The 51,852-nt window shown below is 45.5% G+C and overlaps 1 protein-coding gene across 1 annotated transcript; it reads right to left on the bottom strand.

Moving 5' to 3' along the window:
- Positions 1 to 3,933: 3,933 nt before the first annotated feature.
- Positions 3,934 to 45,413, bottom strand: LOC141197634 (uncharacterized). The gene is made up of 6 exons (XM_073662718.1): positions 45,309 to 45,413; positions 18,421 to 18,600; positions 18,213 to 18,336; positions 18,032 to 18,129; positions 17,744 to 17,834; positions 3,934 to 6,482 (listed from the first exon to the last, which is right to left on the bottom strand). Exons 1-6 carry the CDS (start codon positions 45,411 to 45,413, stop codon positions 5,293 to 5,295), a joined length of 1,788 nt encoding a protein of 595 aa, XP_073518819.1. The 3' UTR covers positions 3,934 to 5,292.
- Between the last annotated feature and the right edge of the window lie 6,439 nt (positions 45,414 to 51,852).

Here is a 51,852-nt window from a genome sequence, read left to right as displayed (position 1 = left end):
TTAAGTGTTTATTTTTTTGTATGTGTGCAGCGTGAAAGGGATGAGGGGTGCCATACATACCAGGATTGGGGGATGAGGGGTACCATGCATACCAGGATGAGGAATGGGGTGCCATGCATACCAGGATGAGGGGTACCACACATACCAGGATTGGGGGGGGTGAGGGGTGCCATACATACTAGTATAGGGATGAGGAGTGCCATGCATACAAGGGCATACAAGGATTGGTGGGTGAGGGGACCATACATACCAGGATTGGGGGGTGAAGGGTGCCATACATACCAGAATAGGGATGAGGGGTACCATACATACCGGATAGGGATGGGGTACCATGCATACCAGGATAGGGACGAGGGGTACCCTACATACCAGGATAGGAATGCGGGGTACCATGCATACCAGGATGAGGGATGGGGTGCCATGCATACCAGGATAGGAATGCGGGGTACCATGCATACCAGGATAGGGATGGGGTACCATGCATTCCAGAATAGGGATGAGGGGTACCATACATACCGGAGAGGGATGGGGTACCATGCATACCAGGATAGGGACGAGGGGTACCCTACATACCAGGATAGGAATGCGGGGTACCATGCATACCAGAATAGGGATGAGGGGTACCATACATACCGGATAGGGATGGGGTACCATGCATACCATGATAGGGATGAGGGGTACCATACATACCAGGATAGGAATGCAGGGGGTACCATGCATACCAGAATAAGGATGAGGGGTAAAATGCATACCAGTATAGGGACGAGGGGTGCCATGCATACCAGTATAGGGATGAGGGGTGCCATGCATACCAGTATAGGGGATGGGGTGCCATGCATACCAGGATAGGGATGAGGAAGCCACATATACCATGATTGGGGATGAGGCGTGCCATGCATACCAGGATGAGGGATTGGGTGCCATGCATACCAGGTTTCTGGGATGAGGAAGTCATACATACCAGAATTGGGATGAGGGGTGCCATGTATACCAGGATGAGGGATGAGGTGTTATGCATACCAGGATAGGGATGAGGGGTACCATGCATACCAGGATGAGGGGTACCATGCATACCAGAATAGGGATGAAGGGTACCATGCATACCAATATAGGGATGAGGGCTGCCATACGTACCAGGATAGGGGATGGGGTGCCATGCATACCAGGATAGGGATGAGGGAGCCATATATACCAGGATTGGGGATGAAGCGTGCATTGCATACCAGGATAAGGGATTGGGTGCCATGCATACCAGGTTTCTGGGATGAGGCCATACATACCAGAATTGGTATGAGGGGTGCCATGCATACCAGGATGAGAGGTACCATACATACCAGAATAGGGATGAGGGGTACCATGCATAGCAGGATAGGAATGAGGGGCACCATGCACACCAAGATGAGGGATGGGGTGCCATGCATACCAGGATTGGGGGATGAGTGGTGCCATGAATACCAGGATGAGGGATTGGATAACATACATACCAGGATTGGGATGAGGGGTGCAATGTATACCAGATTTGGAATCAGGGGTGCCATGCATACCAAGATTGGGGATGTGGGATGCCATACATACCAGGATAGGGATGAGGGGTGCCATGCATACCAGGATGAGGGATTGGGTACCATACATACCAGGATTGGGATGAGGGGTGCAATGTATACCAGATTTGGAATGAGAGGTGCCATGTATACCAAGATTGGGGATGTGGGGTGCCATGCATACCAGGATTGGGGATGAGGGGTGCCATGCATACCAAGATTGGGGGATGAGGGGTGCCATGCATACCAGGATTGGGGATGAGGGGTGCCATGCGTATCAGGATGGGGATGAGGGATGCCATGCATACCAGGATGGGATGGTGGGGACAGGATGGGGGCAGCAGAAATACCAGGAGGGGGGCAGCACATACCAGCATGGGAGACCATATACCAATAAAAATGCTTGCCACCTGGGCATAGAACGGGTTCAATAGCTAGTTACAATATACAGGAGCATGATCTGACCATACAGCAGTTCCTATCTGAGATGTACGTTGCCATGTAGGCAAGTGACGGCTAATTAAGAAAAGGACTATATGGCTATGCATATTGTGTAAAGGAGAATAATAGGTATAATCCTTTATGTCTGGATGTAGTCTGGATGTAGTATCCTCCATACATCGCCCGGTTGAGACCAAAGCACAATTAGCAAAGCTTTTGTGTGTGTTTTAGATTGGTGACTCCAGCCCCGGGACGCGTCTAAAGAAGGATCCAAGACAAAATTAAAGTCACCTCCAATGATGATAAGGTCCTCCGCAAAATATTTTAGTTTGTTTAAATAATGACGGCATGTATTCATTTGGTCACAATTAGGGAGATAGAAGTTTGCCAAAGTCAAAATTTTGGAGTAGATGGAGATCTTAACAAACACGTACCTCCTCTCCGTGTCAGACAGTGTTTCTACAATAGTATGCAGCAGTGATCTGTGGCGGCCGATACTCAGCACCTTAGACTTCAAAACTGCATTTTTCTGGGACGCCAAGATGAATAATATCCATTAGTAATCTGAGGTACAGTATATAATCGCCTCTAAAGTGCGACTCCTGAAGAAAGAGAAAATGTACGTGCTGTTTATACCTGTGATAAAACACTTGAGCTCCTTTCTCTGGAACATTAAGTCCTCTGACATTCAATGAACAAGTTTTGAGTTGTGCCATATTATATGAAAAAAAGGGGGAATGGAAGAGAGAAAGGTAAAGAGAAAAGATGAAGTATAGACGGTAGATAGTAACATCTACCTCTCAGTGTCTAAGAAGTATAGATTATGAATATATCAAAACAGTAGGAAATTGCGAAACAAGCAGATCCCAATGCAAGTCCCTAACTGGGGGTTGTCTTTACAGGCGCAAGTCAAACTTTCAGTCCTAGGATTCCTATCAGGTGGAACCATGGAATATAAAGCAAGTAATGTAATACAGCCTGATATTACAGTAGTATCATGTGAACTCAACTTATATGCCGGTCTAAGATCTTATATGAACTTAGACATTCTATATAGTGGAAGAGTGGCACCTAATGCTCTATATAGATATATCTAATTATATGCTTAAAGAAATAAGTAAGCATCGGCAAACTGTCTCTCATCAGGGAAGACAAGATTCATTTCAGGAGCTCATATGATTGGCAGGTTCCTTTCCCATCTGGCTGCATCACCATCAAGTTCCTGATCCATTGAACGCCTTCTGTGACGTGCTGGAACTCTCTGTGGCAATGGTGGAGCAGGTGGCCAGTCAGATAAATGGAATGTCCAGGGCATCACAAATAAGTCTCATGTTGCTTGGATCTTAGAAAATATACAGCCGGAATGGGAACCCCCAGGAGTACATCAGGCCATTTTCCCAGATGGCATCAAGTAGTGGCTTCAATACCCTTCTTTTAGCAAGTGTCTTTCAGGATATATAGAGTACAGACCAAAAGTTTGGACACACCTTCTCATTTAAAGATTTTTCTGTATTTTCAGGACTATGAAAATTGTACATTCACACTGAAGGCATCAAAACTATGAATTAACACATGTGGAATTATATACTTAACAAAAAAGTGTGAAACAACTGAAAATATGTCTTATATTCTAGGTTCTTCAAAGTAGCCACCTTTTGCTTTTATGACTGCTTAGCACCCCATCACTCTCCTTGGTCAAATAGCCCTTACACAGCCTGGAGGTGTGTTTGGGATCATTATCCTGTTGAAAAATAAATGATCGTCCAACTAAACGCAAACCGGATGTAATAGCATGCCGCTGCAAGATGCTGCGGTAGCCATGCTGGTTCAGTATGCCTTCAATTTTGAATAAATCTCCAACAGTGTCACCAGCAAAGCACCCCCACACCCACTTTTTTGCTAACTATATAATTCCACATGTGTTAATTCATAGTTTTGAAGCCTTCAGTGTGAATGTACAATTTTCATAGTCATGAAAATACAGAAAAATCTTTAAATGAGAAGGTGTGTCTTTTTGTCTGTACTGCATGTGAGCAATTATATGCGTTTTCCATTTAAATCACCAGGATCCAACTCCTTTGCTTTCCTCACAATGGCCTCTTTTACAATGAAAAAAATGTATGTGACAGATAATGTCCCTTGGATGCTCAGGATCTGGGCCATGATTGCCTATTGTACGGTGCGCCTTATAAATCTCCAACTTCTTATCAATAGGATCACCAAGGATATTATTGAATAATGATCGCAGTGTTGGCATAATCACTTATGCATTGATGCTTTCAGGTATACCACTTATCCAGATATTATTGTGATTTTCTTGATCATCAACCATATTAAACAGATGGTTTATTTACTGGCTGTGAAGATCCAGTGTTATCTGAGCATTATGATGGCCTCTAACTTGGACGACATTATCCTCTAATCTCTGTACCTTGTCAGTAAGCTGTGACAGGATAGAAGTGAGGGGACGTATTTCAGTATTGTATGTGGTCTCCAGCCTCTGAATATATTGCTCCATATCTTCTTTAGTAGGGATAGACGCAATCTGATATATAAATAAGTTATGTTGTTCCCCATATCAGAATAACCTGTGGCTGGGGGGTAAATGTCCCTGTGAAGCAAGCACTGCTCAGTATGGGGGCTTTGGTGAGAGTACAGGGAGATTTGTGGAGCTGTTTTTTTGTGAGGTCTACATTAAGAGAGAAGTTGGTGCAGGACTTACAGCCTGGAGCTGTCTGGCATCATGAGGGTTAAGGCTGCTTCTTTTTCCAAGCTGAGATGAGGCAGTAATAGCTCTGGAGCAGGAAGATAAGACCTTCCATAAGAAACACTGCATACCAGACATGCTGACAGAGGTGGAGGACCTCAGATTAACCTCTGATCTCTTCTTTCTTTCCCATATCGAAAGTTATGTTTGAGGCTGTAAATTGCTTATAATTCCCCCAAGAACACGGTCTGAAGAGAGTGCTTTCAGTGTGTGCATTCTCTTGGTGCTATGTCCAGGCCATGTCCTTCCTGTTGATGTACAATACGTCTGAAGGTGGCGATGATTGGGAGCAGGATTGTGTGATGTAACATCCTTACGGAAAAGCGAGTTGTGACACCAATGGAACGGCGCCAGAACAGGAAGTGCGTATGAGTGTTTTTATTTTAACAAGGCCAAACATGAGGAATGAGAAGGAGTTGTCCTAGTAGTGGTCACCCCCTTTATGAAGATACAATTTTCGGTTAAAAATGAAAAAGGCTTCTCCCCTGTGTGACTTCTCTGAAGTTTGTTAAGAGTTGATTTCCGTGTAAAACATTTCCCACATTAAGAACATGAAAATGGCTTCTCGTCTGTGTGAGTTCTCTGGTGACTAAAAAGTGATGATTTCTTCACAAAACATTTCCCACATTCTGAACAGGAAAAAGGTTTCTCCCCTGTGTGAGTTCTCTGGTGCTTAACCAAATCTGATTTATCTTTAAAACATTTCCCACATTTTGAACAGGAAAAAGGCTTCTCCACTGTGTGTTTTCTCTGGTGTACAGCCAAACCTGATTTCTGCCTAAAACATTTCCCACATTCTGAACAGGAAAAAGGCTTCTCCCCTGTGTGAATTCTCTTGTGCTTAACCAAATCTGATTTCTGGATAAAACATTTGCCACATTCTGAACAGGAAAAAGGCTTCTCCCCCGTGTGAGTTCTCTGGTGCATAACCAAATCTGATTTCTGGCTAAAACATTTCCCACATTCTGAACAGCAAAAAGGCTTCTCCCCTGTGTGAGTTCTGTTGTGCTTAACCAAAACTGATTTCCGGCTAAAACATTTCCCACATTCCGAACAAGAAAAAGGCTTCTCTCCTGTGTGATTTCTCTGGTGATTAACCAAATCTGATTTCTGGTTAAAACATTTCCCACATTCCGAACAAGAAAAAGGCTTCTCCCCTGTGTGATTTCTCTGGTGATTAACCAAATCTGATTTCTGGTTAAAACATTTCCGACATTCTGAACAGCAAAAAGGCTTCTCCCCTGTGTGAGTTCTCTGATATTTGATTAAACTTGATTTCTCTGTAAAACATTTTCCACTTTCTGAACAAGAAAATGGCTTTTCCTCTGTGTGACTTCTCTGGTGATTAACAAGTTTTGATTTCTGGTTAAAAAAATTCCCACACTTGAAACAAAAAAATCTATTCTCTGATGTGTTAATGCTTTGATGTTTAAGAAAAGACTTTTCGAGGGAAAAACTATTTCCATATTCTGAACATGAAAATGGCTTCTTTGCTTTAGGAGCAATTTGTTTTTTAATGCTTATTTTGTGACTTTGATTTTCCTTAGTAGTTGGTAATGAATCAGAAGACAGGACCTGTTTCAAAGGATCAGATGATAGATCTTTGCTGTGAAAGGATGATGGTATATCTGGGTTAATGACTTTCACTTCAATTGTATCCTGTGGGATCTCAAGATCATCTGATTTAAAAATTGAAGATGTCAGCTGTCCCTGTGATCTCCTGGTACAGTCATCTGCCAGGAATAAAACCAATTATTATTTATGAATAACATATCCTTAAAATTTATATTGTTGAATATTTCTGCTTAAACTCTACGTAAAAATGTACTTTATGTAAAAGTATCATTATTTACCAAGAAAACATCACAGAAAAAAATCAGCCTTACCAACACCAAATCAGATAACAAATGCATTAGTGTTGGTTGGGTGTACTGGGGTGTCTGTCCATGTGGAGTGCACTTATATAGTGCTGGGCAGCCTTCCTGACCTAATAGTATGGGCATCATCACTATCCTAAGCCAGACACTGTGCATCACACCTACCTGTGTGACTGGCGTCTTATGCAAACATCATCTGTGTGCATCTTTAATACTAGGCAACCACCCCCTCCATGAATTGGTAGGTTTGTGAGTGGCTGCTCCATCAGTATTTTGCACCTGCGCAGCCCGCACCTTTATCATGGGGTCTGCGGCATCCTGCTAGTGCATTTGTTATATGATTTGGTGTTAGTAAGGCTGTATCTTTTTCTGTGATTTTTTTTTAAATTGTGCCCTATGTTAGCCGTCATTATTCACCAAGACAATAACAGTTCACAGTCTAATAGAAAACCTCATAGGATGAACCAGTGGATCGTAGTGTTCAACTGTTTGTTCATTCTGCCTCCGAAATATGGAACAAAAAGCCACCAAACAATGTTATGTAGGTGAAAATAATATCAATAAAAACTTCTACTCATCTCACAAAAAACAAGTCCTCACTCAGGTCCACCATCGGTCAATGGAAAACCAGAGGCTTCCACATTATTAGTGGCTCAAAGGCTTTTGAAAAGCAACATAGCTGCCATAAACCAATCCAGCAATATCCACTCTCCCAAAGTCAGATCTCCCCCTCACTTCTGAGCCTTGCAGTGCGCCCAAACCACATTTAGCATCCATGTACTTGACATTACTATAGTGAGAAGAACCCACTTAATTTACGGTGTGTGTCTCCTGGAGCACAATCTGGGCACTATGTGTTGGGTAATGAAATTATATATTTGTAATTTCACTCTCCAACATCCACTGCGTGCTAATTTCCGGAAAGTGTCTGTGGAGTCAAAATAGTCACTATTCCTATAGATTATTTCACTGAGGGTTATAATTTCCAAAATGGAGTCACTTTATGGGGATTTCTACTGCTCTGGATTTCTGCAATTTGGCCACATTAGGGCTTCTGCAAATGGTGGGTCCCATCTCCTCTGGGATCTGCTCCTGCGACGTCTGCTTCTCTCACCAGGAGCCGCCTTATTCATCCTGCAGGCGGCGCTGGTGATGGAGGAGACATCAGAACCAGAAGCTCTGGGCGGTGCAGGCTCTGTCCAGCCACTAAGATTAGGATGCCTGGGACCTGTAGTACCATCCAGTCTGGCAGTATGGTTGTGTGTGCTGTCCAGCTGGAGTAATCTGCTCCCTGCTTCAGCCAACTGGAAAGCACCACACCCTACTAAAGCTGGAAGCATATTGCTGGAAGCTGCCAGTTACAGCCTTGTTCTCCTCTGGTTCAGTCCTCTGTGCTCAGCTCCCGGCTTATGTATTTGTGTCCTGTTGTGACCTCGGCCCATTTACTGACTACTTTTGTGTGATTTTGTATTTTCTCTGACCTCCATGTTCTGACGGGGCTATCTGACTTCTTCTTGCCATCTCACACCACAGAACATTAGGTAACACTGTAGCCCAAGCTTAGGGAGTCTCTGTCTAGGTCCAAATCCATGTAGAGGGGTTAAAGGATGATGAGCAAGGCAAACTCTGGGATCTGGAAAATGGAGTAGAAAGCGCCAAGCCTGTTTGTGGTAGCCATCTTTTGAGCTTCCAGGTGACAGTGAACAGTGTCCCCAATACATTGTGTCTGCACACTATCCCAGCAAAATCTGCATTCAAATAGCTAAATGGCGCTTCTTCCCTTCTTAACCTGCCATGTACCCAGACAGTAGTGTACAACTGCATACAGGGTATTGTCGGATTCAAGAGAAGTTGGAATATTATTTGCAAGGTCCTTTTGTTTCCTATTATCCTTTGTGAAGAATCTCAAAGTTATCACGATATAAAGTGACACGCGTCAGATTTGAAAAATGGGCCCAGATAGGAACACAAAACTGGCTGCAGGAAGGGGTTAAATCTGAGTATTTTGGGCACTAACTACTATAGTCAAAACTATGAGTATAGACAATAACACATCTACTGAAATGATCAAACTCAACAGTCTCCATCAGTAAGAAGTGAGTAACTAGTGGTGAAACCTCTCTGGGGTAATTGGAGTATGGTGCTCGGTGTCTCTTGGCTAGGCATGAGCGAACATTTCAGTGTTCGGTTCTGAAAAGTTCGCAGAACAAATTGATATTCGCAGAATTTATTCGTCGAATATTCGTCAAACATTTCCGAATCCCATAGGAGTCAATGGGGGGACCAAAAAAATGCATAGGGAACACCTAGAAACGGGACCAAAAGCTGCCAAAACACATCAAATTAGGTGTAGACACCAGGGAAGTGCCATCAATTACTTGAGTACAAGTACTGTAATTATTACTGTGGCAGCGAAATTTATTCAGTTGCGCTTTACATGTCAAAAGGGGTCACCGACTGGAACAACAGGAGAGAGGACTATGCCTGCGAGGGCGCACAGTCACGGACGTGGTTTGTGGATCCACTGTGCCATGGACCCCGGAGAGCCTGGAGGGGCGTGACTAAGCGAGCACCGGACTGTTCACTAGAGCCTCTGATGGTGAGGTTAGACTTGGCTCCCGATGAACGCCAGGTGCCACTCCAGGACAGACCAACGTACACACAGCTTCTGGACCCAGTAGAACAGACTAGATGGCGCTGCAGGCAGAGTCTGTATCAGGAGTGCAGCAGGCAGAGTCTGTATCAGGAGTGCAGCAGGCAGAGTCTGTATCAGGAGTGCAGCAAGGACTGGTACACAACCTTACACAACTTAGACTGCAGAACAGGAAGGTTCCACTACAGCCAACCCAATAGACGGAGACCCAATTAGGATTCCCCACATTTAAAAAAATTAGTGGCAGACGTCAGAAAAGTGGCATCAATTTCACTACTGTTGAAATAGTGTAAATAAGACCCACACCTCTTCCAGTACAGCCAACCCAAGAGATGGAGACCTAACCAGGAGTGTTCACATTGCCCTAAATGAGGGCCTAACACCACCGAAGTGGCATAAATGTCATCAGACTACAAGTAGTTTAATGCAGACCCATACCTGTCCCACTACAGCCAACCCAGGAAATGCAGATTCAATCGGAAGGGTTTACATTTAAAAAAATAGGGCCTAAGATCACCATTTCCGTGGCCAACAGATTGGAGAATGTGGAGTTCAACCTCTTAGCTTTGTCGTGTGTGGGATGAAACAGTCTTTTACGTGACCACAACAGCGGGATTGAGGGCTGGCTGCAGTGCTGAGAAAGGGCAGAGTACGGTGAAACGGACAAACCGATAGACCGTGAGTGAGGTGCATGCGGAGATGTTACGGTGGATTGAGAAAAGTGTGGTGTGCTCAGAGAAACAAACACAGCAGGCATGTCCGCTTCACTTACAGCTGACAGGCTGTCACTCAGCCTAACTGCAGCGGCTATACAGCTGGTTCTGTCGGACACCTGCGTGACACAACTTGACACGGTAACAGAGGAGGAGGAAGAAGCAGTAGAGGTGTTTGATGGGGCGGCTGATGGTTGCTTTTTGAAAATCAGTTTAGAGTTTATTATGTTTGCGTACCCATTTGGGGAGAACAATATCTGCACCAAATGCTCAATTTCACTACATTCACTCCATAACTATAGAAATGCATGGAGACCAAAACCGCTTCCACTACAGTCAACCCAATGGATGGAGACTCATTCAGGATTCCCCACATTTCCAAAAATTAGCGGCCCACATCTCATCCAGTACAAACGACCCAAGAGATGGAGACTTAACCAGGAGTGTTCACATTGCCCTAAATGAGGGCCTGACACCACAGAAGTGGCATCAATTTCACTAGAGTATAAGTATTGCAAAGGAGGCCAAAACAATAGATGGAGACCCAATCATGATTCTCCATATTTCAAAAGATTAGTGGCAGACACTAGCAATGTCTAATCAATTTCACTAGAGTAGAAATAGTGTAAATAAGACCCACATCTCTTCCAGTACAGCCAACCCAGGAGATGGAGACCTAACCAGGAGTGTTCACATTGCCCTAAATGAGGGCCTCACATCACCGAAGTGGCATCAATGTCATCACGAGCTGGTGCAAAAAATGTGTGAAAGGACTCCCAGAAATTGCTTCTGCCACTTACTCTGCTGCTGTTTCTAATATTTTGGCGTTGACAAGCTGACGTGCCGGAGGTTGAAAGACTACAGCTGCGATGCAAACTGTGTGCCTCACTGTTACCTTGGGGAAAACCTCTATTAAGGTTGCTTAAAAGCTTGTTTCGATACTCCAACATAAGCGGGTCCCTTTCCAGGGCGGGAAGCATCTGGCAAAATTGACTCTTATAACGTGGATCTAACAGAGTGACAACCAAGTAGTCAGCATTATTTCGAATCCTAGCTATACAGGGATCATGTTTCACATAGTGCATCAAGAAGGTATTTATATGTCGGGCTCTTCCAGGAGGTCCAAAGCCAGGCTGTATTGCGGGCTGCGTAGCACTGATGCTTGTTTCCTACGTACCCTCCAGAAAACCACGTTCAAACAAGAGGGGATGATTATCCTCTTCATCCTCTGACAGCTGCTCGCCCATCACCTCTTCCTCCTCCATTAGTTCTTCGGCTCTTGCACCTTCACTAACAGTTTGCCTGGTATCACCAAACCCTCTTGATAGCTGTAATCCAGCATCACTTGGCATCCGCCTATGTGAGGACAGTCTGGAAATTTGAGACATTGGTATCCCTTCCGCATCCTCCTCTTCTTCTGGGGTCAGCACCTCCTGCCGCAGGTTATTCAAAGTTTGCTCCAGCATGTACAGTACAGACCAAAAGTTTGGACACACCTTCTCATTTAAAGATGTTTCTGTATTTTCATGACTATGAAAATTGTACATTCACACTGAAGGCATCAAAACTATGAATTAACACATGTGGAATTATATACTTAACAAAAAAGTGTGAAACAACTGAAAAGATGTCTTATATTCTAGGTTCTTCAAAGTAGCCACCTTTTGCTTTGATGACTGCTTTGCACACTCTTGGCATTCTCTTGATGAGCTTCAAGAGGTAGTCACCGGACATGGTTTTCACTTCACAGGTGTGCCCTGTCAGGTTTAATAAGTGGGATTTCTTGCCTTATAAATGGGGATGGGACCATCAGTTGTGTTGTGCAGAAGTCTAGTGGATACACAGCTGATAGTCCTACTGAATAGACTGTTAGAACTTGTATTATGGCAAGAAAAAAGCAGATAAGTAAAGAAAAACGAGTGGCCATCATTACTTTAAGAAATGAAGGTCAGTCAGTCCGAAAAATTGAGAAAACTTTGAAAGTGTCCCCAAGTGCAGTTGCAAAAACCATCAAGCGCTACAAAGAAACTGGCTCACATGAGGACCGCCCCAGGAAAGGAAGGCCAAGAGTCACCTCTGCTTCTGAGGATAAGTTTATCTGAGTCACCAGCCTCAGAAATCGCAGGTTAACAGCAGCTCAGATTAGAGACCAGGTCAATGCCACACAGAGTTCTAGCAGCAGACATCTCTTCAACAACTGTTAAGAGGAGACTTTGTGCAGCAGGCCTTCATGGTAAAATAGCTGCTAGGAAACCACTGCTAAGGACAGGCAACAAGCAGAAGAGACTTGTTTGGGCTAAAGAACACAAGGAATGGACATTAGACCAGTGGAAATCTGTGCTTTGGTCTGATGAGTCCAAATTTGAGATCTTTGGTTCCAACCACCGTGTTTTTGTGCCATGCAGAAAAGGTGAACGGATGGACTCTATATGCCTGGTTCCCACCGTGAAACATGGAGGAGGAGGTGTGATGGTGTGGGGGTGCTTTGCTGGTGACACTGTTGGGGATTCATTCAAAACTGAAGGCATACTGAACCAGCATGGCTACCGCAGCATCTTGCAGAGGCATGCTATTCCATCCAGTTTGCGTTTAGTCGGACCATCATTTATTTTTAATGACAATGACCCCAAACACACCTCCAGGCTGTGTCAGGACTTTTTGACCAAGAAGGAGTGTGATGGGGTGCTTCGCCAGATGACCTGGCCTCCACAGTCACCAGATCTGAAGCCAATCAAGATGGTTTGGGGTGAGCTGGACCGCAGAGTGAAGGCAAAAGGGCCAACAAGTGCTAAGCATCTCTGGGAACTCCTTCAAGATTGTTGGAAGACCATTTCCGGTGACTACCTCTTGAAGCTCATCAAGAGAATGCCAAGAGTGTGCAAAGCAGTCATCAAAGCAAAAGGTGGCTACTTTGAAGAACATAGAATATAAGACATATTTTCAGTTGTTTCACACTTTTTTAAGTATATAATTCCACATGTGTTAATTCATAGTTTTGATGCCTTCAGTGTGAATGTACAATTTTCATAGTCATGAAAATACAGAAAAATCTTTAAATGAGAAGGTGTGTCCAAACTTTTGGTGTATATGACCGGAATAGTGATGTTGATGATGGCATCGTCAGTGCTAACCAGTTTAGTACCCATTTCAAAACCGTGCAGAAGGGTGCAGAGGTCCTTAATCTGTTCCCACTCCGCAAACGTGATATGCTCCAAGTCCGTACTGCGTTGCCCCAAGCTATACGTCATGACATACTGCGCCAGAGCTCGTTGCTGCTGGCACAGTTGCTGCAACATGTGCAGAGTGGAATTCCACCGCGTCGGCACATCGAAGATCAACCTGTTAACTGGCACAGACAAAGACCTCTGTATCGATGCAAGTCGATGAAATGAGGGGTGCGAACGGCGGAAGTGAGCACACAGCTTCCGTACTTTGTGAAGCAGCTCATCCAGGTCAGAATAGTGGCGGAGAAATCGCTGTACCACCAGGTTGAGGACGTGAGCCATGCAAGACACGTGTGCGAGCTTGCCTAGGCCTAGGGCCTCTAACAGGTTCGCACCGTTATTGCACACAGCCTTCCCTGGTTCTAGGTTCAGCGGAGACAGCCATTGCTCAAACTGAGCCTGGAGAGCAGCCCACAACTCTACACCTGTATGACTGCGATCTCCAAAGCATATTAATTTGAAGACTGCCTGATTACGGAGAGCCCTGACTGCGCAGTACGGAGGTGGTGTGTATTCGCTCCGCACCTTGGAACGCGTGTCTTGTTAAGGCAGAGGTTGAGTGCGCAGGTGGAGGCCCTAGAGGAGGTGGAGGACGCAGAAGCAGCGGAGTAAGTGGGAAATACAGAGGTTTCTTCTGCAAGCTTTGGGGATTGCAAGATTTGTGGAGCAGCTCCTTCCCCGCTTGCCCCCACAGCCACCCAGTGCCCAGTCAGCGAGATGTAACGCCCTTGGCCTTGCTTACTCATCCAGGTGTCTGTGGTGAAATGCACCCTGGCACACATAGATTTAGACAAGGAACGGGTGATGTTGTCTGCGACATGTTGGTATAGCGCAGGCACCGCTTTCTTAGAGAAGTAATGGTGACTGGGCAACTGGTACTGGGGGACTGCGACGGACATCATTTTTCGGAAACCGTCTGTATCTACCAGGCGCAAAGGCAGCATTTCCGTGGCCAACAGATTGGAGATGGTGGTGTTCAACCTCTTAGCTTTGTCATGCGTAGGATGAAACAATCTTTTACGTGACCGAGGGACCGAGGGCTGGCGGGACCGAGGGCTGGCTAAGGTGCTGACAGAGAGCGGAGTATGGTGAACCAGAAAAACTGGTGGAGTGTGAGTGAGGTACAGATGTTACGGTGGATTGAGAAACATGCGGTGTGTTCGTTGAAACGAACACAGCAGGTGTGTCTCCTTCCATTACAGCTGAAGGGCTGTCACTCAGCATGACTGGAGCAGGTAAAGAACCAGAGTTTCTGCGATGGGAGACCTGCGTGACAATACTTTTCACGGTAACAGAGGAGGAGGAAGAAGCAGCGGATGCGTTTGATGGGGCAGATGATGGTTGTTGAGGTGTGCTGGTTCGCATTTCAGCGCAGTAAGATTCCCAGTGTAAAGAATGTTGTTTGAGCATGTGAATGTTCATGCATGTAGTAGTCAAATTTTTGCAGTTTTTCCCTCTACTGAGTTGTTTTATAGCAGAGTTTGCAGAAAACGTGAGTTGGCTCATCCTTTTGCACTGACAAAAAAGGCCCATATAAAGCAACCCTTGCTGCCCCTGCGAGCTGCAGAGCCATGACCGCTGCTGGCCACAGCCACGGTTGTGGCTAAGGATGCAGTGCTCCTCGTGCTTGCATCACTCCATGTCTGTGCCGTAGGGCGAAATGTAACCTCCTCGTCTTCCTCCTCCACCTCCTCTGATGAGCTACTCGGCTGCGTGACTCCGGGTTCACACCAAGTAGGATCTTCAACCTCGTCATCATCCAATGTGTTATCCCATTCCTCGCCCTCAGAGTGACCCCTCTCCTCTTGTTGCCCTGACAGCACAGTACAGTCCACATGAGCCTCAGGTATCTGAGTCTCAAAGGGATCACCTCCCTCCCCTGCGGTTAACGTCTGGTGACGAGGGCCAGGAACCTGCTCGGACCTTACTTCATCCTGACCCGAATCCAAGCTAAAAAAAATTTGGGCATCGATGCAGATGCTTTCCTCCTCTTTACTCTGTGACTGTTTGGAGTACACTTCTGATGCCAATGGTGTAGAATGGGTGAAAAGTATCTACAGACTCATCCATCTGTCGTTCGCTACAGTCAGTTGGGCAGTTGTGACGTGGTGCTTTCACTAACATTACCACGTACCCCAAGTACACCTTGAACACCAAGCCTATTCCCCATTCCACCACGCCCTCTCTTTTTCCCATTCATGTTGGTCAGATACAGTGGTAGGAGCACGCAATTAACTAAAGAAAAATACGTTTTTTCCTGTGCAATAACACAGCACACACCTGAATTTCAACGACACTAAATGACAAGTTAAGATATGGCCTGCCGTATAAGGTTACTAACAGACAAAAGAAATTTGTTAGTGTGCATGAGGCCGATAAAACCTACAAGATATTCTCCAAACAATTTCAAACTGAGATGTCCCCTGCTGTATTACTTTAGGAACAGAAGAATTATTTTTTTGAATGAGGATGAGGCCAGTATGACATAGAATATATGCTCCTAAATATTTAAAACTCAGATCTAGACAGCTGTATCACTTTACTCAGAGCAAAAAATATTTTTGGGTTACTCTGCATAAGCTCTGCATCCAGCTGACTTTGACCGCCACTGGCGTAGTAGCTGGCTTATAGCACGGTATGACTTTTGGCACAGGAAAAAATATTATTTTTTGGACTGGGCGTAGCAAGAGGAAAAATTTATTTTTTTACTCTGAAACCAACTGTAGTTCAACTCCACTAAAATAGTATCTGACACTAAAAAAAACTTTAGTGCACACAGCTTTCAATATCACAATAGCAACAGAAAAAAACAGATTTTGTGCTCTGCAATAAGAAGCTCTCCAGACTGTGCAGAGCACAATTTCAACCCCACTAAATGAAAAGGTGCGCTGCGCTTGCTTGATCACATTAGCAAGTGCAAAAAAACATTCAAGGTATACTGAGACATGGAGCTCTATACCAGCGGTGCACAGCACTATTGTATGGCATGGGCCCTCCGTTTCTGTCAGAATCTCAGTACATGCACAAGAACACCAAAAATGTGCTGCCCCAGCGGTTGCAGAGGTACACAGGCCAGGGATTATCTACACTATCTGACTACCACACAAGCGCCCATCTATCTAGCTAATATCTCTCATTACACAGGAGAACACTGAGCTGCGTCTGTCTCCAGCAGTGACATGGACATAATGGCGCTAAGGGAACATGGCCGCTTTTTATATTGAGAGGACATGTGATTTCTGCAGCCAATTGTAGAAGCCCTTATGTCTGGACAGTGAAGATGATTCCTGCGATATGATTGGCTGGCCGCGCTTTCCTCAGTTAAAGTTACCGTCCACAGGAAAAAAAACAAAAAAACAGTGCGCCACTGATCTGACCTGTTCTAAGTTCTCCAAAGCCCCCACACTCACCTGGCACATGTCACCACCCATCATACACTTGCACTATGCTAACAAAATGCCGTGGTTGCCCCTCATTCATCTAACTTTTTCGATTTTAAGACAATTTGCTCGCCTTTGCGATCTTGAATCCGAATGTGCCATATTCGTGCCGTATTTGAAACTTTCAAACATTTGCCGAACAAATTCGCTCAACACTACTCTTGGCAATCTAAACTATCATAAGGGCCAATATTTTCTGTCAGATGAGTTTCAAGAAGAAATATTACACATAGAAAGAGAACTTTTTATAATACTGCAGAGCTGAGGTGTCTTAAATTTTGCCAGAAACACGTTTAGATGTATCCCCAACCTGTATGATCTTTTAATCTTTTTTCAATAAATTGAGGATTTTAATTATTCTTGGGACTCACCATAACTAATTTTCTTATGTGAAGCCTTAAGTCACGGCTATTGGTTGGAGACCCACAGCATTGCAAAACGGACTGAGTTACACTAATATGACACGGTGAGGCTGCCTTTTTTGTTTATTTGTCTTAAATTTAGCTTAGAGATATATCATGGCACAGGTGCAATGTTTTTTTTGTTTAGTTTATCACAATCCTGTTTGAAGTTAGTTGGTTTTAAAAGAAATTTACACTTGGCCCTCAACATTTAATGTTGTAGATCATAAATGTGAAGTTTGGCCAGAAAGACTGGACCTGGTCTTGTAGGGACCATATGAGCACATTCAGCAGCACAGAAGGGAGAGAAGGTAGATTCATCCAATAAGATATCAGGGATCTAGGAAGCCAACAGCATCATTACCCTCCACTTTCTCTTACGGCCCATCATAATAATTTTCTTCAAGTGATTTTCTGGCTTTGTGGTTTACAGATCTGGGCAGGTAACGGTCAAAGTCTCCTAATCACAGGGAGGAGGTGGAAAATCCAGGTTGTAACTTCTATGGAAAAGGGTTCAATGGCCAAAATCATTTGAACAGTTTTGGGTGGAAGAGAATGTTGTGGTCTAGAGGCAAAATGGTGATCACACGATTGTGATACGGCCAAACTACACCACTGATAAAGCAGCCACAGCCGGTGATTAAGAATAATCTGTGACTTCTGTGCATTTAGTGGTTACTACTCACCTGGGTAGTCACATGTAGGAATCTCCTCTTTACACCGCTCATCACCCTTTACATATGCCTCTATAGTATTAATATGGGTCAGATCTTCACCCTGAAACAAGTATTGTAAAAGTCACAAACAGATGAGAAGTCCCATCTATGATCAGCTCTAATCCTGCCATCTCCACCGTTCTCATTACACAAGTATAAAACATATAATACTGGTGGATAAAACAAGACTGAGCACAAGACCTTCACAGCCATCTACACATCATAGGGGAGATCTCATGACACCTTCTCTCCATCTACCTGATGGTCCTGAGGAACATTGGGGTCTTCTTGTTTACAGTCCTGTGGAAGAAGAGGATAGGGACATCTGTCTGGTGTCGTCCTCTTACTGGATAGATCTGGAGGAAACACATACAGGGACTGAATTCATTCTTTACATACAGATAATTATAGGCCGTGTGTATTTAGTCCTGTCTATTACCTGGTGATGTGAGGGGCTGGGGAACCTCCATCATGACGTCTTTGTACAAATCTTTGTGTCCTTCTAAATACTCCCACTCCTCCATGGAGAAGTAGACAGCGACATCCTGACACCTTATAGGAACCTGACACATACAATGATACAGTCATCCCCCCGAATCCCTTCATAGCGTTACTGTATAATGTCCCAGCATTCCCAGCAGTGTCACCTCTCCAGTCAGCAGCTCAATCATTTCGTAGGCGAGTTCTACGATCTTCTGGTCATTGATGTCCTCATGTATGAAGGGGTGAGATGTAGGCCCTGTGATTGGGCGCAGGGGTCTTTCCCATCCCTCAGACACAGGGTCCTGACAGCGCTCACTAGAGGTCTTCTTCACTACTGTGTAATCCTGGTTATGGAAAGACACATTAATAAATCTCCCTCCAGACATTTCCAGAGTCCTCACCTCTCTAGTTCTGTCCATCTGTTATTCCCATAGATAAGAATGATGTAATGTGACGTCATCAGAATCTCTCACCTCTCCAGTAAGACGGAAGAGGATCTCTAGGGTGAGGTGTAATATCCTCTCTGCTATCTTATCTCTGTCCATATCCATCTTTGATGGGTCCATAAGGAAAATTATCTTAAATAGAAAATCTTCACTGAGAGGATTTGATATTGTAGGGACCTGAATGAGAAGATGATGAGCCTATGTAACATCATAAAAATCCTGTGTAATAATACAATTACTGGAGATAATAAGGGGAAATCTATGAGGAGATATATTATTTTACAGTATTTAGTTTTCTTCTCTACATCTAGTAATAAAACCTATATATTTTAGGCCACAGCCAACAAGCAGTTTCTTCCTTGGAGTCTGCAGCTGAACACGTTTCTCATAGACTCATCTTCCATAAAGCTAATTCTCGTCTCATTTACTGACACTAGAATCAGCATTAGCAATACTGCAGGAGATATTCATTACACGTGACATGAGAAATAACTACTTCCTGATGAGGACGACATCTTCATCTTCTACTACGGCTCTAGAAACATATTTAGCCAGATTTCTTCACTGACTACATCTCCACCGGCCGTCTATATGAATGTTTCCCGTCTTTCCGGACTGTAATCTTCTATCACGTTAGATCTCATGTCTGATTCACAAACAGAAGTTTGAGGCTTTTTCTTCTTATAGTTTTTTTCTGATTTATGGCCATAGTAAACATGCATTTATGTGCTGCATAGATACCAACTTAAACCAAGCTCAAATTCTGTGTTTTGTTCACGGGCACCATGGTGGTCCTGTGGGCTGCTGCTATGGATGATACACCCCTAAATATCCAACTATCATATGGTAAAAATCTCATAGGTCCTGTATTTATTAGTATCTGCATGAAGAATGGGGCTAAGTGAGTATTTATTAAAGGGAATCCACTCCAACGACTACCCCACGGCCAGCAAGCATCAGAATCTTCACTGAATAAAAAGCCATTTCACAGCAAACAGACCTCTAATATGAGGCATTCAGGTATGTATAGAGTCACATTTCTATCACCTGTATGCCAATATTAGAGGTCAGATAAGTCCCAGGGGGGTGATAGATTTCCTTTAATCAACCGTGGGGTAATGATAAAATCAGATATGTATCAAAGTATTGTAAGGTGGCTAATGGTTGCGTAGTCGATGGGAGGTATGTGTCACAGAGATGGCAGGTCTCTGTGATGTAACCCGGAGTGTTTCTCTAGGGCACATAAGCACTAAGAGGATCGTTTGGTGCACCTGGGAGTCGGGTTACGGGTAGCTAGGAGAGAATGGGCGGGTCCAGCTACCCACATACCTCACATCTGGGTGTGGTTAACAGCCTATAAAATGGAGGCTGTTGTTTGGCACATGGTCTGTGTGTTTGGAGGGAGAAGGCCTCCTGTGTGTTTGTCTTCAGACCAAGCCAGGACACTAGACGCTACCCCAGATTGCATGCCACACAAGCCTGGCTGAGCAGAGACCTGCTAAGGACATTTACTTTGTTTGCCTGATCTAAAACATGCCTCCTGTTTTCCTCCAGTCACACCCAAGTGAGTAAAACCTCTACAATTGGTGTTAGACTTGTGGGCAGCGTTACAAGCAGAGACGTGTGACTGCTACAGCATGGACTGCATGCCCTGGGTGAAGTCTGTTGCAAGCCAGCAAGCATCACTAGACAAAATTGAGGACCTGCTGAAACACCTGGTTCAGTCGCAGCAGCATCAACAGGAGACTAACAGACTGTTGTTACAGCAGATCCAGCAGCACTAGCAGAAACAACGTCAGCAGATGCAGCTTCTGGCAACCGCCATCCAGGACAGGATGAGCGCTCCAACCCCAGGTGCGACTGATGACTCCCATGTCCGGAAGGCGGTATGATGGGCTTTGCAGAAAATGACCCCGGGAGATGGCGTTGAGGCCTTCGTGATGGTGTTTAAAAAGGTCGCCGAGAGGGAGAAATTTCAACAAGAGCAGTGGGCAGAGGTACTGGTGCCATACTTGACGGGAGAGCCCCAGAAGTACACCTAGTAGGCATACTATGATTTAGCTTTGCAGGACGCCCTATTTAGCTTCGCATAGTACGCCCTATCTAGCTTTGCAGGACACCAAAGAGTATGGCAAGCTAAAAACTGAGATTGTCGCGCGCTTGGGGGTAACAATGACTATCAGGGCACAGCAGGTTCGTACCACCGGAACAGACCACCTCGCTCCCAAATGTTTGACCTGTTGCACCTGGTCCAGAAGTGGCTGCAGCCGGAGTCGTCAATGCCTGCACAGATGGTAGAGTGGATGGTGATGGACCGGTTTGTGCACTCCATGCCGAGGCCCATACAGCCTTGGGTTGCCCAGGGTGATCCCCAGAATGCGGATGAACTGGTCGGACTGGTCGAGAGATACCAGGGGGTTGAAGGCTCCTTGGGAAGGCTTCCCTCTCCATACTGGGGGTCCCAACAGGGGGTGGAGGCCCAAAAGGCGGTGAGACTTCCAAGGCCCAAAGGGACGAGGGAGGTGGTGCCCAAGGTCCATATGGGTGATGTTGTTTGCTGGAGGTGCCACCGCCAAGGGCATATAGCCGCCTGTTGTCCCCTGAACCTTGAGCCGATGGACTGCAGTATAGGACATCGTTGTTCATATTATGCTTATCCAGCCTGCAGTGTGAACTGTCTACCCAGTGAGGGGCCACAAGCATGTCCCGTGAAGGTGAACGAACAGGAGGTAACGGCACTACTAGACTCGGGGAGTCTGGTGACCCTTATGAGGGCCACCGTTCCTCTACAAATGATCCGTGGGAAAAAAGTCGGAGTTCAGTGCAGTCATGGTGATGCTAAGGACAACCCATGGCCAGAGTGGACATTGAAACGGCCTACGGTAGTGAGTCCCACAAAGTCGGCACCATTCTGGACTTGTTGCACCCTATTATTATAGGCTGGGACTTTTGTTTGTTTTGGGATCTGTGGGGGGTAGGGTTCTGGGTTCGCAGGCTAAGATAAAAAAAACGTTAACCCTAATGAGGTATCACCACACCCAGAGTCAGACAGGTTTCCCTTTTGTGTCCTTGTGGGGGATGAGGAGGTAGTGCCCCCTGTGTCTGCCATTCCGGAGTTAGGGGTGACCGACCAGCGAGAATTTTGGGTCTGCCCAACATAGGGACCTAACTCGGAAGGAAGCCTTTACTAATGTCACTGTTATAAATGGGGTTGCACAGGAGCCGAGGCTAACAGGTTTCCCCATTTTATTATGAGTGGGGAGTTGTTGTAGTGGGTTAAGAAAGTGAGGGAGGAGTGTGTGGAGCAGTTAATAGTGCCAGGCCCCTTTACAAGGAAGGTGTTGAACATGGCCCATTCACATGTTTTGGGGGGACATCAGGGAGTGGAAAAAACACAGGAACGGATCATGCAAAGGTTCTATTGGCCTGGATGTCACCGGGAAATATTTAAGTATTGCAGGTCTTGCCCTACGTGCTAGTTAACCACCCACACCTCTCGCTTTCGAAGTCCCCTTGTGCCATTGCCCATTATTGAAGTGCCATTCGAAAGAATTGCTATGGACTTTGTCGGTCTCCTGGTTGAATCTGCTCATGGGCATCAATATATATTGGTTATCCTGGACTATGCCACACGCTACCCTGAATCGATTCCACTGAGAAACTCCTCCGCAAAAAGTAAAACCTGTGAGTTGGTCCACATTTTTTCCCCGAACAGGCTTACCAAAGGGAGATACTCACCGACCAGGGAACTCCCTCTATGAGTAAGGTGATGAGGGAGTTATGCAAAGCCCTTCAAATCTCCCAACTGAGGACTTCAGTATACCATCCTCAGACAGATGGCTTAGTCGAAAGGTTTAACAAGAATCTGAAGAGTATGCTGAGGAAGGCAATAGAAAGGGATGGTAGAGACTGGGACTGTAGGATATCTGTTGTTCTCTAACCGAGAGGTTTCACAGGCATCTACGGGGTTTTCGCCATTTGAACTCCTGTATGGCGGACATTCGTGGGGTCTCCTGGATGTCACAAAGGAAACCTTGGAAGCCGAGGTCACGCCCCACAAGAGCGTCATCGAGAATGTTGCTCTGATGCAGGAGAGGATTGCGAAGGTGATGCCCATTGTAAAAGAACATCTCCTCCAGGCACAAGAAGCTCATGCCAGAGTCTACAACCAGTTAGCCAGAGTGAGGCAATTCAATCCGGGAGACAGAGTCCTCGTGCTAATTCCTACAATGGAAAGTAAGTTCTTGGCCAAGTGGCAAGGGCTGTATGAGGTGGTGGAAAAAGTGGGTGAAGTGAACTACAAGGTTCATCAACCGGGACGATGTAAGGTGCACCAGATATACCACGTCAACCTCATCAAGCCGTGGCAAGACAGAGAGGCTGTGGAAGCTCCATGCTTGCTGGGCAAGCCAGAAGGTGATGTTGGAAGAGTCGCAATAGCGGAAACGCTAACGAAGGCCCAGAAACAGCAGTGTTGGGAGTTGATGCAGAAGAACCGGGATCTGTTCTCGGAATTACCGGGATGCACAAGTATCATAGAACACGAGGTTCTGACGGAGCCTCATGTGCGGGTAAACTTGAAGTTCTATCAAATACCTGAGGCCCAACGAGAGTTGATCTCCAAAGAGGTAGCTTGTATGCTGAAGCTCGGTGTCATTGAAGAATCCAAGAGCAGTTGGTCGAGCCCGATCGTCTTGGTCCCAAATCCCGATGGTGAGTGGAAATTCTGAAACGACTATCGGAAGTTGAATGAGGTCTTCAAATTTGACACATATCCCATGCCACGCGTCGATCAGCTGATCAAGAGGCTTGGGCCAGCAAGGCACATAACCACCTTGGATCTGATGAAGGGATATTGGCAGATCCCCCAATGGCACAGGTAGACAAAGAAGATTGCGTTTTCTACACTTGACGGATGCTTCCAGTATGTCCGGATGCTATTTGGACTGCAGGGGGCCCTTGCAACCTTCCAGAGTCATGGATCGCATCCTTGCATCCCATAACAAATATGGCGCAACATACCTGGACGATATTATTATCTTCAGTCCAGACTGGTAGAGTCATCTGGAAAAAATCCAGGCTGTGTTTGATGCTCTGAGGAAGGTGGGGTTTTCAATAAACCAGAAGAAATGTAACATGGGGAAAGAAGAAGCCAAGTACCTCAGATATGTAGTGGGTAGAGGCGAGATTAAACCCCAAATTACTAAAGTAGAAGCAATCCAAAATTAGCATAGACCGCTGTCGAAAAAGCAAGTCAGAGCCTTCCTGGGAATCGTGGGATACTACAGGAAATTCATCCCAAACTTCACCATGATGGCCGCACCCCTGACTGACCTCTTTAAAGGGACAAAATCAGCCATGGCCAAGTGGACTGCAAAGGCGGATACGGCCTTTCAAGAGATTCTGGTTCTGTGTAATCAACCGGTCCTGGTTGCCCCGGACTTCAATAAAGAGTTTATATTCCAGAAAGATGCCTCAGGTGTCGGTTTAGGAGCAGTCCTTTCCCAGGAGATACACGGGGAGAAGCACCCTGTCATCTACCTGAGTAGAAAGCTGTACTCCTGCGAGAAAAATTATTCGGTCATAGAGAAGGAATGCTGGGCTATAAAGTGGGCGGTGGACACTTTACGGTACTATCTGTTAGGTTGAAAATTTAGATTACTATCAGACTATGCCCCACTCGGATGGATGAGGGGTCACCCTCTTGTTTTTAGCCCTACAGGACTTCTACTTCCATGTAGAACATAGAGCATGGAAGCTACATGGTAATGTCCATGCTCTCTCGAGAATCCCCTGTCTGGTAGTAGAAGGTGCCAAGTCCCACGGCTTTAGGCAGAGGAGAGAGATATGTAAGGTGGCTATTGGTCGCGTAGTCGATGGGAGGTATGTGTCACAGAGATGGCTAGTCTATGTGATGTAACCTGGAGTGTTTCTCTAGGGCACATAAGCACTAAGAGGATTGTTTGGTGCACCTGGGAGCCGGGTTATGGGTAGCTAGGAGAGAATGGGCGGGTCCAGCTACCCACTTACCTCACCTCTGGGTGTGGTTAAAATGAAGGCTGTTGTTTGGCACATGGTCTATGTGTTTGGAGGGAGAAGGCCTCCTGAGTATGTTTGTCTTCAGACCAAGCCAGGACACTGGACGCTACCCCAGCTTGTGTGCCACACAAGCCTGGCTGAGCAGACACATGCTAAGGACATTTACTTTGTTTGCCTGATCTAAAGGCTATTTGCTTTTCTGTTTGGCTTCTGGGTTTATGAAGCAATAAACCCACACGAACTTTTAAAGGAACATGCCTCCTGTTTTCCTCCCGTTGTGCCCAAGTGAGTAAAACCCCTACAATATGTATAAAGAAAGGGTATGGTACTCAAAGAATGTTTCAATAATCCGCCACAAAGCGTTTTCCCAACAGGTTCATTAGGAGGCTTGATACAGGGATGATAATTCATGATGTTTAGCATAGTGTGCCTAATAGCCAGGTGTCCATGTTTAAATATCCCACTTCATCCAAAACCCCAGAATAGTAGGCCCATTCCAATTCCTAGAGGTGAATTGTCACAGGATATACTGTACCACGCCTACGCTACTTCTCATGAGCAAGAGGTTCGATAATGTCCATCCCCTAGTGTGCATGTTGGGAAGTGACGTGCTTTACGCTGAAACGCCAGATAAACTGATTGCCTCCGCGCCACTCGTACCTGTGACTGCGCGTGCCCGTAGTTATCATTCCACGACGGAGCACATCCAGGATCATTGTCCACAAATGCGCATGCCCAGATGTCTGCGTTCCACACCGGAGCGCATATGATATTGGAGTGCATTCCACCAACAGAAAAATCCTCTTTCTGAGATCAGTATCATGGAAGACTAAAAACAAGTGTTATAGCAGAAGATGGAGTCCCTCAAGTTTAAAGGCCCCATCTATGCTATATAAGTCTGACAGTTATTTTAGGTCAAAACAACAGCAAGCTGAAATGTTCCTTCTTGTATCAATAGCGTGTCCTTGCTAAGAAGATAAAGTGTCCTCCTTGGCCAGATGTTTCTTCTTGTAGCAATAATGTGTTCTTGCAAGAAGATAAAATGGCCTTGCTAACCAGATACGTCTAATTAAATATTTTAAAGCATACAGAAACTAGCTTTTTTAGCTTGTTCAGCTAAACTGTAAAATCGAACCATATATGGAAAATCCGTTTCCTGCCTTCAGGGTGTATATTAGCCCTGTGTTTTGTAATAAAGTTTAGAGTATGTTTAGACACAAACATCCTGTCCAGTGTCTTCATTCTCTCCAATATCGTAATCCAAAGGATAGAAGACCAAGAATGCAGTGATGACACAAGTATTGCACATCCTCCCATCATGCAATAGGCATGTAGATCTACTTTGTCACTGGGATGGTGGCCCAAAGTATATTCCTAAATGGTCATATTTGAGCCCTATTGCATAATTAGAGATACACAAGGAACACCACACTTGTTAGTTAATAAATAGTATAAGTGGGATATAACTGATAAGAAATAATTCTGATATAGAAGCTCAGATCTCTTGATGAAGTAACACAATATGTGAACCTCATTCGCAGGGAACTGAGTAGCAATGGGTAGAGTATAAAATCCAAAAATGTAATCCAGAATGCGGCAGTATTCATACAAAACAAGCATAGGAAATTTGCTCATTCAGTCCCGTAGGGGCTCGTGAATCCAGTCTGGAAATACACTTGCTTTCCTTTTTGAGGATACATCTATTGAGATCACCTCCTCTCACATTGGGTTTAACCACCTCAATGATGCAAAAGGAGATGTCGCTTGTTTCACCTCAATGTGCACTGTTCATGTGTCTCACTAATGGGGTGTCCCGACCATGGCGTATTTCGCCCAAATGCCACCCCACACTCCTCCTAGACTGCCTCTTGGTCATGCATACATAATCTAGGAGGCAGGTGCATGTGGCCACATATACAAGTCCTGAGGTTTTACAGTTGGATTAATCTCTCTGGAAAAAGGTTTCACCTGTAGAGGAACTCGAGAAAGATTTACATGGTCTCATCCAATTACATGTAGAACTTTCTCCACATCTAAATAAACCACAGATTCTTCTATCTAGCCAAGTCCCCTTGAGTGCAGGTTTTTATAGAAACTATGCACCATACGGTCCCTAATTGACCAACCCTTTCTGAAAGTTATTGTGGGAGTAAATCCCACAGCACCCTCAGGTCCGGCTCAGCCACAAGTACATCCTAGTGTTTTCTGAAGATATTAAAGCTAAGGTCACACTTATTGTCACAAGTTCCTATTACTTATGTCATCCCATATTTTTCTTGGTGTCTTGGTTAGGTATGGAGGGGTGTCGGTCTCTCCTTTTTTTCTGCAAACAGTCGTGCGGAATTCAAAATGTACTGTGGGTACCTTTTTTCTTGAATCTGGTGTTTATGTCTATCGCCTCTTTATTAAGATCTGTGACATTAGAGCAGTTTCTTCTCAACTGTAAAAATTGGCCCTTGGATATTGCTTTGTTTTTTTTTTTAGGAGGATGGGGTGGTTGCTATCCCACTTTAATAGTTTATGGTAGATGAGTGTCCCTAGGGTCCCATCCAGGGCTGTGGATTCGGAGTCGGTGCCCATTTTGATGGAGTCGGTATAAAATGGACCGACTCCGACTCCTAAAATAAATTGGGTACAGTAGTTCAATGTAGTTTGTGAGGAATATTTTTTCATAAGAATTTGGGAAAGTTATGAAATGTCCTATAAATGACTTTCCTATTCCTGATCTAAGGGTCTAGACTTTTAGCTAAGAAAAATGTGTCCTCCGTAAATTTATCACTTAAAATGAGCCATGTATGAGGGAGTCGGTGTCATGGAAATTGAGGTGTAGGAGTCGAAGGTTTGGCTTACCGACTCCACAACGCTGGCTCCCATCCCATACTTTCTTGATTAGTATATCCAGGAAAGGCAACTGGTAATAATTAAACTCTGATGTAAATCTAAGATCGACTCTATGGATATTGAGTTCCCTGACAAATTCAAGAAATTGTTCACTCGTCCTTGACCAGATGATAAAAATGTTGTCAATATATCTATCCCATGCCCCAATATATGGACGCCACCACTTATTATCATCCCTGAATATTGTGGTTTCCTTCCACCAGTCCAAGAATAGGTTAGCAGATGAGGGGGTACAGAGGCTCCCCATCGCAGTACCCCTGAGCTGGTGGAAGTACTTCCTGTCAAAAAGAAAGATGTTATAAGTAAGAGTGAATTTTAGAAGATCCTCCATGAAGTCATTATTTCTGCTACACGCTATAGATCTCGATTTCAATAAACGTCTTACTCTGATACCATCATCATACGGTATATTACTGTACAAAGCCTCAATATCTAGGAAGGCCTGCTCCCCTACATGCCTGTATACATGCTCGACGGTCTACATGTAGGGGAGCAGGCTAAGGGAAAACCACTGTCCGGAGGGATTATTCCAACTGTAAAACCTCAGGACTTATTCCAACTGCAGGACCTCAGGCGGTACTGTGGGGGGGGCATTACACATACTACATAAGGGGCATAATGGGGGCATTACACTGTGTGGGGGCATTACACATACTACATAAGGGGCATAATGGGGGCATTACACTGTGTGGGGGCATCACACATACTGCATAAGGAGCATAATAGGGGCATTACACTGTGGGGGCATCAAACATACTACATAAGGGGCATAATGGGGGCATTACACATACTGCATAATGGGCATAATGGGGGCATTACACTGTGGGGGCATCATACATACTACATAAGGGGCATAATGGAGGCATTACACTGTGTGGGGGCATCATACATCCTGCATAAGGGGCATAATGGGGGCATTACACTGTGTGGGGGCATCATACATCCTGCATAAGGAGCATAATAGGGGCATTACACTGTGTGGGGGCACCATACATACTGCACAAGGGGCATAATGGGGGCATTACACTGTGTGGGGGCATCATGCATCCTGCATAAGGGGCATAATGAGGGCATTACACTGTGTGGGGGCATCATACATCTTGCATAAGGGGCATAATGGGGGCATTACACTGTGTGGGGGCATCATGAATCCTGCATAAGGGGCATAATGAGGGCATTACACTGTGTGGGGGCATCATGCATCCTGCATAAGGGGCATAATGAGGGCATTACACTGTGTGGGGGCATCATACATACGGCATAAGGGGCATAATGGGGGCATTACACTGTGTGGGGGCATCATAAATCCAGCATAAGGGGCATAATGGGGGCATTACACTGTGGGGGGCATCATACATACTGCATAAGGGGCATAATGGGGGCATTACACTGTGGGGGGCATCATACATCCTGCATAAGGTGCATAATGGGGGCATCATACATACTGCATAAGGGGCATAATGGGGGCATTATACTGTGTGGGGGGCATCATACATACTGCATAAGGGGCATAATGGGGGCATTACACTGTGTGGGGGCATCATACATACTGCATAAGGGGCATTACACTGTGTGGGGGCATCATACATACTGCATAAGGGGCATAATGGGGGCATTACACTGTGTGGGGGCATCATACATCCTGCATAAGGGGCATAATGGGGGCATTACACTGTGTGGGGGCATCATACATCCTGCATAAGGGGCATAATGGGGGCATTACACTGTGTGGGGGTATCATACATCCTGCATAAAGGGCATAATGGGGGCATTACACTGTGTGGGGGGATCATACATCCTGCATAAGGGGCATAATGGGGGCATTACACTGTGTGGGGGCATCATACATCCTGCATAAGGGGCATAATGGGGGCATTACACTGTGTGGGGGCATCATACATCCTGCATAAGGGGTATAATGGGGGCATTACACTGTGGGGCCAGTAAAGGGGTCCTGTACTATGAGAACAATACGTTTCCTCCCTTCCTGTCTCCATAGTTGGGTCGTATGTATCTATTACAGGAAACAGAACAAAAACCTTATGATTCTTATAAAGGGGCAACACAAGACCCCAAAAGAGTCTCCGTGCTGAAGGGGTTAATACCCCCCGCGCCCAGTAATGGGGTCTCCACATACCTCCACCTGCAGAGCCGCCACCACATATATGGCTGCTCTGTGCGCACAGGAGCTGTGATGAGGTCACAGGAGGGGAGGAGTCAGGGGTCACATGATCAGGGGCCTCAGTGGATGCAGGACTCTGCTGTGCTGGTTGTCATGGTGCTGGATGAGCTGAAGTTTATGTGTGGGGTCAGGAGGGGTTTACAGTGTGGATGTAGCAGAGCCGCGTGTGTACGAGGTGTACGGAGCGGAGCCGCGTGTGTACGAGGTGTACGGAGCAGAGCCGCGTGTGTACGAGGTGTACGGAGCAGAGCCGTGTGTGTACGAGGTGTACGGAGCAGAGCCGCGTGTGTACGAGGTGTACGGAGCAGAGCCGTGTGTGTACGAGGTGTACGGAGCAGAGCCGCGTGTGTACGAGGTGTACGGAGCAGAGCCGTGTGTGTACGAGGCGTACGGAGCAGAGCCGCGTGTGTACGAGGTGTACGGAGCGGAGCCGCGCGTGTACGAGGCGTACGGAGCGGAGCCGCGTGTGTACGAGGTGTACGGAGCGGAGCCGCGTGTGTACGAGGTGTACGGAGCAGAGCCGCGCGTGTACGAGGTGTACGGAGCGGAGCCGCGCGTGTACGAGGTGTACGGAGCGGAGCCGCGCGTGTACGAGGGGTACGGAGCGGAGCCGCGCGTGTACGAGGCGTACGGAGCGGAGCCGCGCGTGTACGAGGCGTACGGAGCGGAGCCGCGCGTGTACGAGGCGTACGGAGCGGAGCCGCGCGTGTACGAGGCGTACGGAGCGGAGCCGCGCGTGTACGAGGCGTACGGAGCGGAGCCGCGCGTGTACGAGGCGTACGGAGCGGAGCCGCGCGTGTACGAGGCGTACGGAGCGGAGCCGCGCGTGTACGAGGCGGACGGAGCGGAGCCATGTGTACGAGGCGTACGGAGCGGAGCCGGGCGTGTACGAGGCGTACGGAGCGGAGCCGGGCGTGTACGAGGCGTACGGAGCGGAGCCGGGCGTGTACGAGGCGTACGGAGCGGAGCCGGGCGTGTACGAGGCGTACGGAGCGGAGCCGCGCGTGTACGAGGCGTACGGAGCGGAGCCGCGCGTGTACGAGGCGTACGGAGCGGAGCCGCGCGTGTACGAGGCGTACGGAGCGGAGCCGGGCGTGTGCGAGGCGTACGGAGCGGAGCCGGGCGTGTGCGAGGCGTACGGAGCGGAGCCGGGCGTGTGCGAGGCGTACGGAGCGGAGCCGGGCGTGTGCGAGGCGTACGGAGCGGAGCCGCGCGTGTGCGAGGCGTACGGAGCGGAGCCGCGCGTGTGCGAGGCGTACGGAGCGGAGCCGCGCGTGTGCGAGGCGTACGGAGCGGAGCCGCGCGTGTGCGAGGCGTACGGAGCGGAGCCGCGCGTGTACGAGGCGTACGGAGCGGAGCCGCGCGTGTACGAGGCGTACGGAGCGGAGCCGCGTGTGTACGAGGTGTGCGGAGCCGCGCGTGTACGAGGTGTACGGAGCGGAGCCGCGCGTGTACGAGGTGTACGGTGCGGAGCCGCGTGTGTACGGAGCGGAGCCGCGTGTGTACGAGGTGTACGGAGCGGAGCCGCGTATGTACGATGTGTACGGAGCGGAGCCGCGTGTGAAGGAGGTGTACGGAGCGGAGCCGCGAGTGTACGAGGTGTACGGAGCGGAGCCGCGTGTGTGTACGAGGTGTGCGGAGCCTCGCGTGTGTACGAGGTGTACGAAGCGGAGCCGCTCGTGTACGAGGTGTACGGTGCGGAACCGCGTGTGTACGGAGCGGAGCCGCGTGTGTACGAGGTGTACGGAGCGGAGCCGCGTATGTACGATGTGTACGGAGCGGAGCCGCGTGTGAAGGAGGTGTACGGAGCGGAGCCGCGAGTGTACGAGGTGTACGGAGCGGAGCCGCGTGTGTGTACGAGGTGTGCGGAGCGGAGCCGCGTGTCTATGAGGTGTACAGAGCGGAGCCGCGTGTGTACGAGGTGTACGGAGCGGAGCCGCGTGTGAACGAGGTGTACGGAGCGGAGCCGCCTGTGTACGGAGCGGAGCCGTCTGTGTACGAGGTGTATGGAGCGGAGCCGCGTGTGTACGAGGTGTGCGGAGCGGAGCCGCGTGTGTACGAGGTGTGCAGAGCTGAGCCGTGTGTACGAGGTGTACGGAGCGGAGCCGCGTGTGTACGAGGTGTACGGAGCGGAGCCGCGCGTGTACGGAGCGGAGCCGCACGTGTACGAGGTGTACGGAGCGGAGCCGCACGTGTACGAGGCGTACGGAGCGGAGCCGCGCGTGTGTACGAGGCGTACGGAGCGGAGCCGCGTGTACGAGGCGTACGGAGCGGAGCCGCGCGTGTATGAGGCGTACGGAGCGGAGCCGCGCCTGTGCGAGGCGTGCGGAGCGGATCCGCGTGTTTGCGAGGCGTACGGACTGGAACCGCCTATGTACGAGGTGTACAGAGTGGAACCGCGCACGTACAAGGTGTGCGGAGAGGAACAGCGTGTGAACGAGGTATATGGAGTGGAGCCGTGCGTGTACGAGGTGTATGTATCTGCTCTGTAAGGTGGCTTCCGGACAGGTCATGGATGGGAGGTATGTGTCCCCGAAGTACCAAGCTTCAGTGATGTAGGACCCGTAGAAGCAGGCTCCAGCACACATAGTGCTGAGAGGGAGTTAATGGGCCCGGATTAAAGGGCCAGGTTTTACGAGCAGCTGAAAGAGCTGGGGGTCATAAATTCATATATATGGGGTACAATGTCCCCAGCATCACATTTGCCAGTAAATACGACTATACTCACAGAGCATACCACAGTTATTTCATTAGTGCTGGAAAAAATTGCATTGAAATGAAAGGCAACATGTTTCAAAATGAAGGAGTTTAATAATGTTGCAAAGCTGAGCACATTCACTGGATAAAAGGACATCCAGGGCTACTGCCACTCTCTTAACAAAAGGGACTAGTTGTACATCAATCCCTATATGAGGGACGGAAGTGCCATGTGATGCTGACACACCAAGGTTAAGTGCACACGTAGTATGTTTAATGCGTTTTTGCGGCGGTTTTTCAGTGCGAAAACGCATCATAAACACTCTGCCAGCTATTGCAATGGTAATCCTGATATGCTGTGCACATGATGCGGAAATAACCATTGCGGAAACAAACGCAGCATGACCATTATGCCCAGAGTTTCCGGAGTGTTTCCCGCCCATTGACTTTAATTGAAACGCAGAAAATCCACAGGTATAATATTTATACTTGCGGATTTGCTGCGTTTCAATTAAAACTAATGGACGGGAAACGCTCCGGAAACCCGCTGCGAGTGGTACCCAGGTCGGCTGGGGAGGACTACTACTCCTCTCATCCGACCGCCGTTCCCGCTCATAACAGTGTCAGCGGTGCAGCTGAGGAGAGCAGTAGTTCTCCTCAGCCAAGCAGGGAACCACCAGCAGTTAAAAAAAGAAAAAAAAAACACTATACTCACCTGTCCGACGCCCCCGATGTCCCCCAGCGATGTTCTCCTCCCACTGGCTGGCGGTACACTGCAGGGAGCATGCTCGCTCCCAGCAGTGTACTGCGCTGTCTGGACCTGCGGTCTCGTGAGCGATCAGCTGATCGCTCACGTGACTTCACCGTAGGTACATTCTCAAGAATGTTCCCATGGTGGTGAGCTCACCAGGGCTGATCAGCTGATCTTCAGCTGATGAACCTCAGTGACCTCCTGCAGCAGCAATGTACACTGACAGAAGTGATTTTACACCCCTGTCAGTATACATTGCTGTCTTCTACAGTAGTGACTTCAGTGATTACTGATGTCGCTGCTATAGAAGTAACATGGATCACCGAGTGACAATCATTGACGGTAATCGTGGACTATGTAATGGCGGCGGACAGGTGAGGGATATGGTTGTTTGTTATTTTATTTTTTTCAGGAGACGAGGGATTCGGGGACTGAGAGTGTAATAAAAATTCTTTTAGAACCGTGTGTTTTCTATTTCATTAAAATACTTTATTCTGGCCGTGTATTTATTGAAAAAGCGGTGAACACTCTACTACGCGGTTAGTAATGGGGGCGTCTTATAGACACCCTCCATTACTAACCTGGGCTTCACGTCAGCCGCAATACAAGGCTGACATGAACCCCAACCCCATTACCCCACTCGCCACTGCTACAGGGCAGTGGGAAGAGCGGAGGCTAAGCATCAGATTTGGCGCATCTTATGGATGCGCCATTTCTGGGACTGCTGAGGGGTGATATTAAAAGCCGCTTAGGGGGCTAGCATTCATGGCCCCTTCCCTGGCTATTACTGTCAGCCCGCAGCTATCTGTTTAGCCTTTTCTGGTTAGATTTTTATAGGGGGACCCCAATTTTTTTCTGAGGCATATATTGTTTTGTTGTTTTTTTTAGGTAAATCCACATGTGTTCACTGAACCATGCGGATTTACCGCATTCAATACTTTCTAGTGGTCAATTTATATTGCGGAGACTAGCGACTCCGCAAGAGAATTTGACATGCTGCACTCCTGAAAGACGCGCCGCATGTCAGTGTCCACGGATGATCCGCAGCCTCTGATGCACGCATAGTGAACATGGGATTTCTAGAGATCCCATCCACTATGTGTAACATCTGGATGCTGCGGGTTTGACGCTGTATAAACAAGCGGCTCCTGATTGTAGCCATGTACCCAAACTCACCCGCAGCATGTCAATTTCTGTACCGGACACACTGGTCCACGTCTATTTGGCTCAAGTGGTCCGATGGTAGGTAATTTCAAATGTGGACACTGTGTGGCATGCCCCAATGTCCTACGCTGTACCAGCTTTTGCTCGACAGATGGCACAAAGATATTTGATATAAGACATCATATCACCTGTGGTACATCTAATGTCATTTATTATGCTACCTGCAGCTGCTCATTGATTTATGTCGGTTTGACTTCGAGAGAGCTGCGGGTACGCATACGGGAGCATGTGAGGGACATTATGGCTGCCAGGTCAGCAAATGATCCAACTCAACTCAAGATGATACCACGCCATTTTAAGGCTAAACATGATTGTGTAGCGCCCAGGGGATGGGGACGCCTGGTTTGGGGGGGTGTCGCGGTGGTTGGCTCCCGGCCCCTTACCCTGGGGTCACTCTTGAAAAAGGGGATTGGAACTTGGATAAAATAAATAAACAAAGTAAATAGTTTGTGACGCCACCTGTGGTACCTGGTAATGATTACCAGCGCTGCTTCAGACCTCCGGGGGTGTTGGAATGGCAGATGAGGTGTTTCTGCTCCCCACAGGTGGAGCGGGCCCCCGGGGCAGTGTGGAGTTTGATGGTGGGTGGTGATGCTGGGGCTTGTAGTGCAGAGGAAGAGATGGCGCAGCTGAAATAATTGACGGAGGCAGTGCAGTGCAGTCATCCGAGTCTTTACTCACAGTTCTTATGTTAGTTCCACTGGTACACTGTACGGGTGTCAGCCTCCCACGTCACGCTGCGCTCACCAGACCGGGGATTCAGCTCTTCCTCACATGCGTCAGGAGTGCTTAACAAAACCCCGCTTTCCTATGTTCCTTTACTTGACCAACTTCACACTGGGTCCTCTCCCTCCTGCCCTGCGCTTCCCCACTCACAGTCCCGCTCGGGTGCTCTGAAGTCCCTCTGGGCAACTGGAGTTCCCGGACCTACTTGACCCTCACGGTGACTAGGATGGGGCTGTGGCAACTGCACTATAAAAGTCAGAAGCCTCCGGTTTTTCCAGCCGAGACCTGGAGCAACACGGCTGGTCCAGGCGCCGGTCCCCTTCTTGCGGCCTGATCCCTCTGACTCTGGGCAGATTCGGGGCAAACGGGTGCCGTCCTGCACTCGCCGTACCCCCTGGGATCCCTTCTATAGAATGGAGCCTTACTCCTCTGCTCCCCTCCTGGGCCTCTATCACTAGGCCCCACTTGTGGAGCAGAGCTCCTGAAGAGACTCGGCTCCCTGACTCCCTGACTGTTCTCACTCCCTCCTCTTACTGACCTGCCACCCTAAGATGGCTTCCCTATATATAGACCTCCTACAATGATGCTCCCCTACTCTACATCCTCCACCCACACCCACTACTGGTTCCCCCTACCTTTTGGTTCCCACCACCCCAGCCAGGGACAGGGCTCAGCAGGAAACATATTGCATCTTGCCCTTCCAGCCGGCCTGGAGTAGTGTAGTGTTGAATGCGGGTGTTGGGGTTCCGGGCAGCACTCCCTCCTTACCTGAGAGAAGGAGACACCACACCTCTGGGTGAGGTGCAGTACGTCTGTGGCAACCGAACCCTCAGGGGTGCCACAATTGCAATCCCTGTTCCTTCATGGTGCGGGGTATTGACGTAATACATATGGGGATTCGGGGGTGCAATGTCAGGAAGAGACTTTCCCAGAAAGAGTCACAATGGATCATGCGCCTGAACACAGTAACACCTAATGGCCTGAATGAGTCGCTAATCTTTTCCTCATTTTTGTAACAGTAAGCTTAACTTGTATACCTTTATCCCCACATGTTTGTATTAACACATGTGGGTTGGGTGATTATAAGAGGAATTATTTTTTTATGTGGTTTTAAGTCCAATGTTTTCATTTTATTTATTTTTCTTTCCTTCCTCTTCCCAGTCCATATTTATGAAGTCCTTGTGACCCTGCTCACGTTTGGAGACCAGCGAGATTCGGATATATACATTTGACCTCATGTCCAGACGGGAGATATGATTATCAAGATCTATGATTGCTGCTATTATACATGTGTGACTTTCTATGGCCTTCTCCCCATTTTTGACTATTAAGTTCCCCCTCCCCCGTTTTGTCTCACTGTTGCTCCGTTATGTGATCCCAACTTCTCCAGAATGAGCTCTGTTACACTGCTTTCTGACATGGCTGAGCGCGTGCCCGCGGTGGGGATCGTGGCGCGCACGCGCCTGGTCATCTGAGGGCCGCCCTGCGCCTGTGTCAGAATTAATTCCGGTGCATGCGCAGATTGGCGGTGTGATGGCCAGGGTGCGCGCACGGCGTGCTCCCTCAGCCACATGCATGCACCGTACCTGGTGTCTTTGACCCCATGTCACGTGGTCCGTGGAGCACGCCCCCGGCTTAGCTGGCCACTTCCGGGTGCGTGCCCCGCCGACCAGCTGTCTGCATTCCAGGCTCCATGGGGATAGACGTATATATACTTTCTGGGTCACTATGATGACTTTTTGCCCTTGAGAAAGCGGCTTGGAACGCCGCGAAACGTACGTTGGGCCATCACCCTCATCATCTTCCTACCTCCCCCTCTGCTGTGCTTTCCTGTCAGGTAATTATCTCGCTGGTTTGATTTATTTTTGGTTATGGAGATGGGCATATAGCTATATACTAAGAACATTTAACATCTTCATCTTGTTCCATTTATATCTCAGTGAGATTATGTGAATCATGAAAATCCTGTGATTTTTGTCCCAGTTTATTTATTTCAATTTACTATTACCTATAATTAAATTATTTCTTTGGGCAATGTGCAATTTTGCAGTCTCATGGATTCATTTTAAATATATTACATCTACCCTACTTGAAAGCACTTTATCATCTGACACTACCTCATTGTCTTAATTTCTATTTGTACCCTTTTATTGTGTATAACTAAATAAATATTTCTTGCAATATTTGCTGAGTTCTTTCTCCTCCTTTGTTTATGCTATTCTCAGCATGCATGTGGACAATCATCTGTAATAGTACAGGTGGGTGCCCACTTTTTTGCTTTGTTTACACTGATGCCATTTTTGATTTGACACTGGTCTACGCTGCAGATTTTGACCGATTGAAGTGTTATTGTATGTGGTGGATTCACATGTACCGACAACAAAAATGCGGCATTAGAACACCTCGTTTTGGACGCAGCAAGAATATGCTGCATCCACAGCGCTGCTTCTTGCTGTTCGTGGTGACGTAGCGGCTAACGTAACAGCTGTGAGCTGTTAATAATAGCCAGGGACCATGTTTGCAAATAGCACCTTCCCAGGCTAAAAATAGCAGCTCGAAGCTGCCCCAGAAACTACATGAATAGAAATGCTAATGAAGATTGGAATGGAATTAGCTGGCACCTAGCTCTTGTTTGGTGATGACAAGGTGTCAAACAGACCCTTTCATGACCAAACCTAATTAAAGTAAAGAGATAAATAAACACACACAGAGTAAACACTTTTTTTGAAATACAACAGACACATTCTTCACATTCTTTAATCATTTAAATTATATAATCACCACAGTTCTGATGGTAATCTGTAAAAAAAAATACTTATTTCCGTATAATTTTCTATCGAGGACTTCTTATTAGATGCAATTGATCAAAAACTATATCATGATATTCTTATGAAAAAAATGTATTGATTTATTCTCCGATTGTCCATTAAAAAGAATGATTGAAATAGTTACATAAAATAGTTTGTTACAAAGTGATTGTCCATTTGTCCATAATTAGCTTGTTGAGAGTCACCCATCTTTCCCTGGGATCCTGGATGGTAGATTGCGTCTGCCTGTGTCCAGCATGTGTGTCCGGATGACATCATGTGTCCGGGTAAAGAACGTGTCTCCTTGGGCCTACATCAGCAGCTGTTTTCTTCACACATAGATTCTCGTCCTGTGAAATGGCAAGAGCCCCCCTTGTCTCTAACATAGGCTTTTATAGCTGGTCATGTAACACCTGTTCTTCTGCATATGGCACTGAACTAAAAATACACAAATAGCACGTCATTTAGAAACCCTAGCACGATGGCTGATGCATTCTTATGCAGTATATGGTACAGAATTCAGAATAAAATGAATATCCGTAATTAATATTTAACAATTCCCTCTTTTTGAGGATGACAGACATCAACTGAAATCCTCAAAGTAGATAGGTTCATCATTAGGATAACAGGATCATTTTTCTTTTCTTCTACCTTGGCAATATCATTTAATGTCCATAATAATAATATTAATATCAATATCAGTTTATTGTTATATGTATTCAATAGCATAATGATGTGAATTCATGTTATGGTAAGCCATGACTAATATTCATTTAACATGTATAATTATCCTTCCCTAAATTTAAATCGAAGCAATCATGGGTCCAATCGTCATCATCTGATGTCATCGGATCTTCGTCTCGTCTTCTTCTTGGTTCTTTTGAAACACAGTCTTTAGATGAAAATTCCTTTGAAATAAATGATAGCGTGTAGATAATGTGCAGTCCATAATTGTATTCATTATTGTTCAATCCATAAACTGTACTCTTTATTAGAAAGATCATGTGTGTCAATTGATAAGAAAACAAAGTCCATGGATGAAATGTAGCTTTAATATCTGTGCGATGTCACCTGGACTTACGTTGGATTGTCTTTGGATAATTCTGGAATCCTCCGTGTCATCTGCACTGGTCTCGTGTCACTTTTGGAACAGATGTGATGTCTTTGGTCAGCAAAGCAAGGGTTAACTTGACACTTCCCTGCTTTATATAGCACCATAACCAGTACTCAGTTCTTAGTGTACAGGACACATATGCCAGGCTGACAGCTTTCTGATACTCCTTTATTATTCACCAGCTTTCAGGTGATAGGAAACCACTGGAACGTGATGAAACTTGAACACAACACAGTACATATAGGATCATCGTCCTCTGTAGTCGTGGTTATCAGTGGTGTGAATGTATTTGACACAGTCTATTATAACACTCAGCATTCACAACATCTTTACCTTCTGAGATTTCCGGATATCGGTTGCTTCTTCTAACTTTTTAGAGTCTCTTTGATTTATAAATATGAAACGTCTTTATTAAGATAGAATTCAGAATTGCGATGTCTTGATTGAAGTCTTCATTCCCTAATCTGATACCAAATCTGGCAATTTTCCTAATCTATAATATCACAGAGTACCATAGGAAATAATAATATCCATCTAATTATTATCAAAATATTAATATAAATTATGTTTGGAATAATAAAACAATAATACACTGCTCAAAAAAATAAAGGGAACACTTAAGCAACAGAATATAACTCCAAGTGAATCAAACTTCTGTGAAATCAAACTGTCCACTTAGGAAGCAACACTGATTGACAATCAATTTCACATGCTGTTGTGCAAATGGAATAGACAATAGATGGAAATTACTGGCAATTATCAAGACACCCTCAATAAAGAAGTGGTTCTGCAGGTGGGGACCACAGACCACATCTCAGTACCAATGCTTTCTGGCTGATGTTTTGGTCACTTTTGAATGTTGGTTGTGCTTTCACACTTGTGGTAGCATGAGACGGATTCTACAACGCACAGAAGTTGCTCAGGTAGTGCAGCTCATCCAGGATGGCACATCAATGCGAGCTGTGGCAAGAAGGTTTGCTGTGTCTGTCAGCATAGTGTCCAGAGGCTGGAGGCGCTACCAGGAGACAGGCCAGTACACCAGGAGATGTGGAGGGGGCCATAGGAGGGCAACAACCCAGCAGCAGGTCCGCTACCTCCGCCTTTGTGCAAGGAGGAACAGGAGGAGCACTGCCAGAGCCCTGCAAAATGACCTCCAGCAGACCACAAATGTGCATGTGTCTGCACAAACGGTTAGAAACCGACTCCATGAGGGTGGTATGAGGGTCCGACGTCTACAGATGGAGGTTGTGCTCACAGCCCAACACCATGCAGGAAGCTTGGCATTTGCCACAGAACACCAGGATTGGCAAAGTCGCCACTGGCGCCCTGTGCTCTTCACAGATGAAAGCAGGTTCACACTGAGCACATGTGACAGACATGACAGAGTCTGGAGACGCCGTGGAGAGCGATCTGCTGCCTGCAACCTTCTTCAGCATGACCGGTTTGGCAGTGGGTCAGTAATGGTGTGGGGTGGCATTTCTTTGGAGGGCAGCACAGCTCTCCATGTGCTTGCCAGAGGTAGCCTGACAGCCATTAGATACCGAGATGCGTTCCTCAGACCCCTTGTGACACCATATGCTGGTGCAGTTGGCCCTGGGTTCCTCCTAATGCATGACAATGCCAGACCTCATGTGGCTGGAGTGTGTCAGCATTTCCTGCAAGATGAAGGCATTGAAGCTATGGACTGGCTCGCTCGTTCCCCAGACCTGAATCCGATTGAGCACATCTGGGACATCATGTCTCACTCCATCCACCAACGTCACATTGCACCACAGACTGTCCAGGAGTTGGCGAATGCTTTAGTCCAGGTCTGGGAGGAGATTCCACAGGGGACCATCCGCAAGCTCATCAGGGGCATGCCCAGGCATTGCAGGGAGGTCATACAGGCACGTGGAGGCCACACACAATACTGAGACTCATTTTGACTTGTTTTAAGGACATTACATCAAAGTTGGATCAGCCTGTAGTGTGTTTTTCCACTTTCATTTTGGGGGTGACTCCAAATCCAGGCCTCCATTGGTTAATAAATTTGATTTCCATTGATGATTTTTATGTGATTTTGTTGTCAGCACATTCAACTTTGTACAGAACAAAGTATTCAATGAGAATATTTCATTAATTCAGATCTAGGATGTGTTATTTGAGTGTTCCCTTTATTTTTTTGAGCAGTGTAGATGATAATTCATTATTAATCAGGTTCTTCATGTGATAAAACATTTTTATGTCATAGATGTAATTACCTTTTCCAATCCATAGGTGTCAGTGTGTTTTGAAACAACAAGTGTTTATTTCTTTATTAAACCAATAATACCAAAGAATGTATACTGAGTCATGAACCAAAATGAATACATATATGAATGAATGAATGAATGAATGAATAAATGAATGAATGCAAGAATGACTTGTTGTGTTTACTCAGAAAATTGAAACATTTTTCTTCTTATATTGGGACCATATCATTGTATTTAATGAAGCAATATTCTTGTACTAGACATTACTTTATTAAATATTAATGTGTTTTCTCAATTGACATATTGAACTGAAATAAAATTAAAAAAAATGAGAATTAAAAAATGGAAAAATAAGAAGAATAAAATTTAAAAATGAAAAATAAAATTAAGACTAAAAATAAGAATAAAAAAATAGAAATAAGGCCTTTATATATTAATGACAAATGCAGAGTAATTAAATTCTCTATAAAAATACCCTTATATTTCCATTATCTGGTGATTTCATATTTGTCATGACCTTGTATTACCAAAAATGATTAAATTATGCAACTCTGCATGTAATACCCTTCTTATACCATTGTACCTTATTAATATTTTACCTTTATTAAAATGTGAAAAATAAGTATTGATCAAAAGTGATTATGTAATCAGGATCAAAAAACACATTTTCCCCCTTAATACCAAAAAATATTATTTTATAAAATTATTTATATATATATCAGAACCAAATTAAAAATAATTATTCTTCTATAAATATTTTGCATAAATTTCATATCAATGTGTAGCATATATTTGTCTGAAGAGGTGTGTACCTATTTACGTAACCATTAAAAAAATAGTAACCTTGAATACTATAAAATTATAATTTAGAAAAATTATTCTAAATGTAAATTTGCTTTATAAACCATTTTGATGTGTGGTTGCCCTTATCCACTATTAGCTAAATCAAGAAATAATAATTACTAAAGAACTATAGAAACATATATATTATGTAGATAATACCTAATTATGTATCAGAATTTTCTCAGAATTAAATATATTTTTGTACCTTCACATAAAGAAACCTTTTTTTTCCTAACATACATGAGATGAGGCCTCTGTCCCACAAATCACACTTAGCAGCTGCTGATATATTCAGCACATTTCACTCTGACTGTCACAGATTCGTTCGACTCAAACATTCCACATATGAAGTTATAGATATATATATTTAACCCAAAATTTTTGTATCCTAATTATCAATGTATTGTAAACTATTAAATAAATATAATTAATATTTCTTTGAATATTTCCCCAAGTACATATAAAATAATATAGGATTTTTCTTCACTAAAATTTAGGACGCTTGAAAAAAAGTACTCTTGACTTGCACAAATAGAAATGTCATAGATTCTTTTTTTACCAGGTTTTAAGTTACATCAGCTGAAAATAGAATGAATGGGATTCTATATTATGTGCTCAAAGTTCAAAGGCCGCAGCTGTCACACGTCATGCTGTAAAGTTACTTTAGTTATAAAGCACAACAGAAATAATTAATAAGTGTTACACATAATATAGTTCAACTAGTTATATTGTTATTATTTTAAAATGTTATACACATAAAATCATGCATTTTTTTCAACTTCCTGTGTGAATAAAGAAATAAATACATTTTAGAGTTGTTTGATCAAATCCTGCTTTGGAATGAAAACTCTAAGGAAACATAAAAAATAAAATTAAGTATCAAATTAATAAAGAAACAGAATTATTTCAATATCTTATACATATATTGGTTCTAATGTGATTCAAAATATTACTACTTTAATTTATATATGAGATTCTAATTTATTAATTCATATTTTAATTATTACTATAAAATATAAATACAATTATACACAATCTCTACTGTATACAAGTGTGTATATATATATATTGTATATATATATATATATATATGTATATATAAACTAGAAGATTATGTATATGAACTAGCAGAAACTATATAATTTAACAATTTTACTGCATAAAATAATAACTAATGATACATTGTATAACACTACAACGTATAATTGCAGTTTTTTCCTAGCCACTCCCTAAACCAAATCTTATGTCTCTGTCAAAAGTCTCCAGAAAAGCTCTGTTTAGAAAAGACATCTTTCTATCCTTCAAAAGCTCAGATAATTGCCTGTTCTTCAGTCTACATTCCATGATGTCACTGTGAGCTGGTCGTCTCACCTGTCTCTGTCCGTCAATTTCGGCCATTTACCTTTTTAGAGAGTCACAGTTCTGACTGAGTTTTAACTCTTTCTGAGAAGAAATTGACTTTTGAATCATCTGATATGGCTTATAACATATATGAAATCTTCTACGTATTTCATAGATTTCATTTCGAGGATGACTCATTGGCTTTTGATATTTTTCCTTTTCTGGTTTTACAAATTTAACTTGATTTATTTTCTTTTCACGATTTTCATGTTTTCTAACAAAATCAAGCAACTGTGCACATTTAACTAGAGAATATTTTGTGATGCAATAACTCGAGATACTGGATTTAAGAATTTGAATTTTTGTACAAAAGTGGTTCTCATGTGTTGTAATTTTCCATTTTTGATGAGAGCTTTGTACAACAGTTCAAATATGGACATGAATGTATATGTACATTCTTTCCTACCAATTCTTAAATTTTACAGATCTTCTATGTCTGTATTGCAATCATTATGTCCAAAAAGGTAGACTTGTTTGATGAATCTCATATGTAAATCTAAGGCCCAATGAATTTATATTCAGATCCTCCACAAATCTTACAAATTCTTCATTGGGTCACCTCCAGAATATCAGTACATCATCGATATACCTTGTCCATAATTTGATGTTTCTCGTATAATGCTGTCTTTTCTCCATAAAGACGTCGGTTTCCTCCCACCAGCCCAGTAACAAGTTGGCATAAGTTTATGCACAGAAATTTCCCATAGCAGTACCCCTGAACTGGTGGAAGGTTTTAAAGTTGAATAGAAAGATGTTATTCGTCAAAACAAAAAGGGCTGTGGAGTCGGAGCCCATTTTGGTGGAGTCAGAGTCGGTATAAAATGGACTGACTCCGACTCCTAAAATATATAATAAATTGGGTACAGTAGTTCAATGCAGTTTGTGGGGAATATTTTTTCTTAAGAATTTGGGAAAGTTATGAAATGTCCTATAAATGTCTGTCCTATTCCTGATCTAAGGGTCTAGACTTTTAGCTGAGATGAATCTGTGCTACAGTAAATTTATCACTTAAACATGAGCCATGTACGAGGGAGTCAGAGTCGTGGAGTCGGTGTCATGGAAACTGAGGAGTCGGAGTCGGAAGTTTGGCTTACCGACTCCACAGCCCTGAAAACAAATTCTAGGAGGGTAAGTATGAAGTTATTGTGTGCCTGAAATTGGTTGCCTCTGAACCCAAGGAAGAAACTGACTGTGTTAATACCTTTTTCATGCGGTATTGAGGAATACAAGGTCTCTACATCAATACTTGCTATCCATGTGTCTTTCTCCAGATGTAGTTCAAGTTTAAGCAAGAGATCCATAGTATCCCTTGTGTAAGAGGGAAGTGCCTGAACAAACGATCTCAATACACAATCCAAGTACATACCCACATTTTGTCCCAGACTTCCAATACCAGATACTATATGCCTCCCTGTTAATCGCTCTAGTTCCTTATGTATCTTACGCAATGAATAAAATGTTGCCAATTTGGGATGCTGGGGTAAAAGAAATTCCAATTCATTTTTACTTATTAGATTGTCCTCTCTTGCTTTTTTGAGGACTACCCCTAGTTTCGTTGTCATATCTGTAGTGGGATTATTTGACAATACTGCCTAGTTCTCTTTATCCGCTAACATTTTCATACACATCTCTTTATAGGCCTCTGACCCCATAATCACTATGTTTAGTCCTTGTCTGATTTTTTAATTACTATCACATCATCATTTTCCAAAGCCTTAAAGGCCATAATTTCTTCTCTTGAAAGATTTGGTTTATACATTTTGGTGTCAAGATCTCTTAAGTCTTTAGTGACCATAGTTATAAAGACATCTATTGCAGATAGATCCCCTGAGGGTGGAGGCATTTTTGTGCTTTTACTTCTCAATGATGAGTGGGGTTCCATTCCATCTGTCCCACAGGGGTATTCATTCAACCCAGCCAGTTCTTGCACATCAGACAATAGATCAAGCGGGATGTTCAGATTACAGCACAATCGTTTTTTCTGCTGCAAAAAATGCTTGCGCGACCTTAACCTACGGGCAAATAAATTAAAATCTTTAACCCAGTCAAAGAGACTGAAGACGTTTGGTGGCACATATGATAATCCTTTACTCAATACATTAATTTCCATTCGACTGAGGGACCTATCAGATAAATTAATGATTTATCCATATAGGTGTTCTGACTCCTGAGGGGGTAATTTCTTTCTAAAAAAACTGAGTTCGGTGATGGTCTACTATTTCTGTCACCTCTATATCTACCTCTACCTCACCCTCTTTGTCTGCCGCTAAAAGGTTTCGTTACGGCCAATACATCAAAAGATCAATACATCAGGCTGAGAAGGAATTGTTCGACTGATGGTGAATTTATACAGCAGGCTAAGGAAATGAGAAAGAGGTTTAAACGAAGGGGATACCCTGATTGGGTTTTGAGAAGAGCTTTAAAACAAAATAGAGAAAATCTGCTCTATCCAAGAACAAAAGACAATAATGAAAAAGGAAAAGAACTTATTAGGTTGATTGCGACATACGATAATGGTGCCCCACAAGCAAGGGCCATTATAGAAAAATATTGGGAAATTCTAGCCATGGACGAGGATTTGAAAAAAGTTGTGGGTACAAAACCACAAATCACGTTTCGCAGAAACAAAACGATTGGAGAGAGGGTTGTGAAAAGTCATTTTGTGCAATCTAAAACGGACAAGTCTTGGTTACCAGTGAGACCGAATGGCTGCTACAATTGCAGCAGATGTGTGGCCTGTCCGAATGTTAAGACTACAAAAACCTTTATGAGTAACGTTACTGGATTGTCCTTTGATATTAGAAGTTTTATTAATTGCAGAATAAAATTTGTGATATATAAAGCAACATGTATTTGCAAAAAGGAGTATATAAGGAAGACCATACAAGAAATGAGAAGAAGAATAGGAGAGCATCTAAATGATATTGCAAACAATAATGACACACCCATTGCTAAACATGTAAATTTAATGCACGGGGGGATCCAAAACTAATATCATTTACGGGAATTGATTGCATGAAAATGAATAGTATGGAGGGGGACATGGACAGAATCCTACAGCAAAAAGAGGCAAGATGGATTTTCCGGTTAAACACTGTGGCTCAATGAGCAACTTAGCTATAGTTGTTTTATCTGAAAGGAGTATCTCATTATCCCCACCTCCGCCGAACAAAATCCTCCCCCTCCCTTCCCCCCCATTTGATCATGCTTACGTGGAGGGTCCCATTACATGAGCCTGTCAAAATCCGATTTTTGAGCATTTAAAACCTTGAGTGCCTTCAAAAGAAGGTGATATTTATATCCTTAAGGATTATACACCCTTAGGAAGAAGGGAAATTTATGTATAGCTATATAATATATTACATTGTGGGCAACAGGTTGCTTAAAGAGTGCCTTCAGAATGAAATATGTATATTTAAATTATGTCGCCTGATGAAGTGTGTATTTAAAACTGCCAGCCTACCCCAAATAGGAAGGAGCATCATGTGTGATTTGGCTTGATTGTCACTATGGCAGTGGTAATCATTTAGAAATAATACGGTATATATGGAGACATGTGACCATATGTGGTCGGCCATGTGACGGAGGCGTTTCGGGTGCCACGTGACCGGAAGCGATGCGGAGTCCACAGAGACATGTTGTAACATATGGCTGAGTGTAGGCGGCTGTAAAAATGGGGCTGCATTGCGTGATCACGGCATGTCGGGCAGCCGGAAATTATGTGATCGGCTATGTCAGGTGACTGTGACCTGCCGGGCGGCCGGAAATTATGTAATAAGCTATGTCAGGTGACTGTGATCTGCCGGGCGGCCGGAAGTGATGCGGCCAGTGATGTCACGTGGCCGTGGCGTCCCGGCGGCCGTAAATGATGCGATCGGGTATGGTACGTGACTGTGACCTGCAAGGCGACTGGAAATGGATGCGGTCGGTGGTGTCAAGTGGTCGCGGCTTGCTGGGCGGCGGAAATGATGCGATCGGGTGAGACCCAGCTATGTCATGTAATTGTGAGACTCCACACTGCAGGAAATGACATGTTTTGAAAGAGTGGGAATACATATAAGGTGGACAAAATGGAATGAGTCTGATGACAGCACTATTATGGGATAATGTATTTGAAAAAGCAATGGGTTTTATATAGAGAAACCCTGGAATTATAGCAACCAAAATATAAAAGAGATATAAGCCCGCCCGGGAAGTGACATAGGACTCCCTGGAAAAGAGGGAAAATAAACCTAAATTAAACCTATTTACATACAGGAAGATAGTGTGTGGGATTATCTCCCCATATGTTTTTGGAACATTAGTGGTGGCAGCACTCTGCATGACTGTAATGAACACTCACCATTGTGAGCCTTATTTAATGTTTTGTTTTACTCACTTTGACACTTTATTGGCACGGAGTCACTTTCTCTCTTTGCATTATTTGTGCCTTCCCCAAAATGCTAAACATACTCCCCTGATGAATTCGCCGTAAGGAGAAAGAAACGCGTCAGGAGGGTTTTTGTGGGATATGTTAGAAGGTACACTTGGGTACTGCCCTTGTTAGGGCGGGAGCTAACACCACGGGCACGACAGGGTAGCATCAGTCCTCAGAAAAAGATCAACTGAAACAGACAGTAAATCCCGGATGGTGTCTACATGCAAAATGGGTGAGATCCACACATTTTCTTTCTATATTGCACAATAGCACTTTAGAATATGATTAATGTTATTTAACAGTTAGGACTGGATATATTCATCAGGAGACCGTATCCTGTAAATATCTGTAACGAGTCTTTTTGTGTCCTGAGGTTAATAGGGGTTATGTTGAGTCAGTAATGGATATATAGGATATAAAGTTTTATAAGTATAAGTAAAGGTTATGCTATAAGAGATTCCTCTCTGCTGTGAGTTGTCCTTTTGTTTAGGAATTGAAGGACAGGTCCCAAAAAACGTCCCTTCATCCCAGAAAAAAAAACATACGCCTTTTTTCTTGCGAATCTCTGGGGAAATGTATGATGTAAAGGCGCCCACTAACTGCATGGTTTCCGCTACCTCCCCCAGTACTGGTTCACCCCCAGACCGATTCCCCGGCAGAGGTACATAACCCCGACAAGAAGGCCCCGGAGAAGGTGGTCTCACATGTCTATCAAGACGTATGGCCAACGATATGGCAGCCTCCAAGGACTGAGAGAGGAAGTAAGCAGACTGCACCTGCTCCAAGCTTTCACAAGGAAACATGTGAATATCACCGGCGCCTCCCTATTGCAGACTGAAAGTATTTAAACACCCAGGCCCGGGTGTTAATTAGCAAGAGGGAGGTAGCCGCTGGGTCCTAGAGTGAGACAGATCTAAGAAGGTGTCTGTAATGCTAAATGAAGAGATGTCCTGTAACCAATTACAGGGTGCAGGGTCACATCTGACACACCCGTTACACCATCCCAACCTTGTGCAGGTCTACAATTTTGTCCCTGGTGTTCTTACACAGCTCTTTGGACTTAGCCATGATGGAGAGGTTGGTGTGTGATTGATTGAGTGTGTGGACAGATGTCTTTTATATATGTAACAAGATGCAATTAATACAGGTAATGAGTGCAGAGTAGCAGGGCTTGTTAAAGAAAAACTAACAGGTCTGTGAGAGGCAGAATTCTTGCGGGTTGGTAGGTGATCAATTACTTATTTCATGCAATAAAATGTCATTTAATTGACGCTGAGAAGGTGTTTGACCAAATCAATTGTTCGTTCGTCTTCTTGCTATTAAATAGGTTTGGGTTTGTGGGTCCAATTATTCACTCCATTAGGGCCCTTTATTCAATACCCTCGGCCAAGGTGTTTATTAATGGAACCATGAATGCCTGTTTGTTAGGCAATCCCAGCATGTGTCACAGCTGTCTAACAACCCTGACATATGCAGCCTCAGCGGCACACACATAAATGCCGAGCACCCAAGCGTGCTCACCGAAGGGTTAACAATACACGCTCGCTCATCACTAATGAGAACAATACGTAATGGGGAATCTCCACATACCTCCACCTGCAGAGCCGTCACCACATATATGGCTGCTCTGTGCGCACAGGAGCTGTGATGAGGTCACAGGAGGGGAGGAGTCAGGGGTCACATGATCAGGGGCCTCGGTGGTTGCAGGACTCTGCTGTGCTGGTTGTCATGGTGCTGGATGAGCTGAAGTTTATGTGTGGGGTCAGGAGGGGTTTACAGTGTGGATGTAGCAGAGCCGTGTGTGTACGAGGTGTACGGAGCAGAGCCGTGTGTGTACGAGGAGTACGGAGCGGAGCCGCGTGTGTACGAGGTGTACGGAGCAGAGCCGCGTGTGTACGAGGTGTACGGAGCAGAGCCGCGTGTGTACGAGGTGTACGGAGCAGAGCCGCGTGTGTACGAGGCGTACGGAGCGGAGCCGCGTGTGTACGAGGCGTACGGAGCGGAGCCGCGTGTGTACGAGGCGTACGGAGCGGAGCCGCGCGTGTACGAGGCGTACGGAGCGGAGCCGTGTGTGTACGAGGTGTACGGAGCGGAGCCGCGTGTGTACGAGGCGTACGGAGCGGAGCCGCGTGTGTACGAGGCGTACGGAGCGGAGCCGCGTGTGTACGAGGCGTACGGAACGGAACCGCGCGTGTACGAGGTGTACGGAGCGGAGCCGAATCACCAAAAAGAGCCGGACTCCCCATCACTAATCGTATTTATCTTTTACATGAAACAGAACAAAACCTTATGATTCTTATAAAGGGGCAACACAAGACCCCAAAAGAGTCTCGGTACTGAAGGGTTAATGCCCCCTGCGCCCGGTAATGGGGGGTCTCCACATACCTCCACCTGCAGAGCCGCCACCACATATATGGCTGCTCTGTGCGCACAGGAGCTGTGATGAGGTCACAGGAGGGGAGGAGTCAGGGGTCACATGATCAGGGGCCTCAGTGGATGCAGGACTCTGCTGTGCTGGTTGTCATGGTGCTGGATGAGCTGAAGTTTATGTGTGGGGTCAGGAGGGGTTTACAGTGTGGATGTAGCAGAGCCGCGTGTGTACGAGGTGTACGGAGCAGAGCCGTGTGTACGAGGTGTACGGAGCAGAGCCGTGTGTGTACGAGGTGTACGGAGCGGAGCCGCGTGTGTACGAAGTGTACGGAGCGGAGCCGCGTGTGTACGAGGTGTACGGAGCAGAGCCGCGTGTGTACGAGGTGTACAGAGCAGAGCCGCGTGTGTACGAGGTGTACGGAGCGGAGCTGCGTGTGTACGAGGTGTACGGAGCGGAGCTGCACGATTACTAGGTGTACGGAGCGGAGCCGCGTGTGTACGAGGTGTACGGAGCGGAGCCGCGCATGTACGAAGTATATGGAGCAGAGTCGCGCGTGTACGAGGTGTACAGAGCAGAGCCGCGTGTGTACGAGGTGTACGGAGCAGAGCCGCATGTGTACAACGTGTTCGGAGCAGAGCCTTGTGTGTACGAGGTGTACTTAGCGGAACCTTATGTTAGTACAACGTGTACGGAGCGGAGCCGTGTATGTACGAGGTGTACGGAGCGGAGCCGGGTGTGTACGATGTGCACGGAGCGTAGCAGTGTGTGTACAATGTTTACGGAGCGGAGCCATGTGTGTACAATGTGTATGGAGCGGAGCCGTGTGTGTACAAGGTGTACGTAGCGGAACATTTTTTAAAGTACGATGTGTACGGAGCGGAGCCATGCGTGTACGAGGTGAGGTGTACGTAGCAGAACCTTTTGCTAGTACGACGTGTATGGAGCGGAGTCGTGTGTGTACGGGCTCCTGAAATTTCTCACGGTGAACTGTGCTGAGCTCACCGAGTGACAAGACGGCGCTCAGTGAGTTCAGCACATGTCAGGGACAGGCTCGCAGCATCGAGTCATTCTCCTCTGCTCCTCAGCATATGCGGTTGCCTCAAGCCACCGTTCAGGCTGATGCAGAAATGTCGCCCAGATGGATTACGGTGAGGGACACTGGATACTTTTAACTCCGGACAGGTGAGGAATATTGTGTTTTTTAATTTTTGGTTTGTTTATAGGGGCAATGGCTTCAGGGAATTAGGTGTGAAGGTGAGTATAAGTATTTTTTATTTTATTCTTATTTTTACAGTTGTTGGACACAGTGGGGGCAGAATACTACTCTCAACATTGTCCCTTGCTTGTGCTGATCTCAGCGCCTGTAGGGGACAATGATGAGACTTGCCTCCAGCACTCAAAGTCAGGGAACAGTGCAAACTGTACTGCTGTCTTCCAGGTGCCGGT

The sequence above is a fragment of the Phyllobates terribilis genome, unplaced genomic scaffold, assembly GCF_046119375.1.
Source record: "Phyllobates terribilis strain yellow unplaced genomic scaffold, ASM4611937v1 Scaffold_85__1_contigs__length_6476398, whole genome shotgun sequence".
NCBI lineage: Eukaryota > Metazoa > Chordata > Amphibia > Anura > Dendrobatidae > Phyllobates > Phyllobates terribilis.
Note: the sequence above shows the minus strand (reverse complement) of the source record. Positions and strands in the feature narration are given on the sequence as shown.

Bases quoted from the DNA above. Each gene is read 5' to 3' on its own strand.
- LOC141197634 (XM_073662718.1), bottom strand. From the start codon at position 45,413: ATGGTCACTAAAGACTTAAGAGATCTTGACACCAAAATGTATAAACCA. The intron at 18,601-45,308 runs GTAATTAAAAAA...TTCCATAACCAG, and splicing joins TGGAAAATGATGATGTGATA to GATTACACAGTAGTGAAGAA. The intron at 18,130-18,212 runs GTAATAGACAGG...TGTTTCCTCCAG, and splicing joins CCAGCCCCTCACATCACCAG to ATCTATCCAGTAAGAGGACG.